Source organism: Dreissena polymorpha, chromosome 12 (genome assembly GCF_020536995.1).
Source record: "Dreissena polymorpha isolate Duluth1 chromosome 12, UMN_Dpol_1.0, whole genome shotgun sequence".
Taxonomy (NCBI): Eukaryota; Metazoa; Mollusca; class Bivalvia; order Myida; family Dreissenidae; genus Dreissena; species Dreissena polymorpha.
This window is the reverse complement of record NC_068366.1, coordinates 26,047,193-26,102,277: the sequence shown is the minus strand read 5'-3', so window position 1 is coordinate 26,102,277 and position 55,085 is coordinate 26,047,193. Positions and strand designations below refer to the sequence as shown.

The following is a 55,085-nucleotide window of genomic DNA, read 5'->3' as shown; positions in this document are numbered from 1 at the left end:
TACATCAGACTATAATTTAAGATAGTAATCCGTAAAAATCCGTAATTTGTTCACTTCTATAGGCCTAAAATTGACCCGAAAAAACAAAACAACCCGAATTCTAGGTAAAAAGTGATTTTTATCAACAACGCCGGAAAAAGTAAACACGGCAAACACTAATGTATTGTGAATGCTTACTTAATAAATACAAAATGTAAACGAAAGAAAACAACAAAAGATAATGAATTCATGCTTGCACTATGGTTCACACTGCAGTATAAACTGGCACTCAAACAACTTTATCTGACGGAAAATATCTTACGAAATGTTTCGAAACATGCACGTGAAGATGGAGGACACATACATATATTATACTTTAATAGACGGACAATTTAAAATAGTACTAATTATTATCCGCGCGCAGGACAAAATTTTAAAGAGATATGATAAGTGTAAACTAAACATGGACTAACCATCGAATAATTACAAGAATTTGTTATTCAGATCTCGACAATTATTGGTCGGCACAATTGCCCAGAAGAAAGATACTATCAACAACAGAGACAAGCACTGACAGCACTGATACTCTAACCACTACTGAGGCTCCAACCACTACTGAGACTCTAACAAAAACTGAGACTCTAACCACTACTGAGGCTCTAACAACAACTGAGGCTCAAACCACAACTGAGGCTCTAACCACAACTGAAGCTCCAACCACAACTGAGGCTCCAACAACAACAATAGAGGCTCTAACAACAACTGAGACTCCAACCACTACTGAGACTCTAACAACAACTGAGAATCCAACCACTACTGAGACTCTGACAACAACTGAGACTCCAAAAACAACTGAGGCTCCAACCACTACTGAGGCTCCAACAACAACTGAGGCTCAAACCACAACTGAGGCTCCAACCACTACTGAGGCTCCAACAACAACTGAGACTCCAAAAACAACTGAGGCTCCAACCACTACTGAGACTCTAACCACAACTGAGGCTCTAACAACAACTGAGGCTCTATCCACAACTGAGGCTCTATCCACAACTGAGGCTCCAACCACTACTGAGGCTTTAACAACAACTGAGACTCCAACAACAACTGAGGCTCCAACCACTACTGAGGCTCAAACAACAACTGAGGCTCTTACCACAACTGAGGCTCCAACCACTACTGAAACTCTAACAACAACTGAGACTCCAACCACTACTACGACTCCAACCACTAATGAGGCTCCAACCACAACTGAGGCTCTATCCACAACTGAGGCTCCAACAGCAACTGAGACTCTAACAACAACTGAGACTCCAACCACTACTGAGACATTAACAACAACTGAGACTTCAACCACAACTGAGGCTCCAACCACTACTGAGGCTCTAACCACGATTGAGGCCCCAACCACTACTGAGACATTAACAACAACTGAGACTCCAACCACTACTGAGACATTGACAACAACTGAGACTCCAACCACAACTGAGACTCCAACCACTACTGAGACTCCAACAACAACTGAGGCTCCAACCACTACTGAGGCTCTAACCACAACTGAGGCTCTATCCACAACTGGGGCTCTATCCACAACTGAGGCTCCAACCACTACTGAGACTCCAACCACTACTGAAACTCCAACCACAACTGAGGCTCTATCCACAACTGAGGCTCTAACCACAACTGAGGCTCTATCCACAACTGGGGCTCTATCCACAACTGAGGCTCCAACCACTACTGAGACTCCAACCACTACTGAAACTCCAACCACAAATGAGACTCTAACAACAACTGAGGCTCTAACCACAACTGAGGCTCTAACCACAACTGAGGTTCTAACCACAACTGAGGCTCCAACCACTACTGAGAATACAAAAATAACTGAGACTCTAACAACAACTGAGGCTCCAACCACTACTGAGACACTAACAACAACTGAGACTCCAACCACTACTGAGGCTCCAACAACAACTGAAGCTCCAACAACAACTGGGGCTCTAACAACAACTGAGGCACCAATCACTACTGAGGCTCCAACAACAACTGAGGCTCTAACCACAACTGAGGCTACAAACACTACTGAGGCTCCAACAACAACTGAGGCTCTTACAACAACTGAGGCTCCAACCACCACTGAGGCTCCAACAACAAGTGAGACTCCATCCACTAATGAGACTCCAACAACAACTGAGACTCCAACCACTACTGAGACTCCAACCACTAATGAGGCTCCAACCACAACTGAGACTCCAACCACTATTAAGACTACAACCACTACTGAGACTCTAACAACAACTGAGGCTCCAAGCACTACTGAGGCTCCAACAACAACTGAGGCTCCAACCACTACTGAGGCTATAACCACTACTGAGACTCTAACAACAACTGAGGCTGTAACAATAACTGAGGCTCCAACCACTACTGAGGCTCAAACCACAACAGAGGCTCAAACCACTACTAAGGCTCCAACAACAACTGAGACTCCAACCACAACTGAGGCTCCAACCACTATTGGGGCTCCAACAACAACTGAGTTTCTAACAACAACTGAGACTCCAACCACTACTGAGGCTCCAACCACTACTGAGGCTTCAACAACTACTGAGACTCTAACAACAACTGAGGCTCTAACCACTACTTCGACTCCAACCACTACTGAGGCTCCAACCACAACTGAGGCGCTATCCACAACTGAGGCTATATCCACAACTGAGACTCCAACCACTACTGAGACTCCAACCACTACTGAGGCTCCAACCACAACAGAGACTCCAACCACCACTGAGACTCCAACCAAAACTGAGACTCTAACAACAACTGAGGCTCCAACCACTACTGAGGCTCTTACCACAACTGAGGCTCTATCAACAACTGGGGCTCTATCCACAACTGAGACTCCAACCATTACTGAGACTCAAACCATTACTGAGACTCCAACCACAACTGAGGCTCTATCCACAACTGAGGCTCTATCCACAACTGAGGCTCTAACCACAACTGAGGCTCTATCCACAACAGGGGCTCTATCAACAACTGAGACTCCAACCACTACTGAGACTCCAACCACTACTGAAACTCCAACCACAACTGAGGCTATATTCACAACTGAGGCTCCAACCACAACTGAGGCTCAAACCACTACTGAGATTCCAAAAACAACTGAGACTCACACAACAACTGAGGCTCTAACCATAACTGTGGCTCTAACAACAACTGAGGCTCCAAGCACTACTGAGGCTCCAACAACAACTGAGGCTCCAACCACTACTGAGGCTCTAACCACTACTGAGACTCTAACAACAACTGAGGCTGTAACAATAACTGAGGCTCCAACCACTACTGAGGCTCAAACCACAACAGAGGCTCAAACCACTACTAAGGCTTCAACAACAACTGAGACTCCAACCACAACTGAGGCTCCAACCACTATTGGGGCTCCAACCACTAGTGAGATTCCAACAACAACTGAGGTTCTAACAACAACTGAGACTCCAACCACTACTGAGGCTCCAACTACAACTGAGGCTCCGACAACAACAGAGGCTCTCGTAACAACTGATACTCCAACTACTACTGAGGCTCCAACAACAACTGAGGCTCCAACCACTACTGAGACTCTAACAACAACAGAGGCTCTAACAACAACTGACACTCCAACCACTACTGATGCTCCAACCACAACTGAGGCTCCAACAACAACAACGGCTCTAACAGCAACTGAGACTCCAACCACAACTGAGGCTCCAACAACAACAGAGGCTCTAACAGAAACTGAGATTCCAACCACTACTGAGGCTCCTACCACAACTGAGGCTCCAACCTTTACTGAGACTCCAACAACAACTGAGGCTCCAACCACAAATGAGGCTCTAAAAACAACTGAGGCTCTTACAACAACTGAGGCTCCAACAACAACTGAGACTCTAACAACAACTGACGCTCCAACCACTACTGAGGCTCCAACCACTACTGAGACTCTAACCATAACTGAGGCTCCAACAACAACAGAGGCTCTTACAACAACTGAGCCTCCAACCACTACTGAGACTCCAATCACTACTGAGACTCAAACCACAACTAAGGCTATATCCACAACTGAGGCTCCAACCACAACTGAGGCTCCAACCACTACTGAGAATCCAAAAACAACTGAGACTCAAACAACAACTGAGGCTCTAACCACAACTGAAGCTCTAACCACAACTGAGGCTCCAACCATAACTGAGGCTCCAACCACTACTGAGAATCCAAAAACAACTGAGACTCTAACAACAACTGAGGCTCTGACCACTACTGAGACACTAACAACAACTGAGACTCCAACCACTTCTGAGGCTCCAACAACAACTGAGGCTCCAACAAAAACTGGGGCTCTAACAACAACTGAGACTCCAACAACAGCTGAGGCTCCAACCACTACTGAGGCTCCAACAACAACTGAGGCTCTAACCACAACTGAGGCTCCAACCATTACTTTGGCTCCAACCACAACTGAGGCTCCAACCACAACAGAGGCTCCAACCACTACTGAGACTCTAACAACAACTGAGGCTCCAACCACAACTGAGGCTCCAACCACTACTGAGGCTCCAACAACAACTGAGGCTCTAACAACAACTGAGACTCCAACCACAATTGAGACTCCAACCATTGCTGAGACTCCAATCACTACTAGGACTCTAACAACAACTGATGCAATAACCACAACTGAGGCTCCAACCACTACTGAGGCTCCAACAACAACTGAGGTTCCAACCACAACTGAGGCTCTTACAACAACAGAGGCTCCAACCACTACTGAGACTCTAACAATAACTGAGGCTCCAACCACAATGGAGGCTCCAACCAGTACTGAGGCTCCAACAACAACTGAGGCTCTATCAACAACTGAGACTCCAACCAAAACTGAGACTCCAACCACTACTGAGGCGCCAACCACTACTGAGACTCTAACTACAACTGAGGCTCAAACCACAAATGAGGCTCCAACCACTACTGAGGCTCCAACAACAACTGTGGTTCTAACAACAACTGAGACTCCAACCACTACTGAGTCTCCAACCACAACTGAGGCTCCAACAACAACAGATGCTCTAGCAACAACTGACACTCCAACCACTACTGAGGCTCCAACAACAACTGTGGCTCCAACCACTGCTGAGACTCTAACAACAACAGATGCTCTAACAACAACTGAGACTACAACCACTACTGAGGCTCCAACCACAACTGAGGCTCCAACAACAACAGAGGCTCTAACATTAACTGAGATTCCAACCACTACTGAGGCACCAACAACAACTGAGGTTCTAACAACAGCTGAGACTCCAACCACTTCTGAGGTTCCAACAACAACTGAGGATCTAACAACAACTGAGGCTCCAACCACTACTGAGAATACAAAAATAACTGAGACTCTAACAACAACTGAGGCTTCAACCACTACTGAGACACTAACAACAACTGAGACTCCAACTACTACTGAGGCTCCAACAACAACTGAGGCTCCAACAACAACTGGGGCTCTAACAGCAACTGAGACTCTAACAACAACTGAGGCTCCAACCACTACTGAGGCTCCAACAACAACTGAGGCTCTGACCACAACTGAGGCTCCAACCACTACTGAGGCTCCAACAACAACTGAGGCTCTAACAACAACTGAGGCTCCAATCACTACTGAGGCTCCAACAACAAATGAGACTCAAATCACTACTGAGGCTCCAACAACAACTGAGACTCCAACCACTATTGAGACTCCAACCACTACTGAGACTCTAACAACAACTGAGGCTCCAAGCACTACTGAGGCTCCAACAACAACTGAGGCTTCAACCACTAGTGAGGCTCAAACCACTACTGAGGCTCTAACAACAATTGAGAAAATAACAACAACTGAGGCTCCAACCACTACTGAGACCCTTACAACAATTGAGACAATAACAATAACTGAGGCTCCAACCACTACAGAGGCTCCAACAGCAACTGAGGCCCCAACCACAACAGAGGCCCCAACCACTTTTAAGGCTCCAACAACAACTGAGACTCCAACCACAGCTGAGGCTCCAACCACTACTGAGGCTCCAACAACAACTAAGGCTCTAACAACAACTGTGACTCCAACCACTACTGAGGCTCCAACCACTACTGAGGCTCCAACCACTACTGAGACTCTAACAACAACTGAGACTCTTATCACGTCTGAGACTCCAATAACAACTGAGACTCCAACCACTACTACGACTCCAACCACTACTGAGGCTCCACCCACAACTGAGGCTCTATCCACAACTGAGGCTCTATCTACAACTGAGACTCCAAACACTACTGAGACTCAAACCACTACTGAGGCTCCAACCACAACGGAGACTCCAACCCCCACTGAGACTCCAACCACAACTACGACTCTAACAACAACTGAGGCTCCAACCACTACTGAGGCTCTCACCACAACTGAGGCTCTATCCACAACTGGGGCTCTATCCACAACTGAGACTCCAACCACTACTGAGACTCCAACCACTACTGAAACTCCATCCACAACTAAAGCTATATCCACAACTGAGGCTCCAACCACAACTGAGGCTCAAACCACTACTGAGATTCCAAAAACAACTGAGACTCCAAAAACAACTGAGGCTCTAACCACAACTGAGGCTCTAACCACTACTGGGGCTCCAACCACAACTGAGGCTCCAACCACTACTGAGAATTCAAAAACAACTGAGACTCTAACAACAACTGAGGCTCTAACCTATAGTGAGACACTAACAACAACTGAGACTCCAACCACTACTGAGGCTCAAACCACAACTGAGACTCCAACCACTACTGAGACTCCGACCACAACTGAGACTCTAACAACAACTGAGGCTCCAACCACTACTGAGGCTCTAACAACAACCGAGGCTCTATCCACAACTGGGGCTCTATCCACAACTGAGACTCCAACCATTACTGAGACTCCAACCAATTCTGAGGCTCCAACCACAACTGAGACTCCAACCACTACTGAGATTCCAACCACAACTGAGACTCTAGCAACAACTGAGGCTCAAACCACTACTGAGGCTCTAACCACAACAGAGGCTCTATCCACAACTGGGGTTCTATCCACAACTGAGACTCCAACCACCACTGAGACTCCAACGACTACTGAAACTCCAACCACAACTGAGGCTATATCCACAACTGAGGCACCAACCACAACTGAGGCTCCAACCACTACTGAGAATCCCAAAACAACTGAGACTCTAACAACAACTGAAGCTCTAACCACAACTGAGGCTCTAACCACAACTGAGGCTCCAACCACTACTGAGGCTCCAACCACTACTGAGAATCCAAAAACAACTGAGACTCTAACAACAACTGAGGCTCTAACCACTTCTGAGACATTAACAACAACTGAGACTCCAACCACTACTGAGGCTTCAACAACAACTGAGGCTCCAACAACAACTGGGGCTCTAACAACAACTGAGACTCTAACAACAGCTGAGGCTCCAACCACTACTGAGGCTCCAACAACAACTGAGGCTCTAACCACAGCTGAGGCTCCAACCATTACTGATGCTCCAACCACAACTGAGGCTTCAACCACAACTGAGGCTCCAACCACTACTGAGGCTCCAACAACAACTGAGGCTCTAACAACAACTGAGACTCCAACCACGATTGAGACTCCAACCACTACTGAGACTCCAACCACTACTGAGACTCTAACAACAACTGAGGCTCTAACCACAACTGAGGCTCCAACCACTACTGATGCTCCAACAACAACTGAGGTTCCAACCACAACTGAGGCTCCAACAACAACAGAGGCTCGAACCACCACTGTGACTCTAACAACAACTGAGGCTCCAACCGCAACTGAGGCTCCAACCACTACTGAGGCTCCAACAACAACTGAGGCTCTAACAACAACTGAGACTCCAACCACTACTGAGACTTCAACCACTACTGAGGCTCCAACAACTACTGAGACTTTAACTACAACTGAGGCTCTAACCACAATTGAGGCTCCAACCACTACTGAGATTCCAACAACAACTGAGGTTCTAACAACAACTGAGACTCCAACCACTATTGAGGCTCCAGCCACAACTAAAGCTCCAACAACAATAGAGGCTCTAGCAACAACTGACACTCCAACCACTACTGAGGCTCCAACAACAACTGAGGCTCCAACCACTAATGAGACTCTTACAACAACAGAGGCTTTAACAACAACTGAGACTCCAACCACTACTGAGGCTCCAACCACAACTGAGGCTCCAACAACAACAGAGGCTCTAACAGCAACTGAGACTCCAACCACAACTGAGGCTCCAACAACAACAGAGGCTCTAACATTAACTGAGATTCCAACCACTACTGAGGCTCCAACAACAACTGAGGTTCTAACAACAACTGAGAATCCAACCACTACTGAGGCTCCAACCACAACTGAGGCTCCAACAACAACAGAGGCTCTAGCAACAACTGACACTCCAACCACTACTGAGGCTCCAACAACAACTGAGGCTCCAACCACTAGTGAGCCTCTAACAACAGCAGAGGCTCTTACAACAACTGAGACTCCAACCACTACTGAGGCTCCAACCACAACTGAGGCTCCAACAACAACAGAGGCTCTAACAGTAACTGAGATTCCAACCACTACTGAGGCTGCAACCACAACTGAGGCTCGAACCTCTACTGAGGCTCCAACCACTACTGAGGCTCCAACCACAACTGAGGCTCTAACCACAACTGAGGCTCCAACCTCTACTGAGGCTCCAACAACAACTGAGGCTCCAACCACAACTGTGGCTCTAAAAACAAACGAGGCTCTAACAACAACTGAGGCTCCAACAACAACTGAGACTCTAACAACTACTGAGGCTCCAACCACAACTGAGGCTCCAACCACTACTGAGACTCTAACCACAACTGAGGCTCCAACAACAACAGAGGCTATTACAAAAACTGAGGCTCCAACCACTACTGAGACTCCAATCACTACTGAAACTCCAACCACAACTAAGGCTATATACACAACTGAGGCTCCAACCACAATTGAGGCTCCAACCAATACTGAGAATCCAAAAACAACTGAGATTCTTACAACAACTGAGGCTCTAACCACTACTGAGGCTCCAACAACAGCTGAGGCTCCAACCACTACTAAGGCTCCAACAACAACTGAGGCTCTAACCACAACTGAGGCTCTAACCATAACTGAGGCTCCAACCACAACTGAGGCTCCAACCACTTCTGAGAATCCAAAAACAACTGAGATTCTTACAACAACTGAGGCTCTAACCACTACTGAGGCTCCAACAACAGCTGAGGCTCCAACCATTACTAAGGCTCCAACAACAACTGAGGCTCTAACCACAACTAAGGCTCCAACCATTACTGAGGATCCAACCACAACTGAGGCTCCAACCACAACAGAGGCTCCAACCACTACTGAGACTCTAACAACAACTGAGGCTCCAACCACAACTGAGCCTCCAACCACTACAGAGGCTCCAACAACAACTGAGGCTCTAACAACAACTGAGACTCCAACCACAATTGAAACTCAAACCACTACTGAGACTCCAACCACTTTTGAGACTCTAATAACAACAGAGGCTTTAACCACAACTGAGGCTCCAACCACTACTGAGGCTCCAATAACAACAGGGGCTCTAACCACTACTGAGACTCTAACAACAACTGAGGCTCCAACCACAATTGAGACTCCAACCACTACTGAGGCTCCAACAATAACTGAGGCTCCAACAACAACTGAGACTCCAACCACAACTGAGGCTCCAACCACTTCTGAGACTCCAACCACTACTGAGACTATAACTACACCTGAGGCTCTAACCACAAATGAGGCTCCAACCACTACTGAGACTCCAACAACAACTGAGGTTCTAACAACAACTGAAACTCCAACCACTACTGAGGCTCCAACCACAACTGAGGCTCCAACAACAACAGAGGCTCTAGCAACAACTGACACTCCAACCACTACTGAGGCTCCAACAACAACTGAGGCTTTAACCACTGCTGAGACTCTAACAACAACAGAGGCTCTAACAACAACTGAGACTCCAACCACTACTGAGGCTTCAACCACAACTGAGGCTCCAACAACAACAGAGGCTCTAACAGCAACTGAGACTCCAACCACAAATGAGGCTCCAACAACAACAGAGGCTCTAACAGAAACTGAGATTCCAACCACTACTGAGACTCCAACCACAACTGAGACTCCAACCTCTACTGAGGCTCGAACAACAACTGATTCTCCAACCACAACTGAGGCTCTAAAAACAACTGAGGTTGTAACAACAACTGAGGCTCAAACAACAACTGAGATTCTAACAACAACTGAGGCTCCAACCAATACTGAGGCTCCAACAACAACTGAGACTCTATCAACAACTGAGGCGCTAACCACAACTGAGGATCCAACTAATACTGAGGCTCTTACCACAACAGAGGCTCTAAAAACAACTGAGGCTCCAACCACTTCTGCAACTCTAACAACATCTGAGTCTCCAACCACTACTGAGGCTCCAACCACTACTAAGAATATAACAACAACTGAGGCTCTAACAACAACTGAGGCTCCAACAACAACTGAGAAACTAACAACAACTGAGGCTGTAACCACAACTGAGGTTCCAACCACTACTGAGCCTCTAACAACAACAGAGACGCCAACCACTACTGAGACTCCAACAACAACTGAGGCTCCAACAACAACTGATGCTTTAACCACAACTGAGGCTCCAACCACTACTGAGGCTCCAACAACAACTGAGGCTCTAACAACAACTGAGGTTCTAACAACAAATGAGGCTCCAACCACTACTGAGGCTCTAACAACTACTGAGACTCTAACAACAACTGAGACTCTAACCACACCTGATGCTCTAACAACTGCTGAGGCTCTAACAACAACTGAGGCTCCAACCACTACTGAGGCTCCAACCACTACTGAGGCTCCAACCACTACTGAGGCTCCAACAACAATTGAGGCTCTAACCACTACTGAGGCTCAAACCACTACTGAGGCTCAAACAACAACAGAGGATCTAACAACAACTGAGACTCCAACCACTACTGAGGCTCCAACAACAATTGTTGCTCTTACCACAATTGAGGCTCCAACCACTACTGAGACTCCAACCACAACTGAGGCTCCAACAACAACAGAGGCTCTAACAACAACTGAGACTCTAACCACTACTGAGGCTCTAACAACAACTGAGGCTCTAACCACAACTGAGGCTCTAACCACAACTGAAGCTCCAACCACAACTGAGGCTCCAACAACAACAATAGAGTCTCTAACAACAACTGAGACTCCAACCACTACTGAGGCTCCAACAACAACTGAGGCTACAACCACAAATGAGGTTCCAACCACTACTGAGGCTCTAACAACAACTGAGATTACAACCACAACTGAGATTCCAACCACTACTGAGGCTCCAACAATAACTGAGGCTCCAAAAACAACTGAGGCTCTAACCACTACTGAGGCTCCACCCACTACTGAGACTCAAACAACAACTGAGGCTCTAACCACAACTGAGGCTCCAACTAATACTGAGGCTCTAACCACAACAGAAGCTCTAAAAACAACTGAAACTCCAGCCACTACTGAGGTTCTATCCAATACAGAGACTCCAACAACAACTGAGGCTCCAACAACAACTGAGGCTCTAACCACAGCCGAGGCTACAACCACTACTAAGGCTCCAACAACAACTGAGGCTCTAACAACAAATGAGGCTCCAACCACAACTGAGGCTCTAACAACAACTGAGGCACTAACAACAACTGAGGCTCTAACAACAACTGGGGCTCAAACAACAACTGAGGCTCCAACCACTACTGAGGCTCCAACCACTACTGAGAATCTAACAACAACTGAGGTTCTAACAACAAATGAGGCTCCAACCACTACTGAGGCTCTAACCACTACTGAGACTCTAACAACAACTGAGACTCTAACCACATCTGATGCTCTAACAACTGCTGAGGCTCTAACAACAACTGAGGCTCCAACCACTACTGAGGCTCCAACTACTACTGAGGCTCCAACATCAATTGAGGCTCTAACCACTACTGAGGCTCCAACCACTACTGAGGCTCAAACAACAACAGAGGATCTAACAACAACTGAGACTCCAACCACTACTGAGGCTCCAACAACAATTGTTGCTCTTACCACAATTGAGGCTCCAACCACTACTGAGACTCCAACCACAACTGAGGCTCCAACAACAACAGATGCTCTAACAACAACTGAGGCTCTAACCACTACTGAGGCTCTAACAACAACTGAGGCTCTAACAACAACTGAGGCTCTAACCACAACTGAAGCTCCAACCACAACTGAGGCTCCAACAACATCAATAGAGGCTCTAACAACAACTGAGACTCCAACCACTACTGAGACTCCAACCACTACTGAGACTATAACTACACCTGAGGCTCTAACCACAAATGAGGCTCCAACCACTACTGAGACTCCAACAACAACTGAGGTTCTAACAACAACTGAAACTCCAACCACTACTGAGGCTCCAACCACAATTGAGGCTCCAACAACAACAGAGGCTCTAGCAACAACTGACACTCCAACCACTACTGAGGCTCCAACAACAACTGAGGCTCTAACAACAACTGAGGTTCTAACAACAAATGAGGCTCCAACCACTACTGAGGCTCTAACAACTACTGAGACTCTAACAACAACTGAGACTCTAACCACACCTGATGCTCTAACAACTGCTGAGGCTCTAACAACAACTGAGGCTCCAACCACTACTGAGGCTCCAACCACTACTGAGGCTCCAACCACTACTAAGGCTCCAACAACAATTGAGGCTCTAACCACTACTGAGGCTCCAACCACTACTGAGGCTCAAACAACAACAGAGGATCTAACAACAACTGAGACTCCAACCACTACTGAGGCTCCAACAACAATTGTTGCTCTTACCACAATTGAGGCTCCAACCACTACTGAGACTCCAACCACAACTGAGGCTCCAACAACAACAGAGGCTCTAACAACAACTGAGACTCTAACCACTACTGAGGCTCTAACAACAACTGAGGCTCTAACCACAACTGAGGCTCTAACCACAACTGAAGCTCCAACCACAACTGAGGCTTCAACAACAACAATAGAGTCTCTAACAACAACTGAGACTCCAACCACTACTGAGGCTCTAACCACAACTGAAGCTCCAACCACAACTGAGGCTCCAACAACATCAATAGAGGCTCTAACAACAACTGAGACTCCAACCACTACTGAGGCTCCAACAACAACTGAGGCTACAACCGCAAATGAGGTTCCAGCCACTACTGAGGCTCTAACAACAACTGAGATTACAACCACAACTGAGATTCCAACCACTACTGAGGCTCCAACAACAACTGAGGCTCCAAAAACAACTGAGGCTCTAACCACTACTGAGGCTCCAACAACAACTGAGACTCTATCAACAACTGAGGCTCTAACCACAACTGAGGATCCAACTAATACTGAGGCTCTTACCACAACAGAGGCTCTAAAAACAACTGAAAGTCCAGCCACTACTGAGGTTCTAACCAATACAGAGACTCCAACAACAACTGAGGCTCCAACAACAACTGAGGCTCTAACCACAACCGAGGCTACAACCACTACTAATGCTCCAACAACAACTGAGGCTCTAACAACAAATGAGACTCCAACCACAACTGAGGCTCTAACAACAACTGAAACACTAACAACAACTGAGGCTCTAACAACAACTGAGGCTCAAACAACAACTGAGGCTTCAACCACTACTGAGGCTCTAACAATAACAGAGGCTCTAACAACAACTGAGACTCCAACAACTACTGAGGCTCCAACAACAACTGAGGCTCCAACCACTTTTGAGGCTATAACAACAACAGAGGCCCCAACCACAACTGAGACTCCAACCACAACCGAGGCTCTAACAACTACTGAGACTCCAACCACTACTGGGGATCTAACAACAACTGAGGCTCTAACGACAACTGAGGCTCCAACCACTACTGACACTCTAACAACAACTGAGACTCCAACCACTACTGAGACTCAAACAATAACTGAGGCTCTATCCACAACTGAGGCTGTAACCACTACTGATATTCTAACCAGTACTGAGGCTCCAACAACAACTGAGGCTCCAACAACAACTGAGGTTCCAACCACTACTGAGGCTCCAACCACTACTGATGCTCCAACCACTACTGAGACTCCAACAACAACGGAGGCTCCAGCAAGAACTGAGGCTCAAACCACAACTGAGGCTCCATCCACAACTGAGGCTCTAACAAAAACTGAGACTACAACCACTACTGAGGCTCCATCAACAACTGAGGCTACAACCACAACTGAGGCTTCAACCACAACTGATTCCCTAGCAACAACTGAGACTCCAACAACAACTGAGGCTCCAACAGCATCTGAGGCTCTTATCACAACTGAGGCTCCAACCACTACTGAGACTTTAACAACAACTGAGGCTCCAACTCCTTCTGAGTCTCCAACCACTTCTGAGGCTCCAACCATTACTAAGACTTCAACAACAACTGAGGCTCCAGCAACAACTGAGGCTCTTACCACAACTGAGGCTTCAACCACTACTGAGGTTCCAACAACAACTGAGGCTCTAACCGCAACTGAGGCTCCAACCACTACTGAGGCTCCAACCACTACTGAGGCTTCAACTTCTACTGAGGCTCCACTCACAACTGAGTCTTCAACAACAACTGGGGCTCTAACAACAACTGAGACTCCAACTACTTCTGAAGCTCTAACAACAACTGAGACTCTAAACACAACTGAGGCTCCAACCACTACTGAGGCTCCAATCACAACTGAGGCTTCAACAACATCTGATGCTCTAACAACAACTGAGACTCCAACTACTACTGATGCTCTAACAGCAACTGAGACTCTAACCACAACTGAGGCTCCAAATACTTCTGAGGCTCCAACCACTACTGAGGCTCCAAACACCACTAAGGCTTTAACAACAACTGCGGCTCCAACCACTACTGAGGCTCTAACAACAACTGAGACTCCAACCACTACTGAGGCTCCAACACCAACTGAGACTATAACAACTGAGGCTCCAACCACTACTAAGGCTTCATTCACTACTGAGACTCTAACAACAACTGAAACTCTTACAACAACTGAGACTCTAACAACAACTGAGACTCTAACCACTACTGAATATCTATCCACACCTGAGGCTCCAACCACTACTGAGACTCTAACCACAACTGAGGCTCTAACAACAACTGAGGCTATAACCACTAATGATGCTCTAACCACTACTGAGACTCTTACCACAACTGATTCTCTAACAACAACTGAGGCTCCAACCATAACTGAGGCTCCAACCACTTCTGAGATTCTAACAACAACTGAAGCTCCAACCACTACTGAGACTCCAACAACAACTGAGACTCCAACCACTACTGAGACTCCAACCACTACTGAGACTCCAACAACAACAACTGAGATTACAACCACTACTGAGGCTCGAACCACTACTGAGACTCTAAAAACAACTGAAACTCCAACTACTACTGAGACTCTAACAACAACTGAGTTTCCAACGACAACTGAGAAACTAACATTAACTGAGGCCCTAACCACAACTGAGGTTCCAAGCACTACTGAGACTCTAACCACAACTAAGACTCTAACAACTACTGAGGCTCTAACCACAACTGAGGCTCCAACCACTACTGAGACTCTAACAACAACTGAGACTCTACCAACAACTGAGGTTCTACCAACAACTGAGGCTCTAACCACAACTGAGGCTCCAACCACTACTGAGGCTCCAACCACTACTGAGGCTCTAACCACAACTGAGGCTCCAACAACAACAGAGGCTCTAACCACAACTGAGGCTCCAACCGCTACTGAGACTCTAACAACAACTGAGACTCTAACAACAACTGAGGCTCTAACCACAACTGAGGCTCCAACCACTACTGAGACTCTAACAAAAACTGAGACTATAACAACAACTGAGGCTCCAACCACTATTGAGACTCTAACAACAACTGATACTCTAACAACAACTGAGGCTCTAACCACAACTGAGGCTCCAACCACTGCTGAGACTCTAACAACAACTGAGACTCTAACAACAAATGAGACTCTAACAACAACTGAGACTCTTACAACAACTGAGACTCCAACCACTAATGAGGCTCTAACAACAACTGAGGCTCCAACCACTACTGAGACTCTAACCACAACTGAGACTCTAACCACAACTGAGGCTCTTTTCACTATTGAGACTCTTACAACTACTGAGACTCTAACAACAACTGAGGCTCCAACCACAACTGAGATTCTAGCAACAACTGAGATTCTAAAAACAACAGAGGCTCCAACAACATCTGAGACTCTTACAACTACTGAAACAACAACCGCGGATGCAACAACAACTGTGTCCGAAACAACAAGTGTGGCTGTTACAACAATAGTAGCTGCTACAACAACTGCGGAATCTACAACAACTGCGATAGAATCAACAACTGCGGCTGCTACAACAACTGCGGAAGCTACTACCACTTCGGCCGAAACAACAACTGCGGCAGCAACAACAACTGCAGAAGTCACTACAACTGCGGCAGCTACAACAACGGTAGCTGCTACAACCACTGCCGTAGAAACAACAACTGGGGTAGAAACAACAACTGGGGCTGATACATCAACTGCGAAAGCTACAACAATTTGGGCTGCTACAACAACTGTAGCTGCTACAGCAAGTGCGGAAGCTACGCCATCTGTGCCAGAGACAACACATAATGACAGCACTACCACTCCTGCTACAACAGAGACAAATACTGACAGCACCATCACTCCTGCTACAACAGAGACAAGTACTGACAGCACCACTCCTCGTGCTACAACAGAGACAATTACTGAGAGCACCACCACTCCTGCTACAACAGAGACAAATACTGACAGCACCACCACTCCTGCTACAACAGAGACAATTACTGAGAGCACCACCACTCCTGCTACAACAGAGACAATTACTGAGAGCACCACCACTCCTGCTACAACAGAGACAAGAACTGAGAGCACCACAACTCCTGCTACAACAGTGACAAGTACTGAGAGCACCACCACTCCTGCTACAACAGAGACAATTACTGAGAGCACCACCACTCCTACTTACAACAGTCTCAAGTACTGATAGCACCACCACTCCTGCTACAACAGAGACAAATACTGACAGCACCACCAATCCAGCTACAACAGTGACAATTACTGAAAGCACCACCACTCCTGCTACAACAGTGACAATTTCTGAGAGCACCACCACTCCTGCTACAACAGAGACAAATACTGACAGCACCATCACCCCTGCTACAACAGTGACAATTACTGAGAGCACCACCACTACTGCTACAACAGTGAAAAGTACTGAGAGCACCACAGCTCCTGCTACAACAGAGACAATTACTGAGAGCACCACAACTCCTGCTACAACAGAGACAAATACTGACAGCACCACCACTCCTGCTACAACAGAGACAATTACTGAGAGCACCACCACTCCTGCTACAACAGAGACAAATACTGACAGCACCACCACTCCTGCTACAACAGAGACAAATACTGACAGCACCATCATCCCTGCTACAACAGTGACAATTACTGAGAGCACCACCACTACTGCTACAACAGTGACAAGTACTGAGAGCACCACAGCTCCTGCTACAACAGAGACAATTACTGAGAGCACCACCACTCCTGCTACAACAGAGACAAATACTGACAGCACCACCTCTCCTGCTACAACAGAGACAATTACTGAGAGCACCACCACTCCTGCTACAACTGAGACAATTACTGAGAGCACCACCACTCCTGCTACAACAGTGGCAAGTACTGAGAGCACCACCACTCCTGCTACAACAGAGACAAATACTGACAGCACCACCACTCCTGTTACAACAGAGACAATAACTGAGAGCACCACCACTCCTGCTACAACAGTGACAAGTACTGACAGCACCACCACTCCTGCTACAACAATGACAAGTACTGAGAGCACCACCACTCCTGCTACAACAGAGACAACTACTGAGAGCACCACAACTCCTGCTACAACAGAGACAAGTACTGAGAGCACCTCCACTCCTGCTACAACAGTCTCAAGTACTGAGAGCACCACCACTCCTGCTACAACAGAGACAATTACTGAGAGCACCACCACTCCTGCTACAACAGAGACAAATACTGACAGCACCACCACTCCTGCTACAACGGAGACAATTACTAAGAGCACCATCACTACTGCTACAACAGTGACAAGTACTGAGAGCACCACCACTCCTGCTACAACAGTGACAAGTACTGAGAGCACCACCACTCCTGCTACAACAGTGACAATTACTGAGAGCAGCACCACTCCTGCTACAACAGAGACAAATACTGACAGCACCACCACACCTGCTACAACAGAGACAATTACTGAGAGCACCATCACTACTGCTACAACAGTGACAAGTATTGAGAGCACCACCACTCCTGCTACAACAGAGGCAAGCACTGACAGCACCACCACTCCTGCTACAACAGAGACAATTACTGAGAGCACCACCACTCCTGCTACAACAGAGACAAGCACTGACAGCACCACCACTCCTGCTACAACAGAGACAATAACTGAGAGCACCACCACTCCTGCTACAACAGAGACAAATACTGACAGCACCACCACTTCTGCTACAACAGAGACAATTACTGAGAGCACCACCACTCCTGCTACAACAGAGACAAATACAGACAGCACCACCACTCCTGCTACAACAGAGACAAATACTGACAGCACCATCATCCCTGCTACAACAGTGACAATTACTGAGAGCTCCACCACTACTGCTACAACAGTGACAAGTACTGAGAGCACCACAGCTCCTGCTACAACAGAGACAAGTACTGAGAGCACCACCACTCCTGCTACAAAAGAGACAATTACTGAGAGCACCACCACTCCTGCTACAACAGAGACAAATACTGACAGCACCACAGCTCCTGCTACAACAGAGACAATTACTGAGAGCACCACCACTCCTGCTACAACAGAGACAAATACTGACAGCACCACCTCTCCTGCTACAACAGAGACAATTACTGAGAGCACCACCACTCCTGCTACAACTGAGACAATTACTGAGAGCACCACCACTCCTGCTACAACAGTGGCAAGTACTGAGAGCACCACCACTCCTGCTACAACAGAGACAAGTACTGAGAGCACCACCACTCCTGCTACAACAGAGACAAATACTGACAGCACCACCACTCCTGTTACAACAGAGACAATAACTGAGAGCACCACCACTCCTGCTACAACAGTGACAAGTACTGACAGCACCACCACTCCTGCTACAACAGTGACAAGTACTGAGAGCACCACCACTCCTGCTACAACAGAGGCAAGCACTGACAGCACCACCACTCCTGCTACAACAGAGACCATTACTGAGAGCACCACCACTCCTGCTACAACAGAGACAAGCACTGACAGCACCACCACTCCTGCTACAACAGAGACAATTACTGACAGCACCACCTTTCCTGCCACACCAGTGACAAGTACTGAGAGCACCACCACTCATGCTACAACAGAGTCAAATACTGAGAGCACCACTACTCCTGCTACAACAGAGACAAGTACTGAGAGCACCACCACTCCTGCTACAACAGAGACAAGTACTGACAGCACCACCACTCCTGCTACAACAGAGACAAATACTGACAACACCACCACTCCTGCCACAACAGAGACAATTACTGAGAGCACCACCACTCCTGCTACAACAGAGACAAGTACTCAGAGCACCACCACTCCTGCTACAACAAAGACAAGTACTGAGGGCACTACCACTCCTGCTACAACAGAGACAAGTACTGAGAGCCCCACCACTCCTGCCACAACAGAAACACGTACTCAGAGCACCACCTCTACAATAGTAGCAAGTACTGAGATCTCAACCGCTTCAACAACAATCCCAAGTAATACAGGAAATGACACATTTACCTATACATCTACTTCAATCAATATTTTGCCGACGTCTGCAACGTCCGCCCTCACAAGTAAAAACGCTTCAACCGTCTTACAAGATTTTCTGGCTCTGGCCAAAGATGGCGACCATCAACCGCTGTCTGGTATGTACACACGCTTAATGTTTTACATTATATTTGTTAATTTTCTTGAAGCCACACTCTTTGAAGCTGTACACTGTACTGCGATTGCGAAAGTTTTGTGGACATAATCATTCGTTGGTTCTAGACATGTTTTATATGATTACAAATAAACTGTTATTGGCAGATTGAATATGAATGTGAAAGTTATTATTTACACATAGACGTAAAATTACGCCAATCGGCCTTGCAAAGATTTAACCTTCTCCCTTGTTGTTTTGAGTTCACTTTGTTATAATCACGCAAGGATTACAATTGCCATTTATTTTTACAGCCACTGTTATATTGGTATCAGCGTTAGGATCAGCTGGTGCCTTAACAATTGCAGCTGTCACCGTTGCTATTTACATCTACACCTTCAAGTACTCGACTAATCTCGCTCGGGTAAGTACGGACTCCCGTATGTTCCGTATTGAATGTCGCCTACCTTCCTACCTAATCAACCTCAAATGACGACACGCAAAAATCTATATGACACGAATCGTATACCCTTGGTACTAGAATTAACTTTGCAATTAAAAAATATTTCATTAAATTTTATCATTATTTTCAAATTATTAAAGTACTTACCAGCTATGGGTATCATAAACGTACATTTATCGATGTAGTGTAGAACTACTTCGAATGCTTTGGGTCAAAGTGGCTTAACTTCAGCCCGTGATAACCGAGGATACTGATTGCATTAGACATGGATTGATTTGCAAATTATTGACCGATTTTTTACGTTTATTGCCAGGTTTCCCCAAACGATGGCACTCGCGCGGACCCCAGTGAGGAGTTCCAGATCCGACGACCACGTGCTCCAAGTCCACCGGCCTCTCGGCCGCACTCGAGACTTTCCGTGCTTAGCCTTGACCTGCATCAAGGTCATCCCTCATCTAGTCAGTGCTGAGCTATCAAAATACATGTTAAGATTCAACATGTCTAAATAGTGTTTAACCGCATCGCAAGTGCTATATTTATATCCGGTAATCAATATTATTAATCAATATTGAAAAGACATGATTGATTCATGAGGTACCAATGCAGGAAACGGTCACGTGCCTCGCGTCTTAGAATACAAGTTTGCAACAGTTCGTGGTTGCAACTGCTTTTGATAAGAAGACTGCAATATCAGTTTCGTATAACATCTGTTTGTGTATGCTGTTCATTGCGTGTATATCGCAAGTTTTTTATCTTAACAATTTGAAAAAATACACACATTACATGGTGTTTGGTTTATACGAGATTATATTTACGGTTTTGTACAAAAAAATGTGTAGGAGTTTGAGCATACATTTCATTGTTCTACAGACAAAACATGCACATTGTGATTTTTATGAATGTAATATGTAGGCAATTAGCTGTATTTATTTCTTATCGTTAATTCTTAAAGGGACCTTTTCACAGATTTTGAAGTTTGTCATTAAATGCTTTATATTGATAAATATAAACATTGGATCTTAAAAGCTCCAGTAAAAAATCAAGAATAAAATTTAAAAAAGGAAAAAAAAGTAGCCGGTACCAGGGCTCGAACCAGTGACCCCCGGAGTCCTGGAGTTAGTCTGAAGTAAAAACGCTTTAGCCCTCTCGGCTATTCCGCCGGGTATCCACAGATTAAGTATTTTATACCTTATATAAGCAATCTTCGCAATTTAAACGACAACAACAGAACTCTCCAAATTATTCAATCGTTTCACGCTGCAACGCTTTATAATTTACATATAATGGCTATATTGGACTATGGTAAATGTTCAGTAATACTGTTTCCTCACAAATATCATAACTAAAACGAAAATTTGCTAATCTAAAACAACTTTTTACAATTTTGTCAATTAACCAAACCGTGAAAAGATCCCTTTAAATAGTGCAATTCTAATAGAACTGTTATACTGTTAAAAAATATTCTTTTGTAATATGTATAGCTTAAAAAAACATTATTATATATTTGTATATAATTCATGTGGTATTTGTCTTGACTGTAATTCATTTCAACTATTCATCCATAACACTTGACTGTGATACAATAAAGGTAATTATATAGACTAATTATGTTTCGGTTTTGATTGGAGCATGTGTCAGTTCAGAGTACTTTGAAAAGTAATTTGCAGGGGAGAGCAGTGGTAAAACTCATGTTGTAATCGGCAAGGGGGACCACTGTTAAAACTGATGTCTGGTGAGATTGCTGTTTTAAATCATGCACCAGTGTAGTAGCCATTTGCTGGACAAGTTCGTGTCTACGGACCGGTTTTTAAAATTAAATGTAACACTTAACCGCAAGCTCTAAAAGCTCACTAAAACAAGAATAAAGAGTTGTTCCAGTTACAAATATGAAAAAACTCGTAAACAAATGCTGACCCGGATGAACCAAAATAATCCCGTCTACCACCCTCTTCTTGATTAATCGGTGGGCCAAAGTGAGCATGACAGATATACCTGATGGAACCCTGTTTCAGTAAGTTCTTGTGTAGAACAAAGATGTCTTTGGAATGCTCCATGCATACGTGTCAAGCTCACAATCTCCACATATCAAGGTGGACATAAAAAACTTGCACCATTACAAACTTTTAAACACTCATACGGATATGTATTGTTTTAGCAAATATACGTTGAACAAACGCAATCAGAAAGCCTTAGAGTTTTACATAAGCATGAATATGCATGTGTCTACTGGATGACGGAAAGTGTATTTAGGGCTCTAGCCATACAAATTGGGTCCAGCCAGTCTAACATGTTTAGCGATTGTGTAATAAGCCATGCTGATATACATTATGTTATAAGGATTTGAGGATTTGAAGATTCCTGTGCAGACATTCATTTGTCTCAATGATCTGGTGCCATGCAATACAACATTTTAAAATATCAATTGAAAATGACTTGCGCGCTTTAATTTAGACTGAACAGTATTTACCTGTCGTTATTTGTGGCCAAAGACCACTCGTCGTTTGGAAAAGACAAACTGAATATAATTCGTCTCTTGACATTTGTTTGGAAAATTCAGGCGTATTGATAAGCAGAGAAGTTCCTAAATAACATCTTACATATTTGTTGTCACAGATTCACACATATTAAAGAACATTATAAATCAGGGACCGAAATGATACTTATTGGTTAGACTCATAACGAAAAAACGCCTTCGTTTCTGAGTAATGATCACTTGAAATCGATAAAAATATAAATTGTTACAAACTTTAAAAGATTGAATAATTGTGAAATGTTTCTATTGGTTTCACTAAATCTTGTAACAGAACATGTGCCACTTATATAAAGAATAACATAAGCCTGGATGGCGGAGTGGTTATGGCCACTGTTTCTAGCTCCGATAAGAGCATTTTGTGTCTTTTATATTGGAAATCTAAAATTCCAATGTTTAAACCTAACAAAAATTATCAATCTGTGAACGTGTGTGTATTTAAAAATGTATGAGTTGATTGTGCGCCTGATGCTCCATTGTGTGTGGACTCGGATATTGTCTTACCACTGCTATATAATTAATTTATTGGACTCTCGAAGGTTGGGACGAAATTTAATTACAGCTCTGTAGTTGTTACAGAAATATTTGCAATGTTGGTGTGGTCATGTGTTGTGTGTTGGTCGGGAGGGGGGATAGTTGGAGTACACAGAGTAAGCCCCACTTGATCGGTATGGTGACCACCAACCAAACTCACATGCTTCGGGGCACGAGGATTGAACGCAGGTCGCGTAGGTGTTATGAGCTTTTGCAAACCACTGAGCTAACCGGAAAGGCGTCTTTATCTGCGTTTGAATTAAAATGTGCTGGTTTTCGGTAAACTATCGAACTATCGAATTTTTATTCTCTTTTGATCATACAAATGTATATATATTTCATTCCTGGCACTAGTGAAAATATAAATTTCTCTTAATTAAAATCGTTACTCAACCGAAACCCATACATATTCAAAATTTCCTTATTTATCGATTATTTAAGAAATATGCATGGCTAATAACAGGTGTACGCGCGCATGGTGGGTCAAATTAGTTATTATTAAGATCGGAAAAGCCAAGTGCCGACGTTTTTAAATGTTTAGTTCTTGCTCTGAAATGCCCAGTGATAAATATTTACCCAAATATTTAACCGACTAAACAGATTATATTATAAGTAAGAAGGCTTATAGGAAGTTAAAGCAGGGACTCGATTCACAGCGCTCGGTCTGCCTCTTTGTGACCAATAAGAGAGAACTTAAGATATTCTAAGTAATACGTTGACCAAAAACAAAACATATGAATGTCAAAATACAAGTTTTTTATGCATGCTGGAACTTAGCTCCACCTACCTTCCTACCGCCCATTCTGCTTTGTTCTCTGCTATTGCGTACACATGGTGCCTTTACCACGTGACTTTTTCCGATCTGCGTTGGGTGAATAAAGCGCGACCCTGTTAACATTTTTAATGACGTCTTTTTCGGCGTTAGCTGTATACGCCAGCTTTTCACCTTAGCCTGACCTTTGTTAGCGTCCAATAGAATTCAAATAAAACTTCCCGCGGCCAAGTACAGATGAATACACTTCATTGACTGCATTGGCTGATTTGATAATACCACTAGAACATTGGAAACATCTCCGCGTCTTTGTAACACTGTTTTACTGTGTGTTCAGCATGAAACAGTTTTATCTCTAATAAAAAGGCTTAATAGATAGAACAGTTTTACAACTCAATCTCGACATCAATACAGTTTGTGCGTGCACCTTTTATTTTCAGAGGATTTTCAGCGCGAGAACGTTGTATACTTAAAGGCCATGTTCTCATATTTAGTACTGACTTCCATATTCCTGTCAACATGTTATATGTAAAAGTATAAAGAGCAGTGAAAGCGATGCCTCACTTTAATGCATTGCATTTCAACTCGTTAAGGGGTCAGTTCGCGGTTAGTGTGTTTGAATGTCAGAGTTTATATACAGGTCAGACCTTATGTGCTGTTCGGAGTTCGCTGTCAGTAACATAATAGTTATATAATAAAGACGCTATAGCGTGAACTAGGTGAACTGGAATTTTCTTTACCACCAGAAAGATGTGAAATGAAGATATCCAGCGATATTATTTTATGGCATGTCAATAATAGATTCTTAATGTGTTTTCAGCAATACCATGATAAATATTATTTTTGATTAATTAACAAGAATTATTCCATCATATTTACTTATGTATTATTGCAGCATATTGACTAATGTATTAAGTATGAGCGCGATGATTCTCGATACTGTTAATAATCGAATCAAATACACGTAGCAATGCCCGATAAACCACTAAAACAGGTTTGTTCGAAGAACGCGCGTATACATACATGTATTTAAAATATGTACGGAGACTTCGCGTGTGGCCGGTTGACTTTGGTTTTCTGTTTTGTATCTATAGGTTTATGACCAGCAATATGTAATAATGTAAAATAAGCCGCGAAAACTCCGCGCAACACCCCGTACTGCGTTTGATGCAGCTTAAAACTGCACAGAAAAAGATATTAGCTATCCTTGATCTCATTCATTTAAATCTTAACCTTCCATAAACTCCAACCACAATCAACGCCGTATATCTTTTTAAAAAATATTTCTTGTTTAATATTCCACCATTTTAATGGAATAAAGTGGAGAGCCCGCTCATTTTTAAGAGTTTTCTATAGGTTTCATGATCTTTTTAAACAAATAAGTATTTTTTCAGTAAAGTGCAACCGCGTGTTTGTAATATGAAGTCCCCACACTGATCCGACATTTTTCTAACCGTTCAAATGCGCGGTTGCACTTTACTGAGAGAAAAAACTTATTTCTTTAAAAAGATCATGATATTCGCTAATAACTAACTTTAGTATCGAACATTAAAACAGAATGATTTATTAATCCTACATTGTACCGAATTTAAGCGTACAGTATTTGTATATTAAAGAAGATTGATTATTCTAATGCGAAACGTCGCGAACTTCTTGAAAACAGTAAACCCCGCTAAAATTCTCCTAATTTCTACAGAAGGCGAAACCTAAGCCAAATGACTGTAATGAAACGATAATTGGTGACCAACGGTAAGATCATTTTAGTTATTTGCTCGAAATGCCTAATCAACATTGACGACAACAAGCACATATTAAATAACTTTAACGATGAACATTTTTTGATAATGTCACGTTTAGGGAGATAACCAAATAATTATCTCCTTGAAGTAATTGTGCATCGGGATACGACGGACTTGACGTTGAAATGCACGTCACAATACGCACACGACTATCTACGCAAAATATGAAACAAGGTTTTTTAAACAAGCGTAGTACTGGATGAATGAGGAGCAGTTACATTACTATAATTACTCATAAACACAAAATAGGAATAAATATCGCGCGATCTCGTTCTCCAACAGTATCATCTAAATATTCATGAACATTTTCCTTACAAGACGCACTAAATGGAGATAATACAAGTATGGAGAAAATAACGGCTGGTTTCCGGGTAGATTTATATACGTGTTCGTGTGTGTGTTTGTGTATGCGCGGGTGCGCGTGTTTAGTGTGAAAAAAAGTAACTTAATTTATATATATTATATACGTGCATGAGTATCTGTGTTAACTATAAAGAAGGTCCACTCATATAATGCTCTCTTGTTACTTTCTTTTTTATTACAACACAAGGTCTTTTTTTAAAGAATTTATGTGAAAATGTTATTTTATACATTGATTCATATAAAGCCACACACTAATATTACTACGAGGTTCACACATATTATACTGTAAAAAGATAAATAAAAAAAGTAAGTGGCTAATAAGATTGCCGGTACTATATGTTACAATAATATGGTGAGTTAAAAAGCACCTTGCACAACAACGCAATTATTTCGTTAGCAATGGAACATTTTTGTTGATATTGGTAATCTTTTTCAAATACACTGGGTTCAACTATAGCATCGTTTATAAAAAAAAAACGAATCAAATAGGTAAAAGTCCAAACCACCATCTTTTGAATATAATCAATCTTAAAAAAATACAAAGACACTCACAAAGTGTACAATACTAGATAGTTATTAATTTCAAATGAATTTCTTTTCTTACACTTCTGCAATTAAATACGATTGGACATAATAAAATTGCAAAAACAAAACTATTACAATAATAATACATTATACAATACGTGATACATTTTTGAGATTCTCAAAAGAGACATATATAACTCCATTATTTATACTATCTATGTAGGTTTGTTATATACGAAACAATACGTTGACTTATTACACACTTTTCAAATGCAAAGAATTGTTTAAAAAAATACAACATATAACGTTGAGTAACGTACATCTGTAAAATCATATATGTCAACATTAATATATTAAGCATTATTTGCTTGTAATGCCTTTTAGAAATTACAATTATGAAGTTACATAATCAGGCCACGAAATAAATTTGTTGTCAAATTCAAATTACTCACTGTACTAAATGGGTATTATTATTTCATCATTATATTAACTTTCTTCGTATATATTTAGTTTCGTTTATTTTACGGAATATTAACGAATTACATATCTTTGTATATAAAAATGACATAAGTATATTTTGTTGTGTGAACTAAATATTGACAAAAAGATTTGGTTATGTTCTTCCAGTTTATGTTTCTCCAATATGTATAAATGGTTTACGTTTGGTTTGAAATACCTTGTGGATCAAAGCCTTTCGAAATCGTTTACTTGACAAAACGTTAATGAAAAAATTAATACAGTTATGAAATTCACTAATTGCTAATCCCACAGATGTATACAATTGAAAACGAACAAAGTCAGTTGCGTTGCTCATCAAAATAACAGTCGTGTCGGGATAAATAATCATCCATGCCATTGCTAACACATAGGGCAAGTGTAAAACAAACAAGAGCTGTCACCATAGGATGACTTATGCCCCTTATAAACGCTTGATAGAAGTTATGAGCTTTTTTCGAAACCTAAACGCAGATTTCGAAACCTAAACGCGGACCCTAAGTTCTAGGTCAAGGTCCCAGGGGTCAAAATTTTTCTGCGTATGGAAAGGCCTTGTCCATATACACATGCATACCAAATATGAAGGTTATATCTCAAGGGACATAGAAGTTATGAGCATTTTTCAAAACCTAAACGCAGATTTCGAAACCTAAACGCGGACCCTAACTTCAAGGTCAAGGTCACAGGGGTCAAAATTTTTCTGCGTATGGAAAGGCCTTGTGTATATACACATGCATACCAAAAATGAAGGTTATATCTCAAGGGACATAGAAGTTATGAGCATTTTTCGAAACCTAAACGTAGATTTCGAAACCTAAACGGGACCCTTAGTTCAAGGTCAAGGTCACAGGGGTAAATTTTTGTGTGCGTATGGAAAGGCCTTGTCCACATACACATGCATACCAAATATGAAGGTTATATCTCAAGGCACATATAAGTTATGAGCATTTTTCGAAACCTAAACGCAAAGTGTGACGGAAAGACAGACAGACAGACAGACAGACAGACAGACAGACAGACAGACAGACAGACAGACAGACAGACAGACGGACAGATAGACAGACAGTCCGATCACTATATGCCCCCGTTTCTTCGAAAAGGGGCATAAAAAGACGAAGGAAACGGTTACAAGTGTTTTTGTAAGCATTCTCTTTTCATCCTTTTTTTTATCACTAATTTGAGTGTTACCTGTTATTCGACTTTTAGATCTTGTAACAAGTCGTAATGTTATTGCTATATTTGCTAGCACAATAATCGTTAGAGGTATAAATACATAGTAAACAATTTCAAAATACAACCAAACAGTTGTAAGAAATTTGGAGACGTAACAGGCCATTGTAGTTCCCGACGGAGATTTGTCCGCATAAAAGGCCCACATATAAGGGATCGTAAGTGCAAATGCCAAACAACACATAACTACAAGTATTATTTTTACTCGGCCTATCACACACCAAGCTGAGAATTCTAAAGGGAACCAAACACAACAAAATCGTTCAATTGTCCAACACATCAGAATATTATTTGAGAAAATCGTCGTGGATGTGATGAAGTATTGAAAAGCTATACATGATTGTGTGTTCCAATTATAAGCAAGGCTTGAAGACTTTGAAATGTGAATCGAACAACGCACACTATGAAACCAGTCACGCTTAAAACGAGAATATTTAAAGAGGTTGTGTTGAAAGGCTTCAAATGCAAAATTAATGCAACAGTCAGTGGATTTGTTATAAAGCCCGGGATGTTGGTGAAATAGTAATAATACTCGAAAATTATTGTATACACCTGTACTTCCAAAATATTATCAAATCGCGACCCAGCTGTTTGTAAAGTTGTTGACTCTGGTACATCAGTGTTTGTGCAATTATCTTCTCTGTCCGTTGAATTTGTTTCAAGTTCGTCACATCGATATTGATCTGTTTTTTGAGTATGTGCATCTGTCGATTCCATGTTGTTTGGATTCGTGTTATCCACGTTTACTGTCGTAGAAATTACTGTCGTAAAATCAGGAGAAATGGTTGTGCTTGCCAGCGCACCAGTCAGGGCAAGACAAATCAACGATAAAAAAGTTGCCATAGCTAAATAAATAGAAATACATGTTAGTTATGTGTAAGTGTAAAAAACAACATTCATCTTCTTTTACACGAATGTTTGCGTGAAAATTATTCACGTATTTATATAGTTAATTATTGCGATGATGAATTATTATGAAAACATGAAATGTTTGTTCCTTAACAATTGAAAGAATAAGAATAAGAATTGTTTATAAAACCAATTACCGGTCACATTAATAATGATTTATGAATTACAAATAAAACATCATAATATATTGCATCATTAACACAATATACTAGAAATAAGGATATTAAAGAAATAAAGCTTAATTCGTATTAGATGATACACAATTAAATTAAAGTTTGATAATGCAAAACAAAAGATTTCTAACAGAAAACAAAAAAGCAAATGTCTTTACTGATAAGTTAACTACAAATAGTACACGGATGTTAAATGTACTCAGTATAAAATATATATGAACTCACAAGTAATACTAAGAGCCTACTCTAAACTATTATTTAAGATTTTGCATAATCATTATTCATAAATAGGTTATAATATTATGCAACATTTATCTAAAGTTACACAGGTTTTAACAAATTACCAAATTAGTTCTTTTATTGTAAGCATTATACAAGAAGGTGGCAAAACGTGAGATAATATCATGTTGTTCTGAGCTCATAAGCCAGACAAATTTCTGTTCATTTGAAAGTTTAATACAATTATTATTTATCTTTTGTACATTTTTAAATAAATTTTCTCTATCATCATGAAAACATTGACAAAACATTGCAAAGTGAATTTCATCCTCTACCAAATTTAAGTTACATAAAGTACAGAAACGCTGTTCAGCTGGGATTTTCTGATATCTGCCAGTTTCATTTCTTAATTTATCACAGCTAACTCTAATCTTTGTAAACAAAACTATGATATCTTTTTTTTAATGTATAGAAATATTGCTCTTTACAACATCTGTTTTTGAACAGGGAATAAGTTCTAAGTTGACCACTCGTGCTAGTAATTCTTGATGGCCAAGTTGATTTATACAGGGACACTAACTTTCGCTTTACAAGCAAATGCAAATTTTTTTTATGCAAACTAGTAGAAGATAAATTAAGACTTTTGAAAATATGATTAACACTTGTGACCCAGCTGTTCTTATCACTATTAAAAAGTATATTTCTTTCACTAAAGGCATCTGACAAAAAGGCACTTACTTTACCAGAATACATTCTCTGATAATATTCAACAGTATTACATACAATATTAACATATAAAGGATAACGTCCCCGTTCACCATATACAGCATCATTAGACGTTTGCTTATGAACACTTAAAACATATTTTAAAAAATTCACATGATGTTTCTCACAATACATATTATCAAAAGATTTCAAAAGATTATAGTTGTCCTTCTTGACTATTACAACGAATAACCAGTTTTTCTGAAAAAAATAACAATTTCACTATCAAATATATATATTTATATTTATATATTTTACAAGGTATTCAACTCAAAATGACCCGAAAACAGGGTGCATCGCTTTTAACAGCAATAACGTCATCAATTGTGCAGCGATTTTTATTAATTCGGTCTTATTCAACGCAATTCTTATAAATATATTTGATAGTGATTTTTTACATAGAAATTGATTTTTCGTTATAATTTTATTATTTTTTAATTCAAAATGATGTTTTTATTTATCGTCTAGCATTCACCGACGACTCAGTATTAATCTCAGCATAAGATGAGGGCTTGCAATATTCCATGAACAATTTGCTAGAGTATTGCACGAAACTGAATATAACGGTCAATGTCGACAATACAACGTTTTTTATTATTCATTAAGGCACTTAAACAAATCGACATAACTGGGCAATTGAAATCGTGAACAATTCAATAATTTAGGACAAGTTATATCAAGCAGCGGCGCAACTATACAAGCCCCAAATACTTTATCAGCTAAAGCGCTTAGGGCGATGAACTCATAATATACTCTTAAGATATCATTGAATGTACCAGTTAAAATCATGTTTAATCTGTTTTATGCCTATGTTTCCTCGATTTAAACTTATGATGGCGAGATGTGGGGTTTTACTAAAACTGCAAATATTAAGTGAGTCCAACGCAAATTCTTTAAATGGTTTTAAAATGTGAAAGCTTCCACAAACTAAAATGCTTTGTATGCCGAAGATATATATATATGTATGTATATATATAAATATATATATATATATTACCTAGAACTTAATAACCTATTTAAACACGTGTACTATGTGTGTCGTATGACTACTTTAAGATTCAAATTTTGTGAAACCAGCGCAGAGTTGACTGAATACTTTTAGATCATTGTTAATTACACATAGCAGTGTGGGCATTCTTAAGCTTATTGTTGTACAGGTAACATGGAAAAACGCATGTTATCTTTGTTGACTCTGTTACACAGTTCAGCTTCTTTTCCTTAAAGTCACTATCACGCTCACCAATACACACGGCTACTGTATTAAAAACATTCGACAACAAGTAGTACAATACGATGGTAAATTACAATAGGAAAACCCCAAAAACAAGTAACATTGATGTAAAAACGTTATATTACAAGCATTCGGCAAGTTTTAAGCATCTAAATATCTAAATATCGTTCCACGATGTAATCTACTTTCGCTTTCGAGTCAGGATCGGATTCATTCGGGTTTCGTTCATTTGCATAATTTATACAAGCCATTTTCGCATTCGCTAAGTTCCAGTGACCCAGAATTCATTTTGATTTCACAGAATGATTATTCATGAGAGCTACGTCATGCTTCCGACGCTTACCGTATCCAATCTCGTGTTCGCCCGTAAATGTTCGGATATTTCACGGGAGATATAAATGGAATTATTTGTGGCCACAAAAAATAAAATCGAGCATTTTGTATCTCGTTAAATCAATTCTACCAGACAACATCTAACGTAGAAATTTTGTATTTTGCTAAAAGGAACATTGATTTTTTTATGGGTTAGCTTTATTTAACGAAATATTCGATATTTTTGAGAGTGATTGTTTCTTTAATGATTATACTGATTGACATTTACTATCAATACATAAAACTGACATTTACTGTCAATACATAAAACAATACATAAAATTCTGATTCTGAAATGTAAGTACAACAAATAAAAAATAACACACGAGGTAAGTGTTTGTCAATGTACGAAAAGCTACATACGCGTCATAAACATTATCGAATCATGGTTGAACTGAACTTTGTAATTTTATATCGAATGCATTAACAACGTTATTCAACTTGAGTCTAAACTTGTACTTAAACAAATCTTTGGAAGCTTTTTGCTTATACCAATAGGTTATCGTTTAAAACGACACGACATCTAATAAATATTCATGAACTTGTATTTTACATAACCACATCAAGTATGAAAACAAGTTTTCATATAAATTTTAAATTGGCATCGATCATCACATGATTTAAATGACTTTTGTTTAAAGCTAGGTTACACTTATCGTGTTATAAGAAAAACACAATTGCATATAGAATAAATATCACAAAGTGTATTTTAACAGTATGGATACATTAACCCTCAGTTAAATAAAATATGTAAAAGCAATTAATAACAACACAACTACCCTTAACAACAATCGCCCCATATATAAACTCGCCTTTAAACTTGCACGATATGTTAGCGTTAGTTTTCCAGCTTTATTTGTTCAGGTTTGCCTTTCCATACAAACTAATTTAGTTGTTTGAGTGGCTTGCATTCATGTTATTCTTCCTTCTCAATCGTCACTATGTTATGGAGAAGGATTACGTTTTCAATACGAAGAATTCGGATGTAATGTAAACTTCGTTCCCACCAAATATAAGGAAAATAATACCCCAAGTTACTTGTAATCACAGGTCATTTTACAACCTGTGGTCATTTTTTAGTCTGAAGTATATTTTATCACCTATTGAATATCTTATGACATAGTGGCTGCTTTAACTTTACATATGTATATAGGGAATCGAGTTTCCTCGTGAGAAACTCCGGTTGCCTAGGGTTATCTAGCGATTAATGTCAAACGGTATTAACATTTCAGTTGAATAGATTTTCCCCAAACAGGTTTGCACAAAGTTGTTGGGAAATGAAAAACGATGTAAACTTACATTATTTTAAGATTGTCACTATCTATTTTGTGTAGGTGCTCGTCGTTCCTTTTATCGTATAATCATTCTTACGTCAGATATGTATAATTGTACCTGTTTTTTTTTTGTGCTTTGCAGACAAACAAGGTTTAAATTTAGAAAACATTTTTTTTCATTTTGACTCACCTATACGCGTACTGCCTTATTTTGTTTCATTCAGCATATGCTGTAACGTCGGCTACAATAGTTTATACTTGACTAAAATTACTTAAGTTATTCAAACCTTTTTTTGTAATAAAAATAAAAATTATTTAAGTGTGTAACTTTATTCGTTTCTTGCGCGATTTGTTTGTATTCGTTACATTAGTAATGCTCACACAGGGAAGAGGTGATGGTCATTGCGATGGGGCTGATGCTGATTCGAACGGAAGTGGTGATTATAATATATTGCTGCTGATAATTTCGGTGGTAGTGATGCTTACGTCGAGTATGATGAGTTGTGATTTGAACGGTGGTGTTGCTCATACCGGATGTGTTTACTCTGATATCTGTTAGCAATAATGTTCAAACATGTTATACAAGATAATGCTAATATATACTTTTTTGACCTTGTGGTTTCCTTTTGATTAAACAAGGGTTAATATGTATTTGTTTCTTTGGTTGTTTGTGACAGGTGTTTATAAAAAAAACAACACAGAATAGTTATGAATAGGGATGAGTTGCACAAAGTGGGTAGAATGCATACTGGACTTGTTTATGAAAGTTTAATGTGTTTCCATTTTTGTTCAAATATATGAAGTGTATCATTGTTTAGGGCAATTTCTTTTTCAATTTGAATCTTCAGTTTTAAATAATTGATAATTGATATCGTTAATTCTTATGCATATGGAAGTCGTTGCGATATTGATGTAGTTGCGAATTTGGCTGATAGTGATCATGCTGATGATTTCGGTGGTGGTGATGCAGGAGTCAGTGAGGTTATGATTAAACCGATGGTGGTGATGCTGTTGGCAATGGGCAATCGGTGGTGGTGATAATACAGCAGGTGTTTGTGCTGCTGATGTCGATGGTGCTAATGCTGATACCGGTTATTATTAAAAGTTCGTGGTAGTGTTCCTGATGCCGGTGATGGTTTGCTAACTATATTGTTGAAGTTGTTTATTTTAAGATGGTAATGTGGATATCAACGATTGCGACCCTGGTTCTGATAGCGTTGTCATTGTCAATAATACAAGAGATGCTGCGTATCATCGTGTTTATTATTATTGTGTTGCTGTGGAGTCGATGCTGGTGTTTCTGGTGTGATTTTTGTTATGTGAGTTATGATTAACTAGTGACTGTTTAATGGTAATTGTTATTGACTCTGGTAATAATGCTTCTTTGTAAGTTGGTGATGTTGCCGATTTCGGTCTTACTTCTACAGAGGAGATTGTTTGTGTAGCTTTGATGATGAAATTACTTATACTTAAAATGCATGGTTAGTTCGATGAATATTGTTCAAGAAATAATTATTTTTAATAGGAGAACGGTTGTCATATTAAGCATATGATAGCATATGCAATATTAAACCATTGTAGCTGAAAATGTCAAAATATATACATATCAAATTAATAATAAAAATCAGGTTTGTGTGCATCGCTTAGTTTAACGACTACCAAAACGGAGATCGAAACTAATATGATGCCCTGTAATATATATATACAATTCGAATATAAAAATATACACTTTTCCGTGCATTGAATGTGAAACAAGTAACTCAAGACGAGCAATCACGCACGATGCTCTATGAAAAAAACGTAATTATGATGACGGTTTAGAGAGGTATTAATCTGGCGCAACTATAGGAGGTGTACGTCAAGGTGGCCGATATCTTCCTTTTTTGTTCAATGCACATATCTTGTTCTTGAGTTAAAGTTACATTTACAACACGAGTATCACCACCATAATCATCGCGATTATAACATCTGTCATCACCACGAAAACAGCTTTAATTTGCCAACGCCACAATCACAACTATTTTCACGTCCCTCGTTACTATGACTATCACCTCCATCACTACCATGAATACCACATGAGTCACTTCGACAATCGACAAGACAACTTGTCCTTCACCACGACTTTCAATTTTATCATTGCGACGACCATCAACTACAAAACCACAATCAACTTATTAATAACAGTAAATGTCAAATTATTCACCATGAATATCAACTTCATCAACGTTATGCATATCAACTACATAATCACTATAAATGTCATATTCATAATAATGACTATCAACTCTATTATCAAGATAACTAAATTCATAGGAATGTCACATCCATCGCCATATCTTTCAACTCCATTATTATCCTGACTATAAACAACGTTATCACAATATTTGAAAATTCGGATTTTCTTTTTAGAATCACGCATAGTAAATGAACATTTCACATTATTTTAGTAAGAATATCTCTTGGTATATACGTTTTTTAACTTAAAAATGTGTTTTGCAACAAACATGTAACAAAAATTCAGTAAATAAGTTTTTCCTCAATTTTAGAATTCGTCAATTTTAATTGGCGTTCATATATCCCGTTGCATGAATCTTCAAATTAGCTTGGCAAAAGGTTGATCTAATACAACTACAATGCGATTTTTGACATTGGATAATAATAGTTGTGTACCTATAGTATATTCCATACAACAAAATAACAAAAGACAAAGTAATTAATTGCCAACATGCACATAAAGAATTTAAACGAATTCATATTGATAATTAAGGCGGGGAGGGTATCAGGTGACTTAATCATTATTTGGTCGGTCGGTACTATTCGCATATATATTAGCCTTACGATAAAGGCAAGTCTTTTTGACTTTGTTAAACACGAAAGTTAACAATCATAATATTGTATGAATGGTGATGAGCAATCAGACGGCACATGACTTTCTCAGCGTGGTAGCTAGGCGTGTACACTACAAGAAAGTGTTAGTCCCTAGTCAAGTACGTTTGTACTTCTCTAGTACGTTTGGTCAATTATATATATATATGCTCTATGTACGTTAAAAAGTTAATAAAACACTAAATTGGACTAATGGTCACATTAACAAATTAAAACAGCTGTTGTGTCCTCTACAAGCACCGGATTTTCCTTTAACCGGGATACACGTGTTTTGGAGTGTTGGCCTCTAAAAAATGGACATACAACAAGCATAATTGGATGATGAATTCAGGTAGCTTGTTACTGTATCAGTGTAGTAGCGCTTTGCGTACTCCAAAATCAAGTATTGGTCAATAGTACTGGAAAACATGTGTCTTGTTATTTGGGCCACTGGAACGTTTGCAGTAAACATCACAATATAAAAAAAAAAACGTTTATTGGACAAATGAGCACGTGCAGCGCGGTAGCTTTTTGTAACCTGTACAATCTCGCATAAGTCCATAGTCCATGAAAACTCTCGTGTGATACTTTTCGAAACTGAAAAATAAGTCCCCACCCTTATAAATTTATAATGCCGCCTTAAGTCAATTAAATTATTCGGATAATACTATTTTTTGGGACTTTTGTCCACTTACAAATGGTCAACGTACGTTACGAAACGCACATAAGCACTAAATATTTGATGAATGGTCACTTGCAGTAAACGGCCAATGACTAAAGCAGCGTGAAAAGGTGCGTGTAAAGTAAACAAGCAGTCGTTAATTCGTTGTCAGGATTTTTTTGGCAGACATTTGGATACTGAAACACGGGCAATGAGCGTTTAGAGAGATAATAAAAAATCACAAATTCAGATGAATGGTTAGGCACACGTGTCGTGTGTGACTTGGTACACTGTATTTGGGTTATGCATATGAATGAGTATCTTTAACATAGATAAAATGTTCTTTCAAATATGATGGACACTTGTCTTAACAAATTTCTAGTACATGGCTCTGTCTTAATTGCTTATTTCTATTCTATGTCATGCCACCAGCACAAAAGACCACAACGGAAATATGGGTTTACTCATTTTTTGTGTATCCATGGTGTTGGTGTGTATGTCATGGTATATTTATTTTCATGTATGTGATATTTTTTATATATTGTACATGTTGTAAATGCCCATGTGTGCATTCCCTGCTGAAATAAATCTATCTTAATCTATCTATCTATTCTCAACATTTAGCAATGACATATCTGACAGGTTACATTGATTACTACTATCTCTAGGACCCATAAATAAATCTAACAATTTTATTTTGACATATCCGTAATTTATCTTTTAGACTTTTATTTAAACTTGGATACCAGGAGAAATAAGCATAATCAATGTGACACTGAATCAAGGCAGAACATAAGTATTTTCTAATTCTTGTATCTTAAGACTTTGCATTTCTATACATAAATTTAAGACGAGAGTTTAACTTTACTAACAATGTTGTTTACAATATTTTCACCGGATAATGTGTTATCAAAACTAACACCCATATTTTTACAGCAGTCGTGGGTTCGATTGTATGCCAGGTACATTCAATTTTAAAATCTTTCAGTTGTTTTAACTTTCTCTTTGATCCATATACAATACATTCAGTCTTCCCTAAATGTAGATATAATTTATTGTCCACTAATCAGTCTGAACAAGAAACCATTACCCTACTTAATTTTTCAGAGATAAGAGATAACATTTGGGTCTTTATGAGCATACCAGATAGCACTATCATCAGCATATAAGATTAATTTAAAATCAGGGTCAACTCATAATCATATCATGGACATAGCATAAAAATAGAAGTGGTCCCTGAATACTACATTGCGGTACACCGCATATAACAGGTTATAATTCAGAAAGAACATTGATTGTAATTCATGCAATAAATGATTATCTACTAAATACTTCTCAAGCTGTGTATAAATAGCTTTTTCCAAAATTGTTGAGGCAATACTTAGAATGCTTACTGGTCTATAGTTTCCAACATCAAGATTGTTATTTTTCTTATACAATGGTTTCAATCTTGCTTCTTTCATATTACCAGGTACACAGTTTTCAGAAAAATACATATTTACAATAAAAGTCTTTTCATAAAACTAGCTGAATCCTTTAACAATCTGGCAGGAATTTCATCTAGACAAGTGCTTTTAGAAGTTTTTAGGTTTTTTAGTTCTTTAAAAATAAAACAATCAGATACATGTTTAAAGACAAATTTGCTATTACTAACATTTCTATTTATGTAAAAATCTAACAAGGCATGAGATTCTAAATCAAATAATTTAGAATGGGTAGGTAACTTTTTAACAAGCTTTGATGCAACTGTAGTAAAAAAAATGTTAAAATAAGAGGCTACCTTTTTAGGACTGTGGCAGTTTTCACCTTCAATATTTAGTACAATATTATCATTTCCAGCTTTACCAAATTTATATCCAAGTTGTTTCAGTTGCTGCCAAATACTTTTGGGCTTATCCCTGTTTTCAGCAATCTGATCAGAAAAATAAGTTGATTTTGAACGTTGAAGTATTAACTTTTCTCTGTACACTATTTTTATATCTACAATTCATAGAGTAGTCATCATGAAATCCTTCTTTATTAAACTTATACAAGTATGAGTCTTTAAATGTTATCATATGTAAAATCTCAGCTGACATCCAAGGTTCAGTCCTTGAGTCTAATTTCTTTAACAGGTGCAACTGAATTTAAAACTGACATGAACATATCTTTAAACGCTATCCATGCATATTTAACGTTTTCAGCATTAAAACATTTACTCCAATCAGCATTTTGTAGTTATTCAATAAATAATTCTGTAGTATAATTTTAGTACATATAACTGTAGAAAAATGGTGTGTATTAAAAGTATGTTTGGAAATCTTTCTTGTACAAAAAGTCATAAAATGATCACTTAACCCAACATCGATAACACCAAATTGACTTAGCCCATCTTTAGTGCCAGTAAAAATATGGTCAATGATAATACTTGGTGTGGTATTGATTGTAGTTGCTTCACTAATAATTTGTTGAAGATAAAAAATTCTTAAACTATTAAAATAAGCTTTAAAAAAGAGCGGGGTTTCTGTTTGAAACAAATATTAGAATCACATAACAGATATGTTTCACAATCGGACCTTAGGTTTTGGTGGCCAATAAAATGTACCAACAAGTATAGGTTTAGTTTTGGGTAAAAGAAGTTCCATAAAAACATATTCATCATTTAAAATATTTAAATCATATCTGATACTAAAAGCTAGATCATTCCTGACATAACAACAAACTCCACCTCCATGTCTATCTCTATCCCGTCTAACAACAGTAAAGTTATCAATATGTATCTCAGCGTTTTTACCGAACTATCCAACCATGTCTCTGAGAGACAGATTACAACTGCTCTAGTTTTAATAGCATATCAGTTTGAGTTCAGATAATTTAGGTAAAATCTCATTTTAAAATGACTCAAACGGAGTCCTTTTTTAATACAACACTGAATATGTTCATCGGATGTACTCGATGGAATCTGTGGCGCGGGTGTAGATGGATCGACCTCGGTGGATGAGACGTCTGTGGGTAGTGATAGACACGGGGAGGCTGTTGGAACTTCAGGGATGGAGTCACAAAGGGGATACTTGTACGAGAGTCGTACCGTAGAGTGTTTATGTTTCTGATATAGATCGTCGTTTACTTTCGAGCATTTCTTGTGAACCCAATGATTACATAGTTCACAAAATAAATCTCTTACACATACCGCATGAAAGATCACTGTCCCGTGGATCTGACTGGTTATTGTAAGAAACAAGATTTGCAAACATGGAGGTCCTGGGTTCATAGCGTTGTCACCACTAGTGATTAAGATAAACAATATACGATGTTTCTTCTGCTTGAATTCAAGAGGTATCGACAGAGGCTGAGCTCTGGAATGATTCATATGGTAAAATATTGCTGTACAATCGTCAGTAAAAGCATTTCTGGAGATTGTAAAACTATATGACGTTGTATGAAGAATGTCTATCGGCAGAGTATTTCACGACGACAATGATCTGGAGATTGTAAAACTATATGACGTTGTCTGAAGAATTTCTATCGGCAGAGTATTTCACGACGACGATGATCGATGATCACAATGTTCATTTCTCACACAAGTTGTTAAATCACGACTGATTCAGCTGTCATTGATCGCAACTTTAAGTTTACAAAACATTTCATTCATAACCTTACTAAAATGCAATCCCTAGTCAATAATTGATACTATTGATTGAGTTTTCATAAGTAAGTGTTGAACAATAACAGTCAATTTTACAAGTACGACGGTGCAAATGTCAATAAATAAACTTGCGTGTAATGAATCAATCGGCATAATACAAATTATGTGTTCTTAAAATGTTATAACTTTCTTTAATTTAAATATGCGCCACATTTGGACAGAAAAATCACTGTTTAAAAGGTATACACGACATTTTTTTGAACAAGTCTTCAACGCACGAATAAAATGCAATCACAGAATCCTAGGTGAGAGGAAGATTCATGGGTGCAATTAGTTTTTCTATTATCAAGTTTGCGACCTTGAATCTATTCATCAATAAAATTACTATAATATAACATGGTCTGCGTCGAAAAACGGATACAGAATAGAACTCGTGCAAAATCGCCTTATAATTCAAACTTCTGCAAAAATGACTCTATCGAAAATCCCCGAATCAGCGTGGAACCGACAATGTACTACCACGAGTCACAGGCGCGGTGCAATCGATGACGGAGTTAACTTTCTCGACAATCATACAATGTCCTATTCCACCACTGACTAAACGAAAGCGGCCGAGGCATGCCCAATGTTCAGCCATCCGGAAAATCGAATCCAAATAGTGTGATTTTAACCATTTAAAGGACTTTACTACTTTCTTGCTTTAGCACTGGCCCTACAAGAGAAAGTCAGCTTAAAGTCTGATTAGGATTCGTACACAGATTGTCGCCTACGTGCGCCAGAAACACAATGCAATTATATGCATAACTGTCTTTTCGATCATTCAGCATGGGCAGTAAAATGTCCGAAATAAACAGTGGAATATGATGCAGAAATTAAAGACGCATGTCACTGTAACGGCATTGTAAGGTACGTATTGGCGTCTTTGAAAAGCTGTTCGAGAACGTCGATACATGAATAAATATGGTAGCTGTACGTTACTGTGTAAATCAAAGCGTTAAATGCTGAATAGACGGATGGACACGTTAACGCGATGCATTTGAGCCGTACATGACTTTACTAGGTTGGAATGTTGTGTATGCTATAAGGAGGCATAAGGCCAAAGTCCTGGAAACCTCTTGTTTGGGAAATTTTGACACCGAAATATGGGCATTATAAGTTTAACAGCCAGTCAATACGATAACGCTCAATTGGATGGACGACAACGTGTTTAACGTGAACTGAGACATCCGGTTAAATCAAACAGTATTCCGTAGACTGGAACAATCTTGTGTTTGTGACCATAGTACAATAAAACATAGGAGTAAATAGGATAGATATAAATAAAACACTAGAAATTAATTAAAAAAAAGAACATCAATCAGATGAATGCTTACGCGCACGTTATGACTTTAGACGGCACCTGGCCATACCAACTTGTAAGGAGAGAGTTTACACTTAAAGCCTGTATTAGGCCATAGTCTGGTAAGAGTCTTGTTCGGGACAAATGGTCACTCGAATATTGGCACTGTACGTTGAGCAGTTAATACCAGGCCGCTACCTTGGCTGATCACGTGTCCAATGTGTAAGGAGATGGTACGTGACAATATCAGCTAATAATGGCAGCTAATTGTGAATTGATAATGCGAAAGTACGTAGTCCGGGAAAACTCTCATTCGAGACTATTGGTCACTCATACTAGGGCACTGTACGTTGTTAATTTATGCAAACGCTTAGTTCGATGAATGGTCACGGTAGGTGACTCTAACTGTTGTGTTGAATATTTTGGCCTCATAAACTAGGCAAATAACATTAATAATTTAATGCAAACGATATAGTTGCTGAATGGCCATGTGCATGTGACGTATTTAAACGGAACGTGAATTTATAAAAGGTGTGTGCGTAATCTACAAGTACGTGTTATTCCATAGTCCGGAAAACTTGTTTGGGAATTTTGTTTCTCAAACTTGGTCGCTGCCAGTAAAGTTCAGTGTTAATATAAGAGCTGCAAGCAAATCCGTTGAATGGATGTATTTATGGTCACGTGCAAGCGCTGTACTTAGACGACATATGACCATATGGGTTAGGTGCATGCTTGTGTAAACTCAAAGAACGTTTCAGACAAAAGTCTTGAAAAACATTTGAATGATTCTTTGACACTGATACATTTAACATTATTACTAAATTCGATTAACGATCACGTGTCCAAGATGTATTAAGACTACATGTAACCATATCAGTTTGGAAAGGTCGTTGTGTTTTCTTAACGGACGTAGTAGCCCACAGTTCGGAAAAACTCGTTTTAAGGGACTTTGTGCACTGCAACATGGGCACTGTTCTTTATAGTTGATATATAGTCTATGCATAAATGCAACTGATTAATCGTTGAATAATCTATTGTTTAAGACGTTTGTCCACTGGAACAAGGCCACCGTACGCTACAAAGCTAATATACCTGAAAAAATCGATGAATGGCCACTAGCGCTATACGGCCAGTGACTATTTAGCAGCGTGCAGCATTGTGTATTATTTAAGCACGTGTTTGTTTATTGTCCGGATTTTGTTTCTAGTGACATTTTGACACTGACACTTGGGCACTGAACGTTAAAAGATTAAATGAAAATACTTAATTGGATGAATGGGTGGGTGCACTTGTCGGTTATGAGTTGACACTTTATTGCGGATACGATTCGATGTTTTTAAAGTAACCGAAAATGGACTGACTACACAAGATGTATAATTGTTGTTAAGATAATATTCCCATAATGATGAACATTACCGATACCATTCTAGATATGTGTTTCTTCATTTTCAAACATAAAATAAGAATACCTGCTTTATTTGCAATGACTTAGTAACATGTTTGGATAATCTATATCATATATTATTAAGTTGAGTAAATATCACAAGACTTATGGATAATTATGCTCCAGAATGTCATTTATTATTACGGATATATTAGAATGGTACATACAAAGCCTAGAAGACATTGTCAAAAGTATAATATAAAACTACGTACATAATATAGTTAATATACAAAAACAATACTTAAACACACAGTGAACACACAATATTTTTTGCAGACAAAAATGTTGTTGTGAGGATATCTTCCAGGCAAACTTCATATGAGCATACCTTGCCTCCAATGTAAAGTGAGGAAGGTCATTTTAAAGCCTTTTTCAGTGTCTTCTCTCTAGCGATTGTTCTGTTTCGGAGATCTTGTTGTCGGTTTCAGTAGCAGCTCATCAAAATGTATAGGGCAATGCAAGGAAGTGGTGGAATGCGTCGGAATTTCTCTCCTGAGTTGCAGCATGGGTGGATCATACACACCAAGGTGGGGTCTTCTCTCATAAGCTCCAGCATGCGTGGATCGTACAAACCAAGGGGGGGGGTCTTCTTAGGATCCACGACCTCACAAAATGGGTACGCTGCCTCCTTCCTAGTCTTTTCTTTCTCCATAAGTTTCACATTCTAGGTCTGACGATTGCTTTGATTTATAAAAAGGCAGGTCCCGTCTGGCTTCCTGGGCGACGTGACAAAAAACAAACCGTAAAATGTGTACTCCGTGAAGGCTTGATTTGCAATGGAGATTTCCAGAGGATGCTTGCTTTTGTTACAGTGAAGCGGCAGTTTGAAAGGGCATTTTGAAAAAGAACTGCTCTTATAAACGGACGAATTCGCAACCTTTCTTTGTGAGTAACGTGTCGAAAGAAAAATATTAAACGATATAAGAAAAACTTGTAAAAGTATTAACAAAAATACAATCAAGTCGATGATTAACCGGGCGAGTGCTACGTTTAATTCATTTATTTAAATAAAACTTCCGTAGATATACATGTTAATGAGTTGTATTACTGTTGAAACATAAAATTATTGTAGAATAAGTGTTAACAATTTCACACAATCACACTCATCGATAGTGTCCGAATGTAAGGAAAAAATATATTGCGTTCAAAACAAAAATCTACGCTGAAAAAATATAATATTGTAAGGAAAGTAAGTCGAAATTAAGTTAAAACCGTCCATTCGGCATTCTGAAGAATATCGTAAATACATGAACAATTGTAACTGTTGTTTATTTGTTTGAAGTGTAAAACGTTTCAATAAAAGTACCAAGTCCAAAAAAAGGTGATAATGGCTGCGTTTTGTCTATTTAATGTTGTTTTTTTACGTAATTGCTGAGTTCAAGATTTATAGGCGAGTAAATGCTGCATCGAGCTAGCATTTAATTGAGATTCTCGTAAACTAAACTAAAGTAAATTAATAGTCTTCGGAAACATCGTGCTTAGCAGTTAAATGCTAGTTCCATTGAACATCTTACCGACCACTGTTATTGTATTGTTTAGTAAAATATAATCTCTATAAGTTAACGAAAGTAAACTAAATTGGTTATCAATTGCATTTTCATTAATAACGTATTTTTTCATATTACACAACTACTGTTTTCAACGATGTGAAATGGAATTATTTGTAAGTTTTGCCAACGTAGTAATTTCACAAAACAACCGAAAAGGCATATAAAAAACTGAAAAGTGTATTGAAACACTTTTGAAATCAAATTTCAATATAGGTTGAACTTTCTACAATATGATTATTTTTTTTTTACTTTAAAAACTCATCAACAATTATATAAAATATAATATTGTTCACTTTATTCTTTTCGGTGGATGTGACACGATACTTTGTAAAAACTCATCATTTTCACAATCTGTGACTCAACACAAAACACACACATAGCATAATATGCATGTAAGCTATATTGAGTAAATTTATAAAAGCTTACACGCCCCATTTTAGATTAAGGAAATTTTTATTTTTGTCCTGCTGCATATTCATCCATCATTATTCATCAAATTTTGTTTCGTTTACCTGTTAGCAAAATAATGTTAAAAGTATGGTAGTCGTAATTATGTCTGTATGTTTCACTAGAAAGTCGCTTTTCAACGGTAATGATTTCGAAAAAAATGCAATTGTCATGATAAAGGGCAAATTATTAACATAAAAGAAATTTTTGTATTTTGTTCGTTTGATGAAATAAATAAAGGTTTCTAAAATACGGTAATTAGACAGAATAAGGAATACAGGGAAGATCAAGCCAAATTAATTTGACAACCTAACCTAAGGTTATTAAACATCTTGATTTGAATGGTGTACAATGTATCGTGTACCAATATGTATATTTAATTTATATTATGAAATAAAGCACAAATAGCTATGTTGATTATAAAAGGGAACTGTTCGCAGATTTTGGCATGAATTGAAGTTTCTCATTAAATGCTTTATATTGATAAATGTAAACATTGGATCTCAAAAGCTCCAGTAAAAAACAAGAATACAATTAAAGACAGAAAACAAGTAACCTTCAACTGGGCTCGAACCACTGACCCTGGAGTAAAAGTGTAACGCTAAGACCACCCGGCCATCCGTGCTTATACAATGAGTGATGAATTTTATACTTTATATAAGCAATCCACGTAGTGTCACAAAATATAATGACAACAACATAACTCTCCAAATTAATCAATTTGTTCGCGTTGCAACGCTTTATAATTTTTAGGTATTTAAATCGTCAACAGATGAATATTATGGATATTTTAAAGCATAGTTAAGTTTCCTCACAAATATTAGAACTAGAACACAAATATGGGAATCTGATTTTTTTTTAACTTTTGTCAATTTACCAAAACGTGAAAAGGTCCCTTTAAGGATGTTCGATCGTTTTGTGAAAATTTTCAAAATATCCGGAATGCTATAATTTTTTGTATGGTGATTAATGAATCTGTATCTGAAATTAATATAAAATAAAAAAGAGAGGTCACCGTGAATAATTTTGAGATAACGAAGGTTTTTAAATGCCATGTGCGTTTGAAAAAAGGTCATTTTTGTGGGGCATAAATTTGGGGGTACGGTAAAATGTTTTTGTGTAATACATTTAAAATGGCATAATAGTATTGAGATTGCATTAGATTAGCAACTGTAACATGTGTATTATCATAGTGAACAGTTTTAAAACCAAAAATTATGGAAATCGTAAAAAATAATGAGAAATAAGTATGACTAGTTTTTTGTTTGTTTTGAATTTTTTATTGCACAGTTCAAAATAGATAACATGCAATACAGATACATATTTCTGTTGATGTAATATTCATATTCATTTGAAGTTCTCAATAATTAAAGGAAACTAGCTAAGCATTAAAATGAAGTAAAGAAATTGATAGGTCACCGTGGATTTTTTTTTGCTATAGAAATTTTAATATGGACTTAATTTCAAAAATACAATGACTAACATTGTAATAGTAATTAAAACATATCTATATAATAACTGCTCCATAACAATTAAATTATCAACTGAAATGTGATACACGTAGAAATATTTATAATGTATATTGTTATGAACATATTTCAGATGTAACAACTGAAAAAACAATGTTGATGTTCAAATAAACATCTTAAATTAACCCACCCACCTGTTACCCATGTTGTTGGTTGTAAATTGAACATATGTACTAGGTATTTTAAAATTATTTTTAGAACTGTGTGATGTGTATTTAAAGACAAGAGGCCATGATGGCCCTGTATCGCTCCACTGCTGAAAAAAGACTGAAACAAATATTCTCCGCATGTGCAGATACTTAAATATAGGCCCTATTTAAGCACATGTACAATTTTGTGACCACCTGGGCTGGGTCAAATTTAACCCCAGGGGCATAATTTGAGCAAACTTTGTAGAGGACTACTATATCTCACTCCATACAAAATGTGGTGGCCCTAAGTCTTAGATGTAGAGTTAAGGACAAGAATATTTTTAACGTTTTCAAAAAATAAGCAAGATACAAGCGTATATAATGTTCAATTTTGTGACCCGCGGGTCAGGGTCAAATTTGACCCAAAGTAACAAACTTGGTAGATGACTTTAAGATGTTCCTGCATACCAAATTTGGTAGCCATAGTCAGAATGGTTTTCGACAAGATTTTTAAAGATTTCACAAAATAGGTGCTTTATAAGCGTTTATTAAATTTTGTGACCCCCCGCAGCAGGGTCAAAGTTGACCCCAGAGGCATTATTTGAACAAATTTGGTAGAGGTTTATAAGATGTCACTACATTCCAAATTTGGTAGCCCTAGGCCCATTAGATATGGACAATTTTTTTTTAAAGTTTTCACAAATTAAGCACTTTATAAGCATATGTTCAGTTTTGTAACCCCCGGGGCAGTTTCAAATTTAACCCAAGGGGCATAATTTGAACAAACTTGGTAAAGAACTATTACATGTCACTACATACCAAATTTGGTAGCCCTATGCCATACTAATATGAACAAGAAGATTTTTAAAGTTTTCACAAAAAATGCCTAATATAAGCATACGTTCAATTTTGTGACCCTCAGGGCAGGGTCAAACTTGACCCTAGGGGCATAATTTGAACAAACTTGGTAGAGGACTATAAGATGCCACTACATACCAAATTTGGAAGCCCAAGGCCCAATGGTTATGGACGAAAAAATATGTGAAGTTTTCACAAAATAGACCCTATATAAGCATATGTTCAATTTTGTGACCCCGGGGCAGGGTCAAATTTGACCCCAGGGGCATAATTTGAACAACGTTGAAAGAGGAACATTCCTAAGAAATTTCATCACAATTGGACCAGTAGTTTAGGAGAAGAAGATGTTTAAAGAAAACGTTCAGGCACGCACGCACGACGGACACAGAATCATAACATAAGCCCCGCTGGCCTTTGGCCAGTGAAGCTTAAAACAACAAAGAATACAATAAGCTGGGAAATTATGTTTCACACACCATCTGTGGTTTAATGCACTGCCAAAAATATCTTACAACTTAGGTGAAACATGAGAAATACAACTGACATAAGAATCACAACTATGTTCGTCATCGAGAAGGAAAAACAATTATGTAACAGCTATTAGATTTCATAGCTTATCTATATACAAGATGCAAATTACAATTGGTTAGATGTCAGGCAACAAATAACTCGCTATTGTACATATTATTTTCTCTGATTTTGTTACTCTGATTTGTCCGTTTGTAACCTCTGACAGGGGGCTTCTCAAACCACTCAGTCCGTTTCTTTTTGATACAGGACTCAAATGTTTAAGTTGAAATCCACTTCCTGCAACTTTCCTTGCAACACCTTGACTTATAACTTTTGTATCAATTATGGTTTGTAAAGATTTGATGTTGGAAGCAACATTTAGTTACACATTGTATGTTAACACTGCTCGGTAAAAGCTGAATGAATATTTGTTAACAATTTTTGGTCAACAGGAACAGAGTTCACTAACTTTTGTAAAGCTAAAATATCCTGTATAGCGCCATGTGCCATGTATAATTCACCAATGACGTCTTTAACTAAATGTTCCCGCTTATATGATTTCATATTTGGTAATATTTCCTTTAACATTTTTAAGTATCTAAAAAGCCACAAATATTTTGCTGAAACTCAAACATTTTTCAACAAGTATGGATAGCACGGAGCAACACTTTACAATCAAAAGACTCTATATTAGGCCTAAATTAAAATTGAGTTTGTTTGCCCTTTACCGACCGACCCACTTTTTACCCCCCGACCCAAAAATTTTTATTGCGATTTCTGAAAACGTATTTTTTTTATTTTCTTTTTTTTCGACGATGATAAAAGAGCCGAAAGCAATATTTATTCATGCGCGTATTAATATCCCTGTCTATTATTATCGCCCCTGACCGATCTAGGTCGCTCCGATGGTTGGATTTTCATACGCCCCAGAATAGACAGTAATGCAAGCGTCTATAACCAGCATCGCGATCGGCGGTGTTCCGTTCAAATAGCCAAACGACATCATACTTAACTATTGGTTCGCGAAAGTAGTCGGACATATACGAGTTTACGTTCGTTGTACACATGTTTTTAACGTGATCCAAGATGGCGGACAATTAAAAGAAATAACGATGCTCAGCGAGGACAAATGACTATCGAATTAACGATGGACATCATATAATTAGTATCGATTAATGAAAAGAGCGTGTCATTCTACGATGGAGCATAGGTTTTAGATACAAATAAAACTCTCTTTTATTTGGAAATGTATGAACTGAATGTCACAGAACAAGTGATGAAGTGTTTGAAAATTGGAATGCAGTCTACTCGCAAAGAAAAATACATCTAACAGTTACAGGATTATCTTTCGAAAATGCAAAATAAAAGACAAACATGATTTGATTTGTATGCAAGTGGATCTGTGTTTAATCAGATTCATGTGCATATTCTGTTTTATTATGTTTGCCACACATAACAGTTTACTGTAATGGCATGTTAGTGAAATGGATATGTAAAGGTAAACTTATTTAATTTATTAATGTCTCTTAGCTTAATACATCGACAACACTCAAGTATATATGTTTAAAGCGTTAGTATATCCACAAACTGAAACTAACACCCTTAATTTATTTCCCCAAATCAAGTTTTCATGCTTATGTTAGTTGCAATAATACAACTCCCAGCTATTGACCCTCTGAGCTGTACGTATGTAATCATTAAAGCTCAGAGCATTCAAGAAGAAATAATGCTTTATAATAATGTTCAGTTTGCCCTTTTATGAATTTACTTTGCCATGCTGAGACTATGCACTAACCGGTCAAACACTTAAAATTCAGGCCTGTAACAATTTCAAATGGCCTGTGAATTGTTTCTCCTGGTAGGCAAGTCTGGCCTGTAAAATGTGACGGTCTTTCGCCATGTCTGAATTTTTCCATTAAAGGCTTTGGGCTGTCTTTCTACACTCCTTCAATGCTTGTTGCATGCTAATTAAGCCCAATTTAAGGGAAAGGTTTAAGTTAAAAATAAAAGCTGTCTGGCTGTTAAATAATTACAAATGCATTTGAGCAATTAACATCATATAATGAACAAATATTTGATGTAATAACACACACGCATGCATTTGATATTAATATATGCAAGAAACAGCAAACAAGATAATGTTAAGCTACATAGGGCTTCGTACACTGCAACAGTGCTTTAATAAAAGAGTTTTAAATATTCATAGACTATTAGTGTATTACAAATATAATTTCTCATATAAAATAAAATAATTTTCCTACCTACCTACCCACCTGTAAAATTTAGGGTCGGTAAAGGGCAAACCAACAATATTTTAATTGTGGCCTTATGCCCAACTGAAATAATTGGTGAACATTTCTGTAAGAATGTTATAAAACTTGTCAATGCAGATTTGATGGGGACAGCTGTTACTGTTTGTCTCTTGACAAGCATAGAGTCGCTAACAACTGTCACTCCAGTTATTTCTGACGCTTGCAAGGAAATCTTCTTCTCATGAATCACATATGTTGAAAATTGACCAGTTGAATGCACTGCAGCTATCTGAATTATGTGAGAAGTGTGCTCTGAAAAAACAAAACAAAAATTTTAAATAGAAATTGCACAAAATCCATTTTAGCCCCGTTAATCACAGAGCCCTGGGTCGCTCCCCCAAGTACAATGTAAACTTCTTAAAATACATTTGAAGTGTTTACAATAAATATAAAAGGGAAAAACATTGCCCCCCACCAGGACAGGACTTTTTTTTAAGCTTAATGTGAACAATCGTAGAAGAGGTTCCTTCACATTCATTCTCTATGCATTGTGGTTTAAGAGAATTTTCAGTTGAAGGGTTATTGATCGGAAACAATTTTCACACTTATTGTGACCTTTGACTAAGTGACCATAATTTAAATGGGGGTTATATACTGTCCAATTATCCCTATGCACATGGAGAGTAAAAAGCCAATCAGTGAAAAAGTAGACAAATTATTGATCGGAAACTTAATGATCTACCCACAGACAAACATCCAGCAAAACAATATTAACTCTCTCTTCCAAGGGGGGCATAATAACTGTTATTATGAAAATTGAGTAAAAGTAAGTTGTTGGCATCTAATGATCTTATGTATTCATAAATCTGAAGAAGCGAAGAGAAGAGTGTTTAAATTCTTAAATGATGCACAATAATGTACTAAAGCCAGTTGTGGGTAATGTAACATTGCATCATCTTAGTGGTATTTACTATCATTTTATCAATAAAGATTAAGAATGATGTATTATATGAAAGCAAAATGAGAAATTAGTCTGAACATAACTCTTGTTGCAATTCAATTATATGCTAGGTTGACCAACAATTCACACGATATCTCTTACACATTGAGTTACTCAGCAGTAGCAGGTTGACTTATGTTATACATGTAAGTAAATATGTATATTTTTTAATAGAAGTTCAACTTTGGAGATTTAGAGTACCTAAATACCTGAATTGGACCAAGATAAACTTCTGTATGTGCAACACTGTGAATAAGGAATATGTTAAAAATAAACTTTACCTAACCCTCTTGTTTCCAAATCAAAGAAAACAAATTCCTTCCCAGTAGTGTCTAGCCCTGCTGGACCAGGCTTGGGTATAGGTGGGGGTATAGTTGTAACTTCAACGTCTTGGTCCTCTATGTTTGAACTGTATGTTGGTCCCGCTCGTACTTCTTGCACTGTCCTTTGAATGCCTGAACAGAAAAACAGAATTTCAAATTGGAAAATTTGCTTGCACCTTCATGGGTTATCTCCGATTTTTATTTAAAGAAATGATTACACAGCACATTAATGCTTTTACAATAATCAATTTACAAACATTAGCATATGCTTTTAAATGTTACTACTACTTTGCATATATAATTGATGGATCTATTGATACAATCTACAACAAGAAATGTGTCCACACGACACGGATGCCCCAAACTCCAACTTTGTAACTATATAAAAAAATAATCCATACAATTGTAAGAAACCCAGTTTGGTGAAGATCGGATGAAAACTACTTAAATTAGAGAACAGGCACGAAAAGTGTGAGGGACTGACCGACCAACGGACAGTGCGAAAACTATGTCGCCAATTGGGGGCATACAAATGAAGAATACTGTGTTTTAAATATAAAATGCCCATAATTAAAAATACCGTTCGAGTTTTAAGTCTTATGCGTCACTGTTTTGCTGCACGAGTAACAGCTATAGCCTTTCTTTTTTTGTGCTGAAGGTCATGGAGAAGGGCCAGTTTCGATGTGAAAGTCCCAGGTGAAACACCCAGTTTTTGATTTACCTGAAACAGATTGCAGTAAATGACAGAACAGTTGACAATGCACAATGCTAGAATATGCTTATGCGGAATAAAATAATATGAAATAATGTCACTAATTTACAAAAGTTACAACATTTTATAAGACCTAGTGATCTACATACACACAAATAATAATTAATGCAAGTCCTTTATTTTCAAAACCAATACGTATTTGACAAATTGAGAATATTTATGTTTTGTAAACTTGTAAAATTTCATATTTATTACCGGTATTAATAACTAGGACTGCAGGAAGAAAATAAACTTATGTCACTTTAAAATATACATGTTTAACTAAGGACAACCATTCACATTCTACTGTAATTGTGTTTACTGGCAGTAAATCAGACAAAATATGAAGGAAAAATATAGCAAGTACAATATAAAAAATGTATGCATGTAGACTACACGCGAATTACTTAGAGATAACTATCTGAATGTATTCAAAAGTATCAGTAATTTAGACAATAAATCATGATATAATGCACCAATGTACCAAAAAGACAAAGAAGTCTTACCCAAATGCAAGCTTTGTGATCATGTCATAAACTCTGCCATGTTTCCGTCCAGTAGCCGCATTATTTACTGCACCACAATTGCTAAACTGTATGTCCAAAACACATGCCTGTCCGAAATCCATGCTTTCTACAGTGTTAAGTAAATTCATGGGCACTTGACAAGCACTGCATGCTAAAAGCGATTCGGTCAATGTGTCGAGTTCAACGACACGTCTACCAATTTTATATCCAACTAGCATCGCTGTTGTCACATGTGGTCACGCTTACCAACGAACCGATAGAAAAATCGTCAAAATAACAGTGGTCATACCGGAAATCCTGATTGTCGGTGGAAATAGTCTTTCTATTGAAATCCACATTGTTCTTTTGAACGTTGTTGTTTTCAATACCTTTTAAGTTTCGTTTTGTATTCCGAATTATATCCAAATTAGACATTTTAAATGAAAATTATTAAGCCAAGTATCTGATTCTCATTGTTGACAAATTATCGTTTCGTTATCAATAGACGCTTGCATTTGCACAGAAAATAACATCTACGGCGTAAGCAAGCGTTTCATCGATGTCGATCACGAAGTGACGTCAAGCAATCGAACGCTTGGTTTCAATGCAGTAAATCTCGAAAATATGTAAATGCCGAAAATTTGAAGGCGCATTATCAAAACAGTAAAACTAGAATTTACACTCGTTTATTCCAATCTAATATTTTGAAACCGTGAAAATATATAAAGGTTTTTAATTTTCACGATATAGTGAATCAATTACCGTAAAGTGGAAACGATCGAACATCCTTAAAGTTCAATATGTGTTGCAATATATGTATCCCGGAAAAAGCAATTTTTTGGAAAAAACCCACTAATCTGCTGGTACAAATAAACATGACCCATTTATAATCCTTTCAAAATCACAGACCGTATCAACCGTTATAATTTAAAGTAAACTATCATTGGTTGATTTAATGGACCAGCGTTGTTTGTACCGGGGTGATTAGTGGGTTTTTCTAAACTCGTGCTTTTCCGGGATAGATCTATTAACGTAACAGAAGATATGTTTGTGTAGATAGATCTCAAATAAAGTGTTATTGAGAAATAATAAATAAATATACTGTTTATTGGTTTTTGGATTCTGAAAGAGAGTGTCATGTAAATATATAACATCTTAACTTAAGTTTTCAATTTTAAAAATCGTAAAAAAAGCTTGATTGCATTCATTTATGGCAAGTAATCAACTGCCAAAAAGACATACACATAATATATGCACACAAGTAAACGCATATAAAACACTAGTTATGAGGAAGACACAATAACAAACGTTGTTGCCGTGGACAAGAAATATTTTAATATGGTAACCGCTTTTACAAACATCTAGTATGGCATAACTAGTGCAAGTGATGTCAAAAATCAGGGTATATGTCTTGACAAAACTT

The 55,085-nt window shown here is 38.7% G+C and overlaps 3 protein-coding genes across 4 annotated transcripts; 2 read left to right on the top strand and 1 right to left on the bottom strand.

Moving 5' to 3' along the window:
• Positions 1–239: 239 nt before the first annotated feature.
• Positions 240–17,387, top strand: LOC127852471 (mucin-2-like). The gene is made up of 6 exons (XM_052386426.1): positions 240–254; positions 1,647–1,808; positions 2,313–2,672; positions 2,961–3,173; positions 3,249–3,868; positions 3,911–17,387. The coding sequence occupies exons 1-6, from the start codon at positions 240–242 to the stop codon at positions 17,235–17,237; spliced, it is 14,697 nt and encodes a 4,898-aa protein (XP_052242386.1). The 3' UTR covers positions 17,238–17,387.
• Positions 17,388–19,669: 2,282 nt separating this feature from the next.
• Positions 19,670–21,149, top strand: LOC127852470 (uncharacterized). Its single transcript, XM_052386425.1, has 4 exons — positions 19,670–19,682; positions 19,721–20,221; positions 20,532–20,641; positions 20,994–21,149. Exons 1-4 carry the CDS (start codon positions 19,670–19,672, stop codon positions 21,147–21,149), a joined length of 780 nt encoding a protein of 259 aa, XP_052242385.1.
• Positions 21,150–49,195: 28,046 nt separating this feature from the next.
• Positions 49,196–54,207, bottom strand: LOC127853661 (uncharacterized). 2 transcript variants are annotated; one of them, XR_008036711.1, is made up of 4 exons: positions 53,663–54,201; positions 52,986–53,126; positions 52,364–52,537; positions 49,196–51,394 (listed from the first exon to the last, which is right to left on the bottom strand). XR_008036711.1 is itself a non-coding variant. In XM_052388348.1 (3 exons), the coding sequence occupies exons 1-3, from the start codon at positions 54,019–54,021 to the stop codon at positions 51,096–51,098; spliced, it is 522 nt and encodes a 173-aa protein (XP_052244308.1). In that variant the 5' UTR covers positions 54,022–54,207; the 3' UTR covers positions 49,196–51,095. The 2 variants fall into 2 exon arrangements, 1 of the variants encoding a protein (XP_052244308.1); XM_052388348.1 differs by lacking the exon at positions 52,986–53,126 and having other exon boundaries at positions 53,973–54,207.
• Positions 54,208–55,085: the final 878 nt, after the last annotated feature.

Bases quoted from the DNA above. Each gene is read 5' to 3' on its own strand.
- LOC127852470 (XM_052386425.1), top strand. The intron at 20,222-20,531 runs GTATGTACACAC...TTATTTTTACAG, and splicing joins CGACCATCAACCGCTGTCTG to CCACTGTTATATTGGTATCA. The intron at 20,642-20,993 runs GTAAGTACGGAC...GTTTATTGCCAG, and splicing joins ACTCGACTAATCTCGCTCGG to GTTTCCCCAAACGATGGCAC.
- LOC127853661 (XM_052388348.1), bottom strand. From the start codon at position 54,021: ATGTGGATTTCAATAGAAAGACTATTTCCACCGACAATCAGGATTTCC. The intron at 52,538-53,972 runs GTATGACCACTG...TTTTCTGTTCAG, and splicing joins ACCGACAATCAGGATTTCCG to GCATTCAAAGGACAGTGCAA. The intron at 51,395-52,363 runs GTAAAGTTTATT...TTGTTTTTTCAG, and splicing joins TTTGGAAACAAGAGGGTTAG to AGCACACTTCTCACATAATT.
- LOC127852471 (XM_052386426.1), top strand. The intron at 3,174-3,248 runs GTGGCTCTAACA...ACCACTACTGAG, and splicing joins CTGAGGCTCTAACCATAACT to GCTCTAACCACTACTGAGAC. The intron at 3,869-3,910 runs AACAACTGAGGC...TCTAACAACAAC, and splicing joins AAAACAACTGAGGCTCTTAC to TGACGCTCCAACCACTACTG.